Genomic DNA, 72,089 nt, shown 5'->3' on the forward strand with positions numbered 1-72,089 from the left:
AAATGTGGACATATATAATACATATATATATAGTATTTTTCCCTTTCCTATTTCATCTAAAAACACTCTGAAAAATTGGCAGTACATTAATTAAATCTGATAACAAAATCTTTGTACAATTATTTTCTCCTCCAATGCTTTGATTTTTAAAGTGATATTGCTCATAACATTCTGCCCTCCTCTTCTTCAACATTTTTATTGCACAACAATTCATCAGTGAGCAAGGTATTGTGCTATTTGGGAATACAGTAATTAAACAGATGAGTTAACACAAAATAATTTTATGAAGAAGAAACCATTAACAAGTAGAAGGGACAGGAAAGGCTTTCTGGGATTTCATTGTTATTATTCAGTCACTTTCAGTCATGTTCAACTCTTCATGAGCCCATTTGAGGTTTTCTTGGCAAAGATACAGGATTGATTTGCCATTTCCTTATGCAGTTCATTTTAAGATGAGGATTTTGAGGCAAATGGGGTTAAATGACTTGCCCAGGGTCACACAACTAGTAAGTGTCCAAGACTGGATTTGAACTCACAAACATGAATCTTCCTGACTCTAGGCCCAGCTCCCTATCCATTGTGCCACCTAGTTGACCAGTTCTTGGATTGGTGGTATTTAAGTAAAAGTTTGAAGAAAGCATGTATTTCAGAAATCGCTGATAACCTGAGTAAAAGTATAAACATGGGAGATGAATGTTGAATTTGAGGAATCACAATTAGGACAGTTTGGAAACATAAAGTATGTTAAGGATAGGAATGTGAAACAATTATGAAAAGTTAGGCAGAACATACACCAGGAAACACTTTAAACGTCAAGTTTAAGAATTTATTGTTTATAATTTGTTCTATTAGAATCAATAGGGAATTACTGATGATATTCCAACCAGTAATTATTATGGTCAGACATGCTTAAAAAAAGTTACTTTTTCATTTTACAGTCATGTGGAGTACAGATTATAAATTGATAGATCTGAAGTAGGGAGACCAATTAGGAGGCTGTTGCAATAATCTAGGCAGGAAACAATATAGTCTTGGAATGAGGTAGGAGCTGCATAAATAGAGAGTGGGAATGGGGGCGGAGAGGATGTCAGAAATGGTGTGGTGTTAGAATTGACAAAACCTAGCAACTAATTTGATATGACCAGTGAGTAGGGAAGAACTGAGGATGATTTTGAGGTTAAAAACCTTGATCACTGAATGGATGGCACCCCAAACAGAAAGAGATCAGTTTGGAAGAGTTTGGCAGGTTTACATGGGAAGATAATGAGTTTTCTTTCAGACATGTTAAGTTGGAGATTCCCAGGATATAGTGAGGTGGAGATATTTAGCAGGCAGTTGGTGGTGTAGGACTGACATTTAAGAGAGATATCAGGTTTAGATATTGAGATCAGGCAGTTTTCTGCACAGCACTGATAATTCAACCAATGATACTAGGTGAATTAACCATGATTAAGTGTAGAGAGAAAAAAAAAGAAGCCTCAGAATGAAGAAGATACACTTAATGGGAGGAATATAGATGATGATCCAGCAAAGGAATATTCAGGTAGCGGAGAGCCTAGTAGAACTACCATGCTGGAAAAGCTATGAGCATGAACTAGATGTAATCTGTCATCTAAACCCCTGAAGTATGAAAACATACTAGGTGTGTTTGGAAAGTCTTGGCATTAGGTGGTTTTAAGGATGATGAATTTTTTAACTGCATCAGCATTCAAATATCATTAACTAAAATAAAAGGGAGTTGAGACCTGAACCAAAGGGAAAAAAGTACCTCCCCATTGGTGCTATCATGGATCCTTGAGGTATTGCACAATGATTTTATTATGTTTTAAGTTATTGCCAATAAAATATATCTATGCAGATAATGCAAATATTGCCTCATACTAAATTCCAAGATAAAATCTTTCCATAGTCTGACACATTTTATGAACATTTGACTGTCCTTCAAGTTTTAGAGAGTCAACATTTTGTAGGGAAAGATTGTGCTTATATAGGATAGGAGAGGAAACCTCTACTTTATTTTGGATCTCAAATCCAATCCCTGGGGGCTTAAGTTCAGAGCATGATAGCCCCACTTTCCTTGGCAGAAAGACAGCGAATGACAAATATGTGCTGGGTTAGGAAATATATGCCATTCCCTAATCCATACCAGCTAACCTGAATGCAATGTTTATGACCATGAAAAGGTATATGAATATAATTATTAGTTAGTATCATTTTTTATCATAAATATTTATGTGTGTCCTTTTACCAAGACTTGTATCAGGTAAATTGTTAAATGGTGCATTTAACATTAGCTTCTTATTTTTTTGTAGAATAGTGCTATGAATAACCAATGATGATTCAAAATGCAAATTTAGGATATATTTTGAACTGCTAATGTAATTATGCTGTGTGAAAATAATATCAAGCCAAAAATTGTCTTTTCTCTGATATTTAACTATTTTCCCCTTCCCCAAGTCCTGGAATAGTTCCATCTTACACTGGACAGTTTAAAATACATTGACCTCATTTTGAAATCTCAAAGTTTCATAAGAACTTGACAAGTCATAATTAACTACCATCATTCTATATCTCTCAGGAACTATAATAGTATTCTATCTTTTGTAAGCAAAGATGTTGCCAACTGACTTTTCAGTTTAACAGGAATTTATAGCATATACTATTCCAGGTAAGGTGCCTGAAGATGAAGGTACAAAGAGAAAATCAAATAATCCCTGACTTCAAGGAACTGACATACTACTGGGGGTAGGAGGGATCAACATGTATGCAGATATGTAGAAATAGAATAAATGCAAATTATTTTAGGTTGGTGGTGGGAGAGAGATAGCAGTAAAAAAAGAAAGAAATTATGTATGAAGTGCAACTTCAGCTAGGTCTTGAGAGGAAGTAAGGATTCCCAGAGGCAGAAGTGAGGAGGAAGACCATAATCAGTATATTGGGGACCTGTTATACAAATATATGGAGGCAAGATATGTATTCTCTTCATAAGTGAAGAATAATCCTTGAATTATTTTTTTTTCTAGTAGTAGGAAGATGTTTTTAGTGTACAATATATATTCTCTTTTGCTGCTATTGAACTCTTTGGATCATTATCTTTCATTTGCAAGGTGGATACAAAAATGAGGGATGTAGTTAGTGGTCATGGAACAACAAAAGTTAACATATGACACTCAAACCAATGGTCTTCCCACTAACTGTGCAGTAGTAGAACACATGATATAAAAGTAGGTATCTGAATACTAACTACTTTTCCCCACCCCAGCACTTATCTTTACTTATAAAATTGAAAAAGGCATCTTCTTATAAACCCTGCTTTACAAATACTTTGTAGAGGTATTGGCTTCTCCAAGGGCAACTACAGCAATACCATTATTCTTTCAAACACAAAGACTCCACTGAAATAGTGAGGAAAATTTTGCTTCATATATTAGAACATATGAAGAAATTCTTTGGAACAAATTCCTGATACTAGCCCCCAAAACTTTCAAATCTAGAGGACTTTTATCATTTATTTATTTGTTTTGGGAGGGGGAAAGGGTGAGGCACATCTACTGCCCTTCATGCTCAGGAGTGTGAATTTTCAGCATCCTTTGCAAAGTGGACTAAGAATTGAGATGGTTTGTGTCATATGTTCCCCTTACATATAATATGTTATGGGAACTGGAAGAAGGAGCATACTGTTGTCACCCTTCAGTGTGTCCAAATATATCAGTGCTGCACCTCGTATACACTCAGGCTGGAAATGGGATCCCCAAGTGACTTATATCTGCAAAAATTCTGCCACCAAACAGCTTCTTAATCCAATAAATGAGATTTTCCCCTATACTTGGCTTCATAAGCATAAGAGGTGATACCTTGGGAAGGAATTACTAGTAATTTTATCTTCTTTTTACAGCCAAGAAAGAGGTAGTTATCTGAAAATACCTACCTAAAGGAAGAGAGAAAAGAGTCAAGTGTCTAACAGATTACTTAAAACAGTTGAAATCAAGGGAAATAAAGATAGCATTTGAATCTGATAATTCAGTGAAGTTATAGAAGTGACAAATCTGATCATGTACAGATAAAAAGGCTGCTCAAAGGAGTTCAGATTTCCAATATGAACAAAAAAAATCTTAAACACCATGGACCTACTTATTTATCTCTTCTTAGCCCTATAGTAGTGAAAACAAGCTGCCTTAGGATAGTTTTTTTCGAATAGGTAAAATAACAATTTAACCTTCCATTTTTCCTATTTTTTATATTTAGAAGCATTACTCTGAGAAGTAAAATGTACATATGCTTGTGACTGAGAGGGAGTAGGTAAGGGGCATAATCATTAAAGAACTGGGCTAAGAATCTGGGTTCATATCCTGCTTCTGTTCTGTGTTCAAATCCAAGAGCCCCAGGAATAGTAGAACACCCCTAGATTGTCATCCTTGTCTCTGGCCCTGGCTATTCAGCCACTGGGCAATGCAGTAACCTCTGCGGGAGAGGTGATCTGGCACCAACCTCTATAGGGCCTATATCCCCTGCCTCCTCAAAAGCCACATGCACTGGAAAGCTGGAAAAGAAAGTTCTTATCACCCACATCCTTCTTATTGTAAAATGGCTAGACATCAAAAATGTATTTAGTTTTATCATTGGAAATCACATTAAAGGACACGCATTACCATCTTCTTAAAGACATTGGCTTTTCTATCTCAATTCTATCCCCAAATTCCTTCCTATGTGTATTATCTAAATTTGTTATAAGTTCCATGAAAGTACTGATTCTTTTATTTGTTTGTTTGTATCACCAGTGCTTAGCACAATTCCTCACACATAAGTTTTAATAAACGACTTTTTCATTCATTCATTCAAAATCTGTATAGACTATGTGACCATGGCCAAGTAATTATGCCTCGCAGTAACACAGGGAATTCTCTAAATCTAAAATCTTTTAATCAACAAGCATGTATAAACTTTTAGTACACATAAGACATTGTAAGTAGTGCTAGTGATACAAAGAGAAAAAAAAACAAAATCATCAAATCCTACCCTCAGTAATCTTAAGTTTTAACAGGGTACACAACATGTGTATAAATAAATACATGAAAGATACATACAGTATAAATAAAAGATAACCTTGAGGAGAAGACATTGACAACCTGGGAAAACAGAAGTCTTCCTTCAGAAGGGGGCATTTGACTGGAATTTTGAAGGAAACCAAAATATTTTTGGAGGTAGAGATGAAGAGGCAAAGCATTCCAGACAGGAGTGACAGCTAGTACAAAGGGACCAAAATGGAAGACAGAGCATCATATGCCTGGATGAACAAATAGACCAAAATGGCTGCATATTGAGTACTTGCAAAAAGTAATGGTAAGGCAGGAAAAAAGATGGGTTTTGAAGAGCTCCAAATGTCAAATTTTTAATATTTAATCCTAGGAGGAATAGGCAGTCCATGGAGTTGGGGGCGAGGGGAAATAAATTAGACTCCTTTGATGTTGGTATAGTGTTATTTTTGTCCCTTCTATTTAGTTATGGCTGCTAAACTTTTTGTTCTTTGAGTGCATACCATCGTCCACCACTCTAATGTACGACAGCATTATTTTTTTTTAATGGTAGACTCCTAGAAGGTCTAGGTCACAGGAATATTTCCCTCTTCTCTTATCATGTCAGAATCAATATTACAAAAAAAAGTTTTCTTGCATGTAGTTTTGGTGATTATGATCTGATATCAATCATTTTCCAACATGGTCCCTGTCTAGCTTTAACTTGATGGGCATCTTTAATTCAGTGAATTTTGCATTCAAGGAACTTTTAACTTCTTTCTTGATGATGTTATATATTACATTTGGCACCTATTTTCTTGAGAACTTGCCAATCACTTTCCTTAGAATCACAGTTTGCCTTCTGCTCCAGAGAAAGCACTTTCAATCTCATGAAAGGTGTACATTAAGCATTGAGTCATGCAGAGATATCTGTGATTATTTTGCATTTTCCTTCTTCTTCCAAGTCAAAGTCAATTTTTCCATACACTGCAAGCTCCTCACCAGTAGTAGTAGCCATTATTTCATGTTTGGCAGGGATGAGAATTAGGTCCTTTTCTGTTCACCAAAGAACTCACCAAAGTGAGATCTGACATGAATTCATATACTAAACCACCATACATGTCAGAATGAAGGTTTTTGTCATAGCATTTCACCTCTGTAACACCATACACCTCCATAACCACAACCAGCAAACAACAAAATTATTTTCTCAGAGTCCACATGCAGCACAAGACTTCTTTTCCTCAAACCAGCAATTGTTAAAGATATGGGTATAATCCATATCTTTGGAGAAAGTATCTTTCTTGTTAAAAAAAAAATCAGTCATCTACTTGGTTCTCCAGAAACAGATTTCTCCATGCTTTCTAGACAAAATTTAATATTATCAATGATATCCTGATTTGTTTGTTCAGGCTTCTAGAGCCTCAAATGGCATTTAGCAAGTCAAGCTCTGGTATCTTTTCTTCAGCTGGACTTCTATATAGCTTTACCAACATGAGGGACTCACTGTTCCTGGCAATCTCCAAGTCTACAGGCTGTATATGCCCATAGATGCATGCAGTTTTGGGCATCTGAGCAGAGTATTCTAAGAAAATAAGAGAAAAAGGAATTTCTGAGGAATCAAGGAGATTTTATTTCCCAATTTCTATCAGCTCTACTATGCCACCTAGCTGTATTATGTCTGTAGCTACAACTACCAACATTCATTTTATTTCAGCTCTCTGGCCATATAGAAATAATTTGGGGGCAGCTGGTGGTACAGTAGATAGGGCACTGGGCCTGGAGTTGGGAAGACCTCAGTTCAGATAAGTTCTCATTTACTAGCTATGTGTGACCTTAGGCAAGTCATTTAATCTGTTTAGTTCCCTCAACTATAACAACTCCACAGATTTGTTGTGAGGATCATATAGATAATATTTATAAAAAGTACTTTTCACTGTGCCTGGCACATAGTAGGTGCTAAAAAGTTCTTTTCATGTCTTCCTTTCCTCTTTGGATTGCAATCCATTCTTCAAGATTCTTTGTGTATCATTTCTGGTGTTTAAAAATATGACTAAACATATATCAAGGTTAGGTATTTTGTGACCCAGTCGATGAATTTGGAAATTTCTGAGTAGCGTGGTGGCTTCTGTTACATGTGCTCCTTAAGCGAAGGTTTTTAAAGATAGGGAAGACAAGGGCTTGTTTATATGCAGCTGGCAAAAAATCAGCAGGTAATGAGAAATTGATAATAATATGGGAGTAAAGAAGTAGCTTTTGGTGAATGGCTTTATTCATATATGTACATATTCATCCATTCATCTATTTAATTTGGTCAAATAAAAGGTAAGCTCTTAACTTAGATGGTAGGAGGAACGAGTAATTAAAGAAAATAGAGAATAGTTTTGAAATTGTCTCTGTGGCAAATGAAATAGAAAAGAATTACCTTTCTACAATGAGTACTCAGTTAAGATTAGTTAACATAAATTTCTAGTGGACCTTGTCAGAATGTCATCATTTCCTCTAGCTTCTCTTCATTTCCCTGCAGATTGTACTCTTCTCTATTTCATTATGCCACAGAAATACCATCATCCTGAAAGATTCCCTTCAGCTCTGAAACTTGGAAGTTCCCAGAGCCCCTGGGGCCCCTCCCTCTGATTGGATTACTGTTCGAGAATTGTCAAGGCCAGACTTCTTTTCCCTCCGGACAGCTGTTCTCTCCCCAAAGCCACTTATTCTCCTTCCAACCCCATACCCCTCCACTTACCTTTTATTTGTTTCCTTCCCTCAGTAAAAAGTAATCTTCTTGAAGGCAGGGGTTCACTTTATTTTTTATTGTGTTTGTATTTCCATGTTTAGTACAGTGCCCCCCCACACACACTAAGTGCTTAAAAGTTGCTTGTTAACTACTAGACTGAATAGTGGAAGACCTGGAAGTCACAGAAAGAATACTTGACTAACACATTCATAGAGAGAATATCCTCACCAGGACTTCCCTGTTAACTCTAACCATGAAATTGTAGTTCTGGACAAAAATGAAAAATAAAAAAGAATGTTCACACTATAACACTCAAAGAGCATCTCTACATTTGAGTGAGTTATGAGTAATCAACACTATTGTTATGTAGTTAAGTGCCTGAAGTTACTTGTTTCTATTTCACTGGCAGATTGCTGTGTTAATTGGAGGATTAACTCATTCATATTCAGCTTTCTGAGATTCTAAAATATGCAGATATATATCTGCATATGCTGTATACTATATGGCCATATGCAGGGCTTTTTATATAAAATCCTGTTAGTACTTCCCTAAAAGAAAGAAAAATAGCAGAAAAAAAATGAAAATGTAGCCTTAAAAATTTGAAACAATTTACTTTAAATTATCATAGAAGCTGAGAAAGATGAGGAAAATGTGTTATGCATGTTCTAAAAATAAACTATACAATACTGGAACAGTGGGTATAGTTTTTGTATAGAACAAAAAATGAAATAAAAAGTTTGGAAGATATAACAGCACATGATTGTATCAACTTTTGCACTCTTTTTTTCCTTTTTGTCACTGGTGGGAACTCTAAATGAAGAGATTCCTCCTGCTAATGTAGATAAATACCTTCTTTGCTATTCCTTTGCTTACAAAGTTGTCAGTAACAAGGAGTGGTTAAGTGACTTCCTTAAGGTCACACAACCTTGAAGTATCAGAAGTAAGACTTCAGCTATTCACTATATAATACTTCTCAAAACTAGAATAATGTATAATAATGTATTAATTATTTCCCTTCATATGGCTTTTTTTCTGAGGGGAAGAACAGGCTTAAATCTGTGAATTCCTCTGTGTAAGGCACTTCCAGAATGAAAACTGCCTTGACTAATTTACAGTGGCAACTCCTCATTAACTTATGATCTTACTCTCTTGGAGCATAGAAAAGTTACATCAGGAACCCATAGTCATGCACATATCGTGTATCAGATGAATCGAGGTCTTCCTGATTCAAAGGCCAGCCTTGTCTCTATGTATAATACCATACCATCTCTCCTATAGCATAGGTTTTTTTTTTTTCCTTCATCTCTTGGGTTTCACAAGAACTTTTATTTTCCAAATACAACTTCACTGAAGTGAACTTACTGGAGCTTTTTACACATATTTCAAAATTTCTACCAGGTGAATGCCACAGAATTTAATCTGATTTCTCATTCCCTTGAATTATGGGGTAGAATTTTTGTTTCTGGTTTTCTCTGTTCTTGTGACTGTATCTTTAATTTTATTTGGGTTTCTATTGCTGAAGCTTCTTTTTCTCTTTCAGTCTAACTTTTAAAATGCCCTTTTCATGGTAAAAAGAGGACACTGTATTTTTAAACCTTTCTAAAGCTTGACCTTATTTTAGTATTTTGTCGGAGCACATCTATTTCTGTCAGTTTCGATGCACCCTCCCTCTCCCAGGTGAAGTGGCACTGAGTAGTCACCTGCTTATTTGAGCTTTTTTTTTCAGAAGGTCAGTCATTTTCAGGGACCACTCTGAGAAATGTCCTAAAAATACAGCTAATCCTTCAAGGACTTTAAGGTTCTTCATTGGCAACTTCCTCTAAGGTAAAACACACCCTGGTTTTTCATTAAAAGGAAAGGCTAAGAATAATAATGATTCATTTAAGAAGATGCATGGGACTCAGATTTCATTGCACAGAACTTATATGTATATTGACCATATTTTCCAAACCAAAAACTGGGACACATGGTTTGACAAAGGATATTCATTTTACAAAGCTCATTAACAGGATACAGTCTTTTTTTGAAAGCTGGACAGTCCCAGAAATCCTTAAAATATAGTGGGCTATAGCATAAATGTTGAGGTCTAGGGGTGCTGAAACCCCAAAATTCAAGGGCAAGCAACACAGGTCCTGCCTCAAATAAATTTAACCCAAGCCTTTTCTCAGCCAAAGACAAGGTATATTAGAACACGATTAGGGTGAGCGAGATTCCTAGTGAGTCTGTGCTATTGGCCAGATTTTAAGAATCTGTGCAGAGACAAGGCTTATTATTATCTCCAATAGAAGTAGGCCAGACTCTTAAGGAATCTGAGAGATTAAATGGGGACAAGATGGGCACTTATATACAGTGGTCAAGGACTGGCCAATAGTTGGGGATACTGAAAGTAACAGAGAAGGACCTGGAAAGGTCAGGTGCCCCTGGTGAACCACAGGGATCTGGGCCATGTGGAAGGGGTCTAGATGGAATCAAGAATTGGCAATCTAGAGTGGGGCCAAGTGCAGGCAATGAAGGACACAATGAAAGGGCAGTTGAAAGGATTAACTGGGAAGAGACCTGGGCCATGTGAGAAGGTCCAGGGCCTTTAAGGGGTCCATCATTATCTTCCTTGTTGCTTATGTAACCTTGGACAAGGCACTTTGTTTAGATCACATTTGTTCATCTTTAAAAAGGAGACAGTTGGACTGGATGGCCTCTGAGGTAATTTCTAGCTTTAGATCCATGATCCTGTGACCATTAAGTTGTTGCTATAAAATCATGGGACCTGAGATGTGGAAGAGATTTTATAGATTATCCTGACCAATTAAGCCATTTTACAGATGAGGAAACCAAGAAACAATTTCATCTTAAACATGACTAATGTTTTTAAAAAACTTTTTAAAAAACAAACAGTACAAGCATGTTTGATCCTCACCATGGGAGGCTATGAATATATTCTAATGACATTGTTATTGTTTAAATGGATTCCTCTTGCAAGATGCCTTGCATAGACTAAGTTATGTTCTTTGAATATTCTCTGATGTGACCTTCCTTCAACCTCTGACATTTTATGTGTCATTTGGAAACAACACAGTCCTTTGCAACAAAGTCTAGTCAATAAGTGGTGACCACATTGATGTATGTCATGGAATATGATTATAAAATCACAGAGCACATATTTCATGTATGACTCTAGAAAGTTTGGAGGTGCTTCAAATGTTTTAGGCAATATCAGTTTCATTAATATAATTATACAACTTCATAAGGAATAAATGTATACCTGAAAAAAAGATTTATTAAAGGTTTGTGTATAAAACAACATGCTAAGCACTGGAGGTATAAATAGAAGAGTCTCTGCTCTCTGGGAGCTCATATTCTAATAAGGGAAGACATTAAACGATGCTTAGAACAGTGCCTGGCATATAGTAAGATTGTTGACTTAAAACCATGTATCAGAGCTTAAGCTCCAACATGAGTGGACAGGCTGGCAGTCCTTCATCACAAGGTGATGACTTTTAGGAACAACGCTTCTTCAGAAAGAGCCATTTTCCTTACTTGATAGTAATAGCTGGTGTGGTGTTATTTTATTCAGAAGAAGCACTGAGGACAGAACAGTTTTCATGGCTTTTGGTTGTTGTTTAGTTATTATTGGGGTTTTAGACCAACTAAAAAGTATTCATTAAGAACTGACTATGCCACAAATTTAGGAAGTCAAGGCAAGGAAGTCACCCAACAATCATTATCTTTTCACAAAGATGAGGCATGGTACTGTTCTACATATATTATATCTGCAAATAATTAATTAATTTTCCCTTTTAAGAAATTAGTACAAATTTTCTTTAAACAAGATCCTACAGATTCCTCATAAGATAAATAATCATAATGTGTATGCTGTTATTTTTCTCTTTATAAGCTTATGTCTTCCTTTCAGTCATAAGTTCCTTAGTGTCAGAGATTTATCTATTTATGTATTTGTCTATCTGTCTACCTTGGGTGACAATAGAGTAAGCTTGCCCGTAAGCATACCCATATCTAAAACATACTGTCCATACTACAAAGTCAGCACATCACAAGGACATACCTGGACCTTGTTGTAGGCATAACATAGACCATATAATCATGTGTGGCACATGCCCCACACACACCTGACTTGCTCACAAAGTCATTCAGAATGCTATGGTCATAGAATGCATTTGGTAAACATTTACTAAAATAATGATTGGTTGAGCTAATTAGAAGGGAAAAAAAGTCCTTCTTCAATGCCTTATCGTGACATGGATATCCAGAGATGCTCAAACGTAAGCAGTAGAGCTAGGAGATAACAGAAATAGCCTAGGAGTGGAGGATTTTGAGGAGGAAGTGAATATGATGGAGAGGCAAAGGGAAATCTTGTCTGGGAAAGGGAAAAGTAAGCTTACTTTTCTTCTGAATACCTTTAAAAGACAGAAATCTAGGTTGTTTATGCGCTTTAGAAAGGAATCCCCATCTCTCATTTGGGCCAGTACTAGGATCGCCATCACAAGTGACCAGTGTCCAGTCTTATTTGCTTAAATTTACCCTCTTCATTCAGGCTACAAATAAAGAGACAGAGAGGCAGAGATAAAGACAGAAGGACTCAGACAATATAGAGACAAACAAAGACAGAGACAGATAGATATATAGGCAGAGAAGAGACAGAAGGAGGACAGAGAGAAAACACAAATAGAGACAAAGGCTAAGGAAAGCACCTGGAGCTCCTGAAAACTTGATAACTGGACATAGACAGTCTTGGATTTTTTTTTTCTTTTCCATTAGTGGAACTGTTCTTGGATGGATGTCTGATAACTAACTATAGGAGCAGCTGAGAGAAGAAACTGATTTCTTGGGTTTGGAGTTTACTTATAAGAAGTTAGGCATCTATTTCATCTGGGGAGAATTCACAGGCAAGGAGGTGAGATGTGCTGGATGCTTTGGGGTATAAATGTGGCATACGGTTTTCTCTTAACAAATGATCTCACTTGAAAACTACAAAGAGTAGATGAGATGTAAACTTTCCCCAGCAGCACAGGACATAAATCTGGATTTAGATTAAGGAGACAAACATGTCCACTCACAAGACCACAATGGGAAAAATACTAAGGGGAAAGGCAAAACATTCTTTGGGAGCCAGGAAAAAACAAAAACCAAAAACCTTGGCCCCTCCTCAGGAGAATCCTTTTGTTTTGGGTCATGTGCTTGACATGTGGGGATGGGAACTTTATTGACACCCTGATAAATGAATGCGTTCAAACTTTATACCACAGCACTCATTGGATGTGATAAATTCTATTGTCCTCAGTACAGAATTTGAGGGGGGGGACCTCCTTTAAAGAAGGTTGTTTATCTAAGATGTCTCTCTATCTCTCCTTTCAGTGCTTTTCTTCTTGAACTTCCCTTAGCCCAAGGACCTGATAATTTATGTCCTTCTTTGATCTGCACTTAGTCCCTTCTATTGAAACAGATTACCTAAGCCTGCCATTTCAAGCATTGCCTGATATACTCAGTTTATTGTCTTGGCTTCCCTTATCAAATGTGCATGTAGAATGTTCTACCCCAAGAATGGCTTGCTTTCTACTAGCTGCCAGTGTGAATACAATCTGAAAAACTCATCCATGCTAAGGGGCTAATGACTCACAGCTAATTTATTAATACTTTCTTGGGTATTATCACTTTAGCAAGTTAACCTGCTTTGTAACTCAGAGGAATTAATTATTATTAGAACATAAGCTGCTTTATATAAGTCTATTGTGGGACAGGTGATCAGAACAGAAATCGTTTCCTGGAACCCCTCAAATCAATACTATTTTAGTTACTCCCTTTATTCACCATAAGGAAAATTCTACTGCTCCAAATACTCCATGCTACAAGTAAAATCGGACTTGATTAAAAGTGCTGTTGAAAGATATAGTACATTGAGAGTATACTGAGGGGAAGTAAAGAATATTTGTTTTAGAAATATGAATTATAGGTTTAAGTACTAACTCTGACATTTGCTCACTATGTAACCATAAGAAAAGTTATTTGATCTACAGCCTTAATTTCTCTCTCTGCGAAATTTGGATAACATTATTACTTTACAGGGTCATTGTGAAGAAAATGCTTTGTTATTATTTTTGGGAGTGCTCCCAAAATGTATTAGTATTATATGCCTTAAAGAGGGTTTTAAAGATCAAAATGAGTAACATTTAAAACACTTAATATATCATAAATATATAAATATATGGTAGTGATGGTGATGATGATGATGATGATGCTTTATTACATTAGCTATAAGTGACACTTATTTTTTTTGTAAGGTAGTAAATAGTCTCTGTCTTGTGGACTTCAAAAGAACATGAAGGACACCTGCTTTCTTTGGGAAGTTAAAGCACAGGAATATAGCACACAGCCAACAAAGACAGAGAATATAGATCTCATATTTTAATTCCACCCCCCTCTTTCTTCACTTCAGAATCACATTTAGTCAACTGTCATTGAGCGTTTATCCATTTCTATGGTGAATGCTGTGAAGGGTATGTAAGTTGAGAGGCAGTTACAGGCAGTTGTGAGTAATGGATGGAAATGATAGGTGGCAGGCAGGAAGTTGGGCAAAAAAGCACTTAGAAACAGTATATATTTTTACACAACAAAAGTTTTCCCAAAAATGATTAATATTAATGCCTCCTTGAAATGTTATTTGGTGCTAAGGCTCCATAAATCACAGTTTCTTCCTAAGAAAAGGTTTCATCATTTAGTTAAATCAGAGTTGAGTGATTTGCTTGAAATTTATCACTTAGATCACAGCTAAAAAAAGTAAATAGGATTAAAAATCTCTGCATCTGTGTGGAACTGCATATGCAATAGGTCTTTTTTTGGGCACCTAGTTTGCATTCAGTGTGTAGGAATGATTTGCTATCATTGTGCTCACAGTGAAAGGTATACAAATATTGCTGCTTATCCATAGGATGGAGTAAATAGACACATCGTGTGTGTGTGTGTGTGTGTGTGTGTGTGCGCGCGTGTGTGTGTGTGTGTGTGTATGTGTGTGTGGATACACACATATATCATTAGGATGAAGTAGTTGTCATTAGATACTTTTAATTTCGAGTTTTAAATGTTCATAAATGGTATCACTCTAGATTAGTGACGACATTTTTTTTCCCAACGATCTGTTCCCTGTTGAATGAATTAAAACTGCCTAGAAATGCTCTGTGTTCCCCTGTGTAAGATTAAGCTCTGCAGATTTGCATATTTATAGTCTCATGACTGCAGTGGTTTCTTTACAGAATGGCACATATTAATATAATTGTGGTCTCCTTTTAACATAGATTTTTCCCTGTTGCCACTGGCTTTTCCATTCACTTTGGTTTCAAAATTTGTTACATATGTTCTCCTTTCTGCAGATGACAAGACATGTTCTGAGGTTAAGCAGAAGGTGTCGAAGAAAAGAAGAGAAAAATGAATAAAAAAAAAATGAAAGGAGGAAAGGGAATGGAAAGGAAATGAACATTTTATCCTTCACAAATTCTTCTTGTTGCCAAGATCAACCTATGTACTAAACTGAAGATGGAACAATGCCAGCCCTTGTCTAATGGATTTATGTTACCATTTTGGGTTCTTTCTCTTTAAGGAAGAGCTCAGAAGACTAGCTCCAACCTGAAACTTGCAAGCATGCTAGATGCCTTCTCAGAAAATGTTATCTGGTGCTATTACAAGCAATAGCAACAACGATGACAACATCAAAAACCACCACCACCATTACATATGCAGTAAGAATGTCTCTACTCCAAATGCTTCTGGACAAGTGCTTTTTTTTTTGTATTTATCACTAAATTATTGATGTTGCACTATTGCACACCCCCCCCAACCCATGTTGATTCTTAAAATCCTAAAGAATCAATTTGATAAGATTTTTTTTTTATGCCCAAGCTTCAATTTTTGAATCTGTCCTTTTTAATTTGTCCTCTTCATTATAATCCTTTTTTCATTTGTGGTCTTTCATTATGTTCGTTTTGTGTGATATCTTCCAAGTATTTCCTTGGTGGTTCTTCTTTACAGTCTGTTGGATATGGCATCACACCATAACTCTCATTGAGACTAATCCAATAACAAATCTTCTCTGTCAGCCTCACTTAAATACCAAGAGATGCCCAGGCCACTGTATACAGATGGAATGTTTAGAGACATGGAGTACTCTTGTAGCTATCAGTATAGTGACTCCCTCCAAGTGGCAGGAAACCTTATTTTTCTCTTCCCCACCTTGTTAAGGGTGTCCCAAGTCAGGAACCTCTCCTTTCAGGAGTTTAAATGAGTTAACAAATAGTAGCTGATCTGTCCCTATTTCTCCTTCTAAAACCTTTCGAATAAACTTTCCTGTTATCTCCCTCTCACATTCTCCTGGGCAGTATCTAGAGGTCTGTATTGTCCCTAATTCTGATACTTTCCTATGCCTCCCTGAAGTGGCACAGACAATGGTCAAGACAGTGAACGGGGGCAATTAGCATAGGACTTAAAGTCTTGCCTTTGCATGTAGATAGTTATGACACTGCCTCACTCCAAATGATTTTCTTTAATGAAGTTGCTATATCACTCAGAGAACTAAATCAGACAGAAATGATGCAAGTGAAAGCAAAGTTAAAGGGAAACATGAATAACATTACTTGCTACATTAATGAAATACATTGAGCAATCACTTGGCTCAGTATTTCGCTTAAGCCCTGCACACATACTCATATAAAACAGATGTCCACAAACATATGTTACTGAGGTGAACAGATTGATTGTATACCAGCTAATGATGTATTGGGACCAACAAACACTTGTTTAATCATGCAAGAGATAATCTTTAAGGGGACATTGGATATCTAAAATCTGGGTCAGAGGTGATTTTTTTTCTTCCTGTAATTATCTTAATCAGCTAATTAAATACAGTTTTAAAAATTCATAAAGATGTCTTCTCATATCATACTTTATTAGGTTCAAAGCAAAAGTAATATGATGATTCCACATGACACTATACCTGAAATTTACATTTTTGGAAGTTGATGCAATGTAGCTCCCCTAGTCATAGCCTGAGGCTATGGTATAGTATAATCCCAAGTTCTCAAGTACACACTTCTCTAGCTCAAAAAGTTTAATGTATAGGCTTAATCAGTCAATTTTATCCACAATCCAATGGTCAGAGAAGTTAATACACATAAGAATGGTTGCTAAGTGAAAAATTAAATCATTGTTCATAAGAAACCACCAAACTGTCTTTTTCAGTGTGGGATATAAATCCCTTGGGAACAGGGATGGTTTAGCATCTATTTTTCTGTCCCCAGAGTCTAGCACAATGCTTGTGTCTAGTAGATGTTTAAAATTTATATTGAAATAAATTTGAATTGACTTGTTTCTGTATTCACAGTAGAATAACCCACCACAACAAGCATCCATAAAGTAATGAAATGATAATACTAGCTATGATAGTTTCCCCAATTTTGAAACGTCAAAAATGAATAATTTGTGAGAAATAGGTTAATGATTTTCATATTTCTTATTCAATGCAAAGTGGTATTTCCTTTGTTCCTACCATGTAAACCAGCTCATCTATCTGAAGAAAGAAAGAAAACTCTAATAGATGTCTTATTTTGTATGATCAGGGCAGGGAAATTTGGTATGGGTAGTTTTTTTTTTAAGCTTTTACTATATTTGGAAAACAACAATACTACAGGCATATCTGATGTCCATATGACTTTTTTTTGTTATTCAAAGTAAATTATTGTTTGGAGCTTCATATCTTGGCAAAATAATGAAAATGATGAGATCACCTCAGAAAACATCAATTGACAATATAGTGGATTTTTTTTTGACAGTTCTTTGCTTGGGTTTAACATGAATGAGCTTCAGTATGGCACTCCAGCTTTCAGTTAGAAGCAATCTTAAAAAAAAAAAGACCTTTGCAAATTTAATTCTAAAAGAGCCTCATTGACAGCCCTTTAATTACTGCATCTATGCAATAATGAGTGGGAAAGGAGGGATATCTTGATTACTCAGTCACTGCAGTATATTTCAAATGTTTGAAAATATGCTCCCTTAGACTAGAGATAAAACTAATTACACTTGTGAGTTAATGGGTGAATGAATTTTATGTGGTCAGTAATGTTTTAAGTCTCACATTTATTGTTTTATAGTCAACAGTAGGCCTTTTTTTTTCTTCCTAGGTTTGGTGTGCCTAATTTCCATGACATTTGAACAGCTGATTAGTTAGACTTGTTGGATGTTAGAACACTTGCTTTCAGACAAATCCATGAGTTTGATTTATAGCATCTTACAAATAGTAGAAGTCTACCTCAGAAGGCATTTCCTCTCAAACATTACTGACAAATGAGAAGGAACCCACTACTTCTCAAGATAGCTCATTCTAATTCAGGATAGAACTCATTGCTAAGTAGTTTCCCCCTCCTTATTACATGCTGCCTAAATTTGCCTCTTAGCAACTTCAACTTATGGCTCCTCATTCTGCTTTCTGAGGCCCAACAGAACAATTCTAAATCCTCTTTGACATGACATCACTTCAAATGCTTCAATAAATGTATCATGTTCATATAATCATAGATTTAGATCTTGAGGGGACTTTGGAACTCATCTTGTCCAACTCTTTATCTAACATATGAAGAAATTGAGGATAAGAGAAGTGAAGTGGTTTGACTGAAGTCACATTGGTTTGGTTGTTAGTTTTTTTTTCTTTTTTCCCAGACAAACATCTCACTAGACATGCCTCTCCATCTTGTACTTTCTAAAAAATAAAATTTAATTTGCCAAACCCACGTCCCATAATACATTTAGTGGTCTAAATAGCAAAATTACCTCTAAACCAGTAGTGTTAAAGTCAAATAGAAATGGTAGATACTAAAGCATATGTAAGGATCCCTGTCAGCTGCATAATGACAGAAAAACATAGATGGTTATACATTTATTTTTTTTTAAATTTTATGCATCAGCATATTAAAATCAGATAGGAACTAAATTTTAATCTGGTTCAGGATGTACTTTAGTAGTGTGTTGATACCTTTAAATAGTTTCAGATTAACTGGGTAATTCAATCTATTCAACCACAGGGTTGAATTAGCATGGCTAATTGATGAGGGGAGAGAAGGCAGAAGATGTGTGATGGAACTGCTTGGACATCTGGCTAAACTGAATGTCCATATATCATTCCCTATGGAGAAAGAAATTCATATTGTACATGATGTTCAATATATGCATGGAATCTTAATTCACAATTACTTATTATTTTGAAACACATGTATGTATGAGAAAAGGTGGATATGAGTGGATTTTTGTTTATTTTGCACATTTAGGGCTTAAGTAAAATCTTGCTATAATGGTTTAGATTGACTATGGATATTTCATTACATTCCAACTTTTTGTCTATAGAACAATAAAAAGATACATTAGCTCACGAAGTAGCATCTTTATTTTAAAAAAGGAAAACAAAAACATGCCTTTCAAATGTGTTCACATGCTTTCTTCCACACTAACCTCATCTATTCCACTCTTCATTTCCTTTTTCTTTTTCCTAATTTACTAGGAGGTGAAATAGAACACATCCTTTTCTCCCTCTTTTCTTTCTTCTCTCCTCCCCTCCTTTCTCCCTTCCCTCCTTCCCTCCCTCCTTTCTCTCTTTTCTTCCTTCCCTCCTGCCTGACTGCATTCCTGTCTTCCTTTGCTTATTCATTTGTTTATGTATTTATTTATTTGTTTGTTTTTAATATGTTTGGTTCTTTACTTATTTGTTCATTCACTTACGTATTTACTTGTTTACTTTTCTATCTATCTCTCTATCTGGCTAGTCTGTCCTTAGGCAATCTTAAAACAACTGCTTGATGTAAGACTTAGGGAACAAAATGGAATGGCCTAATAATTTTCCTATTTTATCTTAGAATGTATTGGTACCTTGTTCATATTATCTCCAGAGGAAAAGCTTCAGGGTGTGGCAATTAAAATGTTCTTGTGTACTTATCTCTATTCCATAGAATTTGCCAAAACAATTACAGTAGACATAGAATCACAGATTATAATAACTGATAGATACCTTAGGGAGCATTTAGCTGAATTTCCTCATCTTACAGTAAGGAAAACAGGGCAGTATAAAAGTAACTTTCTGAGGGTTGTAGAGGTCATGGTTGTTAAAGATTTAATTCTTACCCAGATACCCTGCATACAAATTCAAACTTCATAACTCAATTATGAGGTGCAGGCTTTTCTTACCTAGGTAATGATGGGTATGAATAGGTCTAATGAAATGTAAATATGATGGAGAATTGTCAGGAGATATTACTATGAACAACATCTCATCTCTTTCATCCAAATTTGTCAAGACAAAAGTTGGTCATTTGGTACTTATATAAACAATGACAGGTTAATGGATGAAAGCTGACTTCAACACTTTGAGGCTGCATCTGTAATAATTGTAACGCATTGAACTCTTCAGTAAGTATCATTTTTAAAAATTGGCTTCAATCAATTATCTTTAGGACTTTCTTGTGATTTTATCTACATTCAAGCATGTAAATATACACAGAGAATTATTTGTGTGTATATACACATATTTACTTCATAGTTCTCTATCTCTGTCTCTTGTTTGTCTCTGTCTGCCTCTCTCTCTCTTCATGTAGGTATATATGAAGCAGCATGACAATTGATAGAAAATTGAACTTGGTCTGACTTAAAAAGACCTAGATTCAAATTTTGCCTGGGATACTTACTGATTGTATGCCCTCAGGTCAAGTGTATCAGGCAGATTTCTAAGAATATAAGTTGCATAGAAGCCTCTCCTATGCAGGTACCCACTCACATGTACAAACATATATACAAGGAGACAAAATGGTAACAGTGAATTAATGAGACTGATTTTCACTTATATGATATGAAATTACTTGAATTATTTTAGTCATCCATTTCCTATGTATGTAACATACATTTTCTTGAAATAGATGTATATATTTCTTCTTATTTAAAAAAAAATATTCCTGAGAGTAGACTGATTTTCTCACCAAATTTCTTCTCATCACTGGCATTTGGTAACCCAACCCATTTAGACAGACTACATCTTTAGCTGGTGTTTTCATTTATATGAAAGATTTGTATAGTGCATATTCCAGAGAATGACATGAGCTTTTGAAAGCTTCATTAATTCTTTCAGGCCACTGGTAAATTATAACCTCGGTACGCTAAATGGTGCCCTTGTCATCTGAAATAGTTAATGCAGCTTTTAAAAAGGCCCAACGTGCCTTTAGAAAATAGCTTACATACTGGGAGCCTAGTTGTGAGGAAGAATAGTACAATTTATGGAATTATAGACCAGAACAATGACTCAGTCTTTCTTCTAAAGAGAGTAAGCCCTATATAAGTAGGATTAATTTGAGATCTTCATGAAAAAATAAAATAAAATAAAATAAAATAAAATGATTATGTTTCTCTGCTGAAAGCAAGTATGAATTAATCTTTAAATGATTTGCAATCATTCTAGGACAATATGAAGTACCCATGTATCTTTAGGACTGAACGCATAAATCAGATGGTAGATACTTAAGAATATGCAATAATCTATTCATTTTTAGAGATAAGGTAGCAGCTATTTTCACTCCGGTGGTGAGGTTCATGACGGTGGTTTAAATTTAACATTGTCTCACCCATAGTAGACACACAATGATATATGTTGAATTGAGTTAGATCAGTAGGTCTGTATTGACTACTAAGAAGCCAATTTTAGAAAAGGCATCCTAATAGAAATTGTTTCACTGAGATATCAAATGAAAAATCTTTGGTGTTTTTTTAAGCTAAAAAAGTATATATAGCTTACATATATTTGGTTCAACTGTGAAATATCTTAAGAACACTCAGTCATTAAATCCCATATGTGCTACCCCTGTGAATATCCAAGCCTTTTCACAATGTATTTAATAACTATTTCTTGAATGAATGAATGAAAGTCATTAAGGTTCCTGATTTGATTATTTTAACATTATGAAGATAGAAAGTACACACACAGGATCTAACATTAAGGATGAAAATGGCAATTACAAACTCTTTTAGATACAGCAGTACTAAGTCTGTTTATTGACATTCAGGCAATAATGGTTTAAGTAGAGAAACAAGGCATTTTTCATCTACTTAGTGGTGGAGTTATAAATACTCTTTTATTCATTAAAGGAGATTGACCTACAAATCTTGGAGAAAAAAAATATGCTATGACAACAATGATGTACATGAAAATAATGTCAATAGGAACAACTGTGTTGGCCATTTTTTCCCCTGGAAAACATGAGGAAAGTTTTCTCTGTCTTCCCATTAGAAAGGTGAAAGTCCATGAAGGAAGAACATAGTCATACATAGTCATTTTTCTTGCTTAATTTTTTTTAATTATTGAGAAGTAGTTTTCAATTGATGGACAAGGATGGAAAGTAGATAACAATGATTCATGTAAATTAAAGTTGTAAATATACTTTAATTTAAATTAATGAGAGAGAGAGAGAGAGAGAGATAATTAGATGCCTCAGTGAATGAAGTGTTCCTCCACAGCTTCCAGAGTATCCCTAATCCAGTGGTATGGGATTGTGGGCTTGGCCATTTACCAGTAAATGCCTCTCATAATTTGGGACATTTGTCAAAGACTGGAAAGCCACCTTGCCCCAGGCATAAGCAAGCAACACAATGTCAGTAGACAAAATAAGCTGCCTGCCAAACATAGACTAAGCCTAGCAGATCATACATTCAATATTCTTTTAAAAATGGATCAATCAGCAAAAATAAATATGGGGGTTGTTGGTAATAATAATAATAATAATAATAATAAATAACAATAGTGATTCATAATATGTGTGTGTGTGTTTTTCAATTAGAAACCTTTCATATCATGGTACTAATATATATTCCTAGCAGCTTTATTAATTAAGGGGATATTATTATCCCCATTTTATAGGTGACGATAAATATTTTCTAAGGACCCATTATGTCCCAGGGCTTGTGCTAGGTAGGGAATGGGAATACAAAGTCAATCATTCAACATTCTCTGCCTTTAAGGAACTTTCATTCTGCAAACAGCAAAAGGAAACCATTCTAAGTCTGATTTCTGACATCCACTAGTGGTATTGTACATTCTACTCTATGAATACAAAAGTGAAGAGAAAGGAAGGAAAGACATCTTTCAAAATTAGGTCCAGTTATTAATAATAGGGATGAAATAGAAGTCATGAAAACCAATTGAGCCCCAGGATCATAAAAAGGATCCTGGTGCTTGCAGAATGACTAGCAAAAAAAAAAAGAAAGAAAGAAAAAGAAAAACAGTACAAAATAAAACAAAAACCAAAAAAAAAGATAGACCTTAGTTGAAGGGTAAGTTGAGTCAGCCCTTTAAAAATTAGAATATTTTAAAAAAGTGAAAAGGGTGGCACAGTGGATAAGGGTGGCCCTGGAGTCAGAAGGACGTGAATTCAAATCCGGTCTCAGACACTTAACACTTGATAGCTGTGTGACCCTCAGCAAGTCACTTAACCCCATTGCCTAGCCAAAAAAAAAAATTAGAATATTTAGTCAATAAAGGATATAGGACTTCTCCCACCACCTGTCTCTCTCCCTTACTCTCTGGTCCACACAATGTCACCCAGGACAAAAAAAAAATTGTATATTATATATATCTGGGTATAGTTTATAAGTTGGTTGGTTAATAAGTAATACCCTCAAATCAAATGTATAATTCAAATTGTAAATTCTTATATAGAAAGAAATTAAGACAAATTCAGTTGAGCCCTTCCTCCTTCAGTTCCCTCTTCCTTTTCCTATTCCCTTTCCCCTCCCCTTCCCACAGCCCTCCCTCGTTTAAATACAATTAACTTGCATGTCAGACATCATCTTTCTGAGGTCCTGGTCCTTTCTGAGAAGGACAAACAACAACAATATCCTACCTCACAGCATGGCTGTGGGGAAAATGTTTTATAATCCTTAAAATGTTATATATCTGTGAGTTATTATTATTAGGGCTATCTATTGCATTCATCAAATTAAAAAAATGCAATCCACAGATTCAGGAGTAGTGGACAAGGTGAACAAAAAAAGGTGTGTTTAAAAATCTACTACTGTTTTTTTTTTCACTTAAAGCCAATTCACTTGCAAGTCATGGCATCATCTTCCTGATGTCATGGTTCTTTTCAAGAACAAACAACTACAACAACAACAGGATAATGGGTCCATGGAAATAGAGTACAAGACAGCATTCCTTTCCCCAAAGGAGATCCCATGGAATACCCACCACCCAATGGATTGAAAGTTGACACTGAACTCTATAAGAGAAAAATACAATAGGACACTGTGGACACTTCTTGGGATTCTGCTATATGGGGCTTGGAACATAGTAGGATTGGATCATGGAGGATTTCCTCTGAGGTTGGATCACTTAAGAAGGAAATGTGCCAGCTGTTAGCTGCCTATTTTGCTTAATTGTTTATGATTAACTCCATTGTTAATGGAGTGCTTTTGACATGTAAATGTAACAAATTTAAAAGTTCGCAATTTTCAAAAATCATATTTTACTAAATTATACACTTTAATGCCCTGAGACAAAACTATGATTGATATCCCTAGTTAAACAAAACTCTGCACTGTCCCTCCTCTCTTCACCTTTTCCTTTTTTTCTCTCAACTAGACTTTTTTTCCACTTCTCTTTCACCTATTTATGGTTGCTTCTATCTAATTGTCCCTTGCCTAACTATTGACAAATTGATCTTCGATGACCCACCTCCTTGAAATCTCTTCATCTGAAGAAGAGCATTAAAAAAAATAGTTTTATGGTAGCCCAACTAATTTCTCCTCCCTGTTAAAGCAAAATAATAGCAACAAATAACAATAGTGTTTTATCATGCTCACTACTGCCACTAAATAGCTTCTTTTACTGAGGAAAAGTTATACATTCAGTACACGCATAATTTGACAAGATCAGGGCTAAATTGCTTTTCTGAGTAGTCCTGATTACAACATATTGTGCTAAACTGTTATGTCTAACTGTGTAATCAAATACACTATAAACGGTCTTTTCCTTGCAGCATGCCAATGCAATGTAATACAAAAAAAACCAGGAGTGCAATGGAGAGTGGATATGAGAAATGGACAAGTGGAAATCTATGTATTTGATTTTGAAAGCCTGTGTGTTGCAATGCAATGGATTCCAACCAGCATCAGATAAAGTAAACATTTAAGTACAGTGCTGGGCAGAAAACAAGCATATTACATTAGCCTAAAATGTTAGGAAACACCATGAAGATGAATATAAAAAGTATCTCAGCACCTGGCAATTTATGCAGTATGTGTGCAGTCAGATATGTAAAATGCAAATTTCTGAGAATAGATCTAGTAGAAGAGTATTATAGGCATCTGTTCTGTAAAGAAATATATTCTCATATGTCAATTCTTTCAAATTAAACTCAGGACCTCTTCTGAAAATAACAGAATAGCACGTACTTCTTGTATTCACAAATAAAGGTTCTAAGTTCTTTTCACTTAAGAGAATATGTTGAGTCCTTTTATCTTATCAATTGCTCTCTTGAACTAAACTGGTTTGGCACAAATGATAGGCCTCCAAACAAGGTAGTGAATGGAAACTCAGATTAACAATTTTTGATGGGAAGATTCTTTTGCAGTCATCTTTGTTTTTTTAAGTAGGTGTAATTCAATTTATTTGTTTATATAAAAAAAATCTATGTGCTTGCCACAGCATCTGCCTGGGTCCTCTGGACAGGCATGCGAGTATGAGTCTTCACAAGATGGCTGGTGAATTCCTGATAGGGAGACTTAGTGGACACAGTCTCCTTCCACAGGTCTGGGGTTAGATAGCTGTATGTTTTAGAGATGGCATCAAAGGTAGCTTTAGCAAAGTTACCCAGAGTAGCAGTACAGCACCTTGCAGATGTGTAACATTCATCAGTTCCTGCCATCATCAGGAGCTTCTTAGGCACAAGGATCTGAGACAATGCCAGTACCTCTAGGGGTGGGGTTCAGGCACACCAGAACCGATCCACAACACCCACTGACCTTGCAGGGCACTGTGTGAGGCTTGCCAGTATTGTTTCTTCAGTAGCCACATCTCACAGGAACAATGGACAGCTTGGCCAGAATGATAGCACAACAAATAGCTGTGGCCACTTCCTTGGAGCAGTTGATACACAAGCAAACATGGCCATTGTAGTCACCAATGGCCACAAAAGCCTTGAACCTGGTACATTGTCCAGCTCTAGTTTGTTTCTGAACAGGCATGGTCTTCAGAACCTCATCTTTCAATGAAGATCCAGGAAGAAATCTATGATCTCAGACTCCTTGATAGGAAGGGAGAAAAGATAGACCTCTTCCAAATCAGATCTTCGTGCCCTTGCCGAGCCCAGCTTAGTGACAGGAACCCACTTCTTGTCTTCGGCCTTTCCTCCCCAGACCCCACAGCCATGGCCATGGCCTCTACCACAGCCCTGACTTCAACCTCGGCCCCTGCTGCCAAAGCCACTGAGGAAGCTACCTTGGCTTCTGACTCCGTGGCCCCCAGGGCCTCCTGCTCCTCCTGCAGCACTGGCATTGTCTGCCATTTGGTGTTCACTAGAAGTAGAAGTTTAGCCATCATCTTGTCCAACAATTTGATAGCTGACAGCATTTCACCAAGGAGTATTTTGTTGCCAAAAATATTCGTGAATGAGAGGACTGTCCATAGTAACTGAAGAGCCTCTAGTGCAGTTTGTATAATCATAGCTTAGGTTCAGAAATAGCTTGCCTTTTATTTCTATATCTATTTTGCCTCCATACTATTTATATTAACAATGCATAATACACTCACATACATACATACACACATGTATAAGTATATGTGTATGTATATTTGTTTATATGTTTGTGTGTATATATGCATACACATATGTATAGAGAGAAAATGAATGATTGTATGTCTGTGTGTGTGTGTATGATGTTGCAACACTTAACCAACAAGGAACTTCAAAAAATAAAAACAGAGATAGCAAATGTCATCAATGAAATGTATAGATAGATATAACATTGATAGATTTCACCAATGAAATCACAAGTCTAGGTAGAAAATAAGTGTGTATATATGTATGTATGTATGTGGCATCATTTATACAGCACCTACTATGTGCCAGGCATGGTGCTATGGGTTGGGGACACAAAGAAGAAAAAAAAAAGTTTCTTCTTTAAAGGAGCTTGCATTCTAGTGAAGAAAACAATATATACACAGAAAATTAAGTACTAAATAGAATCAAAGTAATTTCGAGGGAAGGGTACACTGGTAAATGGGGAATGGCAGAAAGGTGGGTACAAAAAATCAGGATTGACTTTCAGCAAGCAAAGAGGTATTTGAGTTGAGCTTTAAACAAATCTCTGGGACTCAGGGAGGCAAACGTGAAGACAGTGTGTATTTTAAGTGAGGAGGACAGCCAGTTGAAAGACTTAGAGAGTCAGCTCCACCATCATAATTGGGAGAAAGTTACATATGGGGAACAGTGAGTATATGCCAATTTCACTGGAACACGTGCAAGAAGCATGGAAAGGAAGGCTGGAACCAGAATGTGTACTTGATCCCAGAAGCAAGAGAACCCCCTTGGATCTTAGGGAGCAAGTAAATGAAATGGTCAGACCAATGATCTAGAAGGTTGCACAGAAGTTCGATTGGTAAGGACCTGTGATTTCATTAGTGTAGCTACTCAGGAGTAAATTCTTTCCATGATGTAGATCATCAACTGCTCTGAAATTTTTAGTCTTCTAGAATTAGAATGGGTATGGGGAAGGAACAAGTATTTGTATAGTGTCTACTATGCAGGCACTCTTGTAAGCATCTTATAAATATTTTTCTGATTTGATTTTGACAACAACTTCATGACACAGATTCTTGTCCAAGGTCACACAGCCTCTAAATGTCTGAGGTTGGATTTGAGCTCAGGTCTTTCTGACTCCAGGCCCAGGGTTCTATTGCCTATGCCACCTAGTCTCATATCTGAGGCACTGAAAAATTGTGAAACTTGTCTAGTATTATACAATGAGTATGTTTCAAAAGTGGAACTTAAACCCAGGTCTTCCTGAGTCTGAAGCCAGCTCTCTATCCAATATGGCATCCTAATTTTCTGTTTTTTATGTCATCATTTTATATTTTAGAAATATGATTTAGTGGAAAATACACAAAATTAGGAATAACAAAGGACAAATTCTTAACCTAGTATGCCACTTACTAATTGTATGACTTCTAACCACTTTGATGAGGCCATTATCTTATCTATATAGGGGTTCTCTCCACTAATGTCAATCATAATCTGTCTAAATCTTCTCTTTGTATGGAATCATTATTGTTGTTTTACCAGTGCTCTTTAGAGCACTGGTCTACAATATGGCCTGCAAGTGCCCTAAAGAAAGCATGACGCGATCCATGGGGTTATGTCACCAATCTGAATAAAAGCCATATCCTACCCTCATCACAATAACCAATCATGAGATATATCTCTAACACAACCCTTCCATTTCCCTCACCCATTATCACTCAATACTGCTCTGCTCCATTCAATCTTGCCACTAAGCCAAATTGCTATATGAATTCCTAGCATGTCTTTTTTTTTTTTTCCAGGAGTCATATGTAACCTGGAGTCCTGAAGCAGCTACTTAAAAATATCCAACTACACCAGGGTATGTACATATTACTTTTCAGGTCATGTTTCAATACCAATGGATCTCTTCAATTAGATTCTGGATTCTGGAGCAGCGACTGGAATCTGAGATTTGCCTACTCTACTCTCTAGTAGCATTTTCTATGGGAGGAAGCGATACTTCAGTATTGAAGTAAACAGCTTGACTAAGTGTATTTACTGACAAATTATTATCATTACAATTTTGACCTATTCCAGGACACACACAAGGAATTTTTTTAAGAGAAAAATTTTTACTCATTCATTTTACTGAGTATTCATTGTGAAAGCAATAGTTTGTCAATTTGATAAGATGGGAAGTGAGCATAAAACTCTTGTAACACACCGAAATTCACTTGACAAAGTGTTCAAAATAAATTTCAAATTTAAAGATAAGATACACATTTTTTTCTTTTATAAAAAGACAGAAGCTCCAAATCTACTGAACTTTTTGATGTTGCCAAGTGGCTATCCGTAGTACCCAGAAGATGTGAAAAAATAAACACACAAATACTTGCTACCAAGTAGATACTTTAAAAAAAAAAGAAACACAATACTTTTCCCCTTCAAAGTAAAAGTAATATTTTAACATTTAGTGAGAAAGTTGCTGGGGCAGCTAGGTAGCACAATGGATAGAGTTCCTGCACGGAATCAAGAAGACTCATCTTCATGATTTCAAATGTGGCCTCAGATACTTAATAGCTGTGTGACTCTGGACAAGTCACTTAAACCTGTTTGCCTCAGTTTCCTCATCTGTAAAATGAGTGAGAGAAGAAATGGCAAACCATTCTTGTATCTTTACCAAGAAAACCCCAAATGGAGTCATGAAGAGTCAGAAATAATTGAAAAACAACTGAACAACAACAAAGGTACTTCTTTTCAAAATAAGTTTGTGCTATAAAGATTGTGTTTTGAAATTTGATGTTTCAAAATATTTCCACCAGAATATTTTTTGGTCAAAATTGATGTGTACATCACCCATAAAATTCTGAACACACACACACACACACACACACACCAAAAAAACAAAAACAAAAAACAGGAAAAAGCATTTACTAAACTATTTAAATGTCTTTCAAGGGAACAGTTTGACTAGATTTTTGACTCATTTGTTAAAAGTATAAAAATGCAATACATTCCAATATTTGGCAAAAACAACTGATTAACAGAAGAAAGAAATTTATAAGCCTAATTTCAGTAAAAAACAAAAAACAAAAACTTTGTAAAAACTGATAAATATAATTGAAAAAAGAGCTCATAATTTAGTAAGCACAAGCAATAATGAACTTCTTTCATTTAGATCTATTTGTTTTTTTACTGTATTTTTTTCCAGTTATAATAGCCAACAAAATGAAGTCCTAGAATCAGCTGAATTTAAGGTCATGTAGTCATTTATAGTAGTTACATAGTACATGTATAGGAAGAAAAATAGGGATTGGACCTGTGATTTCACAAGTATAAGAGACATCAAGATGAGGAAATTAAACTCCTTCAATCTCTGTAGGTACCTTCTCTACAATATATTAGCTTAATGAGTTGTCCTAAGCACTGAGAGGTTTAATGATTTGCTCATTGCTTGTTAACCATAGTCAGCTTGTGTTAGAGCTGGGACTTGAACTAAGTATGGTATGCCATAATTTGAAGGTCTCTATTCACCATGCCATGCTGCCTTTCATACACATAATAGAGTTTATAAACCAATAAACATACATATGTAACTCATCTGTGAGGCACTTCTGTCATGTCACCCACACTCTCTGTTATACAGTGGTTTACTTACCCCAAACTATCCTCATAGTAGTAGGCCTGAGTTCCCAGAGAAAGGCTACCACTATATAACTACTCTCAACCTCTCTCAGGGGCTTAGGCATAATTTATTTGATTTAATTTGTTTATTTATTTTTTGTGAGACAAATGGGATTAAGTGACTGACCCAGGGTCACACAGCTAGTAAGTGTCAAGGATCTGAGGCTGAGTTTGAACTCAAGTGCTCCTGACTCCAGGGCTGGTTTTCTATCCACTGTGCCACCTAGCTGTCCCATCATAATTTTTGTGTAAATAAAACTTTCTCCTTACTCACCATTAAAACTCTTAACCAATTCCCCCACATATTTGTGTTTCCACCAGTCATAATGATGACACTGTTAGTTTTCCTTTTTTTAAGTTTTTATTAGATTTCTGTATATTTTTAATCATCATAGTTTTTCCCTAGTATCCTTCCTCCTTCCACTCCTAGAGACAATGTCTTGTAACATGTACTATTTTTAGAGACCAAAAACAAAAAAAAGGGAAAAAATGTATAATAAATCAATACATTCAAAAAGTCAGAAAATATGTGCAATGTGTAACACCTGAAGACATCCTATTTCCATGAAAGGATAGGTTGGGAATATCTTCTCATATCCTTTCTTTCATATCATGTTGATCTTTACAATTTTGTTATATTTATTTTTTTCTTTCTTTTTTTTAACATGTGTATATTATTGGAATTATTGTGTATAATTTTTTGTCTCTACCTCACTCTGTATCAGTTTATGGAATTATTCCGTGTTTCTCTGTATCCATCATATACATCACTTTTACACCACAGTAATAATATTCCATTGAGTTGATATACCACAATTTGTTTATACATTCCCTCATTGATGGACATTTTATTTTTTTCAGTTTGACTGCTTCCCTTCTTGTCTGATAATTGTCTTCTCTAATTTTCTCTGGGCAAAAGTATTTAAATGTCATCTAATCAAAGATACATGCACACATTTTATCTCTTGTACTTACCTTTCTCTCTTGATTGCTTCAGAATACATCTCCACAGCTGTGAGAAGTATATGATCTCCTCTTCTAATTAAAAATAATAGTATGACATTTAATATCAAGAGAGTATAGCCATTTACAATGCATTTTGGAATATGGTACAGGGTGTTGATTTAGGCAGGATGCCTAATTTCTACCAGACTACTTTACAGTTTTCCCAGAAATGTTCATCAAATAAATTTTTTCCTTGGTAATTCACTTTTCAATTTTCTCAAGCATTGTATATTGAGTTCCATTGTTTCTCCCTTGTCTAACCTGTTCCATTGCTGTATAATCTCCATTTTTAAACAATACAAGATTGTTTTGATGACTACTGTTTCATAATATAGCTTCAGGTCTTGAAATGTTTTCACCACTTTATTCCTATTTTTTTCCATAATTTCCCTTCATATTCTAGATTTCCAAATGAATTTGGTTATTATTTTATTAATTTCTGTAAAGCATTCTCTTGATAATTTGAGCAGTATAGCATTAAAGGTGTAAATTAACTTTAGTAGTATTGTTACCTTTATTATATTGGCATGGTCCAGTCATGAGCACCGATAAATCCCTTAGCTATATAAGTTGTCTTTTTTTTTTAATTTCTTGAAGGAGAGCTTGGTAATTGAATCCATGCAAATCTTTTATTTGCCTTGGCAGATTGATCCCCAGATGTTTTACACATTTTAGAATTATTTTAGATGAGATTTCATTTTTCATTTTTGCTTCCTGGATTTTGTTGTTGTATAGAAATGCAGTAGATTTTTAAGAAGTTATTTTGTAGCTTGCAAAAATGCTGATGCTGTAAATTATCTCAATTGGTATTTTTGCTGATTCCTTGAATTTTCTAAGTATGTCATATCAGCAAGAAGGACAGTTTTATTTCCTTTTTACCTATCTTTATGCCTTTAATTTCTCTCTCTTGTCTTATTGCTGTTACTAGCATTTCCAGAACTATATCAAATAAAATTATTGAGAGTGAGATCATTAAGTTTTAAACATAACCATTTACTTAAGAGGAAAATTCAGGAATAATCAATACATCTTAATACCCTCATAAACCTGGGTCACATTTTCCCACTAATGCACTGAGTATCTTTCAGAGGAGAATTGGTACATACTCAGAAACCTGAAAAGGAGGTACACATGTAAGGAAAACTTGTGCACTCAGGCTACATCAGAACTCTGAACCTTAAACATCAGTGACCTCATTCTTCTGAGTAATTGTCCATAAAAGTTTCCTTTTTTTTTTTTTGCTTTTTGGTGAGACAATCGGGGTTGAGTGACTTGCCCAGGGTCACACAGCTATTAAGCGTCATGTGTCTGAGATTGGATTTGAACTCATGTCCTCCTGACTCCAAGGCCAGAGCTCTATCTACTATGCCACCTAGCTGCCTGAAAAGTTTCTTGATATATGTAAGCTTTTTGTTGAATGATGTTTCTACTGCTAGGCTGAGTTGATCCTCTCTATGATTCACTAACACTTCACCAAGTACCATATCTTAGCTGAAGTAACCTAACTACTGTCAACTCTCTTGATTTTCTGCTTCCAAGCTGTTGCACTGCTCAGCTGGACTTTGTCTTTAAAGGGAGTTGTCTTTATCGCCTTTAACTAGAATTGTATACTTTTTCATCTCTACCTACTGGTTTACTTGTATTTTTTCAAGTCCAAGCTAAAATTTCATCTTTTACAAAAAGCCTCTTCTAATCTTATTTAATAGTAGTGTCTCTTATCCTCAATTTATCATGTACATAATTTTTTTGTAGATTATTTTCCCAATAAACTGCAAGCTCCTTGAGATCAGGGGACATTCTATACCTTTCTTTGCTTCCTCAGTATTTAAAACAATGCCTATCATGAAGGATTCATTTAATAAACATTTATTGATTGAATACACAACTCTACACATGAAATCCAAGGCTGGAGGTGGATTAAAATATAATTGGGAAATACAGAACAAACTAAATAGAAAACATAATAAAACATAGATAACATTACATTTTAAAACTAAATCCATATGTGGTGCACAGTTGTCCATATATACAGATTAGTAGGTTTCTGTTTCTATTTGAGTTTAGCCCTGCTGCTATAGACAATTCTAAGAAATAAAACTAAGGAGAAAGTACTGACTTGCATTCTTAGCAGAAGTTTCCTCAGAAGTTTGTGTGTTTAAATCCCTAATACACACAATTGTTAGTGTAATGGAACATGCATATGATTTATAAATAAAAATAAATCAATGGAATGATATTCAACAAAAGTTTGGAGCATAATGCCTTAGAGCTCATACTACTCCATATAGGGCTTTAGCAATCATATGAGGAGCATTTTTCCTGGAGCACATGAAATGAAGAAAAGCCTATGAATATGGGAACTAGGGAGTCTGGTTTTCATATTGGGAAGTCAGGTGATGACTTTGAACAATGAACTCAGGGCAACCTGTAATGGTAGGTAAAGAATGAGATTAGCCCATATCACTATCTTCTTAACTGTGTGGTGTTGTACTAGTCATCATGTTAGGTATAAACTTAAGTTATGTTTCAGGTTTCCCCAGTAAAATGCAAACTCCATGACAGTGGGTACTATCCTTAGGGCTTAGCAAAGTGTTCTGTAGAGGGCAGTTATTTAATAAATGCTTATTGTATAGAGATGGTTGAATTTTGCTCCATTAATATTATATTTTGAAAATTAATTACTAAAATTTAGTCCCAAGGTAACCTAGACTATGATCTTAAGGCCAATGTTATTTTAGCACTATTCTTTCTATTAAAGTTACTTTGTGATTTAGAAATGGATGGAAATTGATCATTATGATCTGTATATTGACTTAGAACTAACAGGAAACCAACACTATCTATGTTATACTGTATTTTTTATTCATTTTGTTAAACATTTCTTAATCACATTTTAATCTGGTTTGGGACAGAGTTGAGAGTTTTACCTTCCCCTTCCCCTTCCCTTCTTGTGGGCAGCAAAACTGACACCTCTCTTGGAGGACTGGCATGAGTTCAAGTTCCATAAGTACCCCCAGGGGTGACAGCAGTACTCCTATTGTCCAACTGCTATCTTTCTTTCATTAAATATGACTGGTTGGCCTCCTTTTCTATTTGCATATATCTTTGATAAAATCTTTTAAGGAACTTTACAAGCACAAATCATCAATTGGTAACATGCCACAGCTTAGTCTAAATAAGGTTTTTGCTATTGTTTGTTTAATCATTAACTTTCTTAAAATGCAAATCACTTAAATGAGCCTTAGTTTCTCCAGTTTTAAAATCAAATGAATAATACCTGCCTTGCTATAAAGAGGCATCTTGGTACATCAGAAAAACAATCCAGAATTTGGGGTCAGGAGACCTGGATTGAATCCTGAAACTTAGCTTGTAGTAATTGATTGTGGCCACTAGAAAGTTGCTTTGTATTTAAGAACCTTTGCTTTCTTCTCTGTAAAATAGGGTTTGCTTCACAGAGTCACCTTACACAGAGAGAAATCATTGTGTAAATGTTAAAGCCTCATATACCAAATAAGATTATGTTGTATACATTTCAAAGCACTAAACAAAAATAAGGCATTAAACAGTATATGGATCTATTCTTATCTAAATCTTCATCAATAATCATGAAGTAATTTTGATAGACTTGTGCTAAAATAACATTAGTCTAGATATCATAACCTTGGTCATCTTGGGACTAAATTTTACTAATGGATTTTGAAAGCACAATATTTAAGCACAATTCAACCATAACTATCAACAAATATTTATTATGCTCCTTTTGTATGCAAAACATTGAGCTGCTTCCTAGGAATAATACTGCTCTCTTGGAGTTTGCATTGTTCTAATGAGTTTAGCTTACAGATAATTAGCTAAATATATCCCTAGTGAGGTACCACATAGATAAAGCCATAGGGACTGGGACTTTGGGCTAATCTTATCCTTTATCATCATTACAAATTGCCCTGGGTTCTTTGTTCAAAGTAATTTTCTGACTTCTCAAGAGGACAAATAAACTCACAAATTCACACATTTGTATACTCTTTTTATCCATTCTGCCTAGGGTTTTTCCCACAAATATGGGGAGAATTTTTTTTAAAGGAAGTATCTGATTTGTGATATGGATCAGATATGGAATAGGTAATTTCTTCATATACAGAAGAGACTGTTGATCAATAAAGAATCATAGAATGATTAGAACAGAATCCAGGACCTTATCAATACTTGTATAAGCAGCTGAAAGGCTAATAGTCTAGCCTTGTTGTTTTAGTTTTTTTTTTTTCAAAAGATGACTAATTACCCAGTTCACATTTTACTACGATTGAGTAGAGAGTCCAGTGAAGCTCAAAGTGTGATACAAGGCATGATTCAAATCTCTCTCTCTCTCTCTCTCTCTCTCTCTCTCTCTCTCTCTCTCTCTCTCTCTCTCTCTCTCTCTGTCTCTCTCTCTCTCTTACTCTCGCTCTCTTTCTCTCACTAATATATCCCTTGGCGCCAGGCTTCTACTTTTGCAAAAACAATGAATCCCTTCAGCGGACACTGCACCCCTGCCTTCCTAGCCTCCTGGAAGTTTCAAGATATTCTAAAATCCACAAGGTGCCTTGGACTCATCAATACTTAAATTGTAGCTGAGTTACCTAGCTGGGACAGGAAACACAAGAGTGGAGAAGCAGCCCTATCCCAGGCACAGGACTGCTGATATAGATTATGGCTATCATAGACATATGTGAAAAAGAGGGTGACAAAGCTTCTGCCACCCCAATCCCTCCACAGTGACTCTTCTGGACAGAACTCTGAGAAGCCCCCAGAGTTCAGAATGGACTCTAGTTTATACTTTCAGTATATCCAAAGAGTCCAAATCGGCAGTTTGTTTAAAGAATTTTCCTCATGACATAGTACAAACACCTGAACAATCATAATCAATACAGAGCTGTCAGAGATAACTTTTGTATACCCTCTAGTCCGCAGATTTGACTAAACTGTCAAGTGAATATGCGTAAGGCAAGAGGTGGGCAATATAAGGCAGGGAGTGGAGTACTTCATATTTATAATAATTTGAAAAGAGATAGATCTCTCACTCAGCTAATCAATCAGGGGGAAAAAAATCTTCTCATTTAGTAGGAGGTGCGAATGACCTGAGCCTTGAAAGAAAGTAAGGAATCTAAGTAAAGTGAGTACAGAGTATATTCTAGTGAAAGTAAGAAACACAAAATGTAAGAGATAGACTGCCACATTGGGATAAAGCAAGAAAGCAATTTTGCTGAAATGTCAAGTGCGCAGAGATGAGTAACATGAACTAAGTCTTGAAATGCAAGCTGGAACTAGATTGTAAAGGTCATTAAGTGCCAAACTGAGGAGAGTCTCATTTTATCCTGGAGGCAGTAGGGATCCATGGAAAGTTCTTGAGAAGGTAATGATATAATCAAACTTATTATTTAGGAAATTTTTTAATTTCTGTGTATTGTTTTAAGGTAGAGTGGAGTCAGACACCATCAAAGAGGAGTTAATTCCCAGAGTCCAAGCTAGACAACTAGACAATGATCTCATAGTATAGACCCCAAGGACCAAGAAAGAGTATGCCCTCATGGTAACATACACACACACACACACACACACACACACACACACACACACACATATATATATACACACACACACACATAGCCCTTTACTGTTACAAAGCATCTTACAAACATTTGAAATTCACAATAGCCATGACAGAGGTATTGTAAGTATTAGTAATGCCATTTACAAATAAGGATGATAAGGTTCAGAAATTTTCATAAGATTATGCTGCCAATAAGGGCAGGAACAAAGTAAAAAAGGGCTAAAAGTCTGGTCCTCTGACCTTAATTCCCATGCCCTTTTTCATAAAATACACTGGGTTCACTCCAATATCTCCCAACAGTGTGACTGAATAATGTCTGAAAAACGGAAGCCAGTGCTGAGCTGTATGGTTGGGCACTGTAGTGATAATCATCCTCCCTACAAAGATATACAACAGAAGCTTTTCCTTTTATAAAGTGTACCTTTTTTATCCTTGTTAATTTGTTGGTCAGAAAAGACTACCACAAAGGAAAGGTATGAATCTTTACTGAGAGAACAAAGTCCTTAGTGTTAATGAGTGTCATGAAAGACATGCCAATGGAAAGAGGTAAGTGTTTTATGGATTATTAAGGTAAACACTTTGAAAATGAATGCAGTCCCAAAGCTTATGTACCACTTTTGAGGTCCCTCAGTGTCTGCACCAAAAGTACCATTTGATCTCACAAATAAACAGATTATTAGTTGTATGTGACTCCATATCAAAGCTAAACCACAGAAGGGAGGACTCAAGGGGAAAGAGGAGGAAAGGATCAATGGCCAGCTCTAATCTGTCACTACATTCCCTTGTTGCTAAGTGGTCATATTATACAATTGCCCTTCAATTCTGCATAATCCCTTCAGATTATTGTTAATTCCTCAAGGTAGAAGTTAGTTATTTATTCTTGCATTTTACCCAGGGACGTAGCAGAGACAATTTCTCTTCTTTCATTTTCTTTGTCCTTTTTGTTTTTTGGTAAGCTTTTTTTCTTGTTATCCTCAATAAATGTAATCCTTTTTACTTGCCATTACCTTGTTTGCAGGAAGACTTTATTGCTTATATGTTGTGTTGATTAAGGGCACTCAGTAACAGTCCTCAGAGAGTGGCATTGATTCAGTAATGAGGTACGCTTAGGCTGACTTCATCCAAACCTGAGTGAACAACTTATTTTTCCCCCTTTATGGCTAGCAAGCGCACTTCTTGCTCTTTCCAAGCATATCACAGAAAGGAAAGTCTCACAAAAAGGAACACACATTTTTAAAATGCAGGCAGGTGCATATAAGCAGAAACATAGATATCACTCACATTGATTTGTTGGAGCCGTCTAAACAATTGTATCTCCAAAAAGGAGATTTTAAGAATGAAACTGTGCACTGATGTAAAAAGACAGAAATGGTGAGCTCAATTTCCTACCCACAGAGCAAGAAGCAGGTTCATATAATGGCACAGAGGGAAATCTTTCAGGCACATAACTGAGGTTCCTATACACCAACTCCACCTGCTTCTTAATCAGATCTGATTAAGAATGTTTAAGAAACTGAAGTAGGTAGAGGCTGAAGGACTATCCAGTTTAGGTAAAGGAATTTGTGTTGGAATTAAGCCAAAGCAGGTTTGGAGCAAAAATTAGAGCAATGAGCATTCATGTTTCCACTCTCTAAAGGGCACATTTTTCAAACTAAAATACAAAATCTTAATTTCTGGTTGGCTAGAATAGAGCGTGAAGGGAGTTAAAAGAGAAATGAGGGAGAGGAAGAGGCAACATGCTTCAGGATAAGTCATTTCTGTGACTTCTTCAAGGCCCAATTCTAGACCCTGGTAGAATCTGAGCTGCAGATTTCTTCACTTCTAACCATATTGTGTTGCTGTGAATTACTGTATTTGATAATTTCTAGTTTCTTACTATTATACTATACTTAGTGAGGTATTCTTAAAATCACTCCTACAGAGCAGAAGAGTTTATTACTTTTTAGAAGTCTACTGGACTCGAGGTCCAAAGATGTGGAGTCACATGCTACCTTTACTACAAAGAAGGAAAGAAGAAAGAAACCAGACATTTATTAAGCACTTAATCTGTGCCAGGCATTGTGCTGAGTGTTTTACAAATGTTATTTCATTTTTTTCCTCATAATAACCACGATAAGTAAGTGCTGTTATTATCTCCATTTAACGAGTGAGTAATCCAAAGCAGGAAGAAGTAAGGTGACTTGCCCAGAGTCACATAGCTAGTAAGATTTTAAGACCATATTTGAACTCAGGTCCTCTTGAACCTAGGCCAGTAATCTAATCACTAGACCACCTAGCTGCCTCAGCTACAAAATAACTATGTGACCATGGGTTAACCAATTAACCTAATAAAACATGTTCAGGTACTTATTAAAATGTGGATGATGATAGAGAAGCAGAGGAGTCTCACTTAGTGGACAAAATGTTGGGCTTGAAGTTGAGAGACTAGGATTTAAGTACTGTCTTTGACATTCGCTAGCTGTGTGATCACTGGCAAGTCACAAACTGTCTGAGTTTCAGTTTACCCATCTATAAAACATACTACATAGAACATAGATTTCTGGGAGCAAGATGGTGGAGTAAGCAGGAAATCACTGTAACTTAACCATATACACTTCCAAACAGCCATAAAAAGCTCCCCAAAACAAATCCTGGAACAAGAGAAGCAGCAAAAACACAGGGAGAAACAATCTTTTACCCCAAGAAACTTGGAAGATCTGAAAGAAAGATTTGTCTCACTCATAAAAGGGGAGCATAGTACAGGGCAGGAAGTGTCCCAGCAAGCCAGTATCAAGCCACACCTCAGCAAACAAGTGGGAGATCCTGAACCCCAGTGCAGTGGAGCAGACAAAAGCCAACACCTGGAACTCCCCCCAGCCCGCAACATGCCTTATCATAGACAGAGGAATAGGCAGACTACAGCACTGAGAACAGCCACATTCTTCAGCATAGTCCTGTGCAAACCAGGCAGCCTCCAGCAGCCACAAAAACATATGCTTCAGCATAGCCCTGGGGAAACACAGAAACACTCCACCAGCCTAAGCACACACCAGACACCACCACTAGGTCTCTGGCTTATTACCAGGAATACTCCCAGATCCCTATGGCCTTCAGCATCATCAACTAATCCCACCTACCCTCTTAGGACACCACCAGACAAGAGTGTCCCTGTGGGCCTCGAAGCAACATCAGTAGAACACCAGGCAAACAGCCAGGGCCTGCAGCTCCTGGCACAAGAAGCCGGAAACAGTGTCCCTTCCACCCCAGGAGCAGAGCTCAAATTTAAAAGAAAGGAAAAAGGCTGAAAAAGGTGAGCAAAAACCAATAACAACAACAACAACAACAACAAAAAGAATCTGACCATGGTGACAGGGAAGATCAAGACACAAGCTCAGAAAAAGGACAACAATGTCAAAACACCTATGGGCAAAACTTCAAAGAAAAACAGGAAATGGTCTCAAGCCCAAAAAGAACTCATGGAAGAGCTCAATAAGGAGCTTCAAAACTCATATAAGAGAGAGAAAAGAAAAATTGGGAAAATAAATGAAAGTGATACAAGAGAATTATGAAAATAGAGTCAACAGTTTGGAAAAAGAAAACTGCTTAAAAAGTAGAATTGGAAACATGGAAAAGGAGATATAAAAATCCACTGAAGAAAATAACTTCTTAAAAACTACAATTGGCCAAATGGAAAAGGAAGTACAAAACATAACTGAGAAAAATAACTCCTTAGAAATTAGAATTAGGCAAATGGAAGCAAATGACCCTATGATAATTCAAGAATTAATCAAACAAATTCAAAAGAATAAAAAAAAATTGAAGAAAATGTAAAACACCTCATAGGAAAAACAACTGACCCGGAAAATAGATCCAGGAGAGACAATGTCGGTATCATTGGGTTACTTGAAAGCCATAATCAAAAGAAGGACCTGAACAGCATCATTCAAGAAATTATCAATGAAAACTGCACTGATATCCTGGAACCAGAGGTCAAAGTAGGCACCTACCAATCACCTTAGGAAAGAGGTCCAAAATTAGAAACCCCAAGGAACATTATAGCCATATTTCAGAACTATCAGATCAAAAAAAAATGCTCCAAGTGGCCAAAGAGAAATGATTCAATTTTCAGGGAGCCACAATCAGGATTGCACAGGATTTAGCGGCTGCAGCATTAAAGGACTGGTGGTCTTGGAACACAATTTTCAAGAAGGCAAAGGAGTTAGAACTACCACCAAGAATCACCAACATTGCAAAATTAAGCAAAATATTTAAAGGGCAAAAAATGGTCATTCAATGAAATAGAAGGATTTCTAGCTGTCATAAAAAGGAAGACAGGAATTGAAGAAGATACAACAGAAGCCTAAAAAGGGAAAAGAAAACATAAGGGATTCAATAGAGATGAACAGTTTACATCTGTATGGGGGAAGATGCTTGTAATTCTTAAAAACGTTATCATTAATAGTACAGTTAGAAGGCAGTGTGTTTGGGTATAAGGTGAATTTCAGGGAATGACAAAAGATAATTAAAGAATGAGAAAGAAGAGTACAGAAGGTGCAGAAGAAAGCTTGGGGTAGAATGGGATAAATTATTTCACTTGAACTGGTATGAAAAACCTATTAGATTGGAGGGAAAGATGGGAGGGTGAGTGAAAGGTATCACTTGAACCTTGGTCTTGTCATTATTGGGTCAAAGACGGAATAATATGCACAATCAGTTGAATATAGAAATCTATCGTACCTGACAGGAAAGCATGAATGGAGGAGATTAAATAAAGGTAGGGGGAGGGGTGACTGACAGAAGAGAGGACAGATGTGGGAGGCAGTAGACAGGAGAAAAACACTGGTAAGGAAGGAAAGGGTGAAAGGAGAGGACAAACACAAGTAAAAATAGGATGGAGGGAAATGCATGGAGAGTAATCATAACTATGAATGTGAATGGGATGAACTCTCCCATGAAACGGAAGCATATCGCAGAGTGGATCAAAAACTAGCACCCTACAACATGTTGTTTACAGGAAACACACTTGAAGCAGAGAGACATACAGAGTATGTCTGGAACAGAATCTATTATGCTTTAGCTGAAGCATAAAAAACAAGGCTAGCAATCCTGACTTCAGACAAAGCAAAAACAAAAACAGACCTAATTAGAAGAGGTAAGGAAGGAAACTGCATCTTGCTAACAGGTACCATAGACAATGAAGTAATAACAAAACTAAATATACATACACCAAGAGGTATAGCATCCAAATTGCTAAAGAAGAAGTTAAGGGAGTTACAGGTTCATGACTAAACAAGAAACAGAAAGCATTACAAAATGTAAAATAAACAATTTTGATTCTATTAAATTAAAAAAGTTTTTCACCAACAAAACCAATGCAAATAAGATTAGAAGGAAAACATAAAGCTGGGAAAAAATCTTTACAACAAGTATCTCTGATAAAGGCCTCATTTCTCAAATACATAGAGAACTGAGTCAAATAATAAGAATGCAAGCCATTCTCAAATTAATAAATAGTAAAAGGATATGAACAGGCAGTTTTCAGATGAAGAAATTAAAGTTATCTATAGGCATATGAAGAAGTGCTCTAAATCAGTTTTGATTAGAAAAATGCAAATTAAAACAACTTTGAGGCACCACCTCCCATCTATCAGATTGGCTAATATGACAAAAAAGGAAAATGATAAATGTTGGAGATGATCAGGGAAATTGGGACACTGGTGCACTATTTGTTGAGAGGTAAACTGATCCCTCCATTCTGGATTGCAATTTAGAACTATGCCAGCAGGTCAAGCAAACTGTGCATACTCTCTGATCCAGCAATATCACTACTAAGTCTGTATCCCAATGAAATCATAAAACAGGGGAAAAGATCTACATTGTGCAAAAATATTTATAACAGCCCTTTTTGTGGTGGCAAAATATTGGAAATTAACGTGATGCCCACTAACTGGGGAGTGTCTCAACAAACTGGTTTTATGAACACAATGGATTACTATTGTGCAATAAGAAATGATAAACAGGCAAATTTCAGATAATCCTGGGAAGTCTTGTATGAACTGATGCAAAGTGAAATGAGCATAACCAACAAAATATTGTACACAATATCAGCAACACTGTGTTTTGATCAACTACTAATGCTCAGCTCTTCTCAGCATCACAATGATCCAAGACAAGTGCAAATGACTCATGAAGAAAAATGTGATTCACAAAGAATTGATGGTCTCTGAATGCAGATTAAAGCATAGTTTTTTCCCTCATGATCTGTTTCTTCTTTCAAAACTATGACTAATATGAAAATATTTTCACATGATAGCCTATGTATAACCTATATCAAAATGCCTACCATTTTAGGAAGAGGAAGGGAAGCGAGAGAAGAAGAAAAATTTGGAACTCAAAATCTTGTAAAAAAAATCTCTAAAAATTTTCTTGAAATGTAATTGGGAAAAAAAAAGATAAAGTGTTATTTAAAAAATAGCAATGCATACCTGACAGAGTTGTGGAGAAGCTCAAATGAGATACAGGTTATGGGAACTCTTTTGGAACTTAAAGAGTGATACAAATGTCCAAAATCATGATAGTAATTGTATCACCCACATTACAAGGTCATTTCTGAGTTTTAAAAGAAAGAAAGCTTTCAAAGATTTTACATACATTAAAACTATTACAAATGCCAGGTAAACTATCATACAAAGTAAAGAAAAGCATAAGATATTCTCAATTGCACCCAAAAAGAAAGGAGGACCATGGGATTCTTGTAAATATTGTCATTCATACAACACCACATGCCTACTACCCTTTTCATTAAGAACTAGCTGTTTCTATAATGGAACTACATATGAGTGCATGTAGGTAGAGAGATGAAGAGAGAATATTGAGATAAAGACAGAGACAACAGACAGACAGATGAGAAATGAAGAGATAAAGAGATCTCAAGACATAGTGAAAATGGTAGAGTGATAGAAAGATAAAGAGAAAGCTAAAGATAGATTACATTAGATAGATAACTAGATATAGAGATACAGAAATATTGATAAATTTATACTCATATCAATCTATATATCAAATGATGGTTATAGATAGTGATGTAGATATCTTTATCACTACTTCCACCTTCATATTTAACATCTATACCCATCTTTATGTTTATGTCCCATATCAATCATCTATATTTTTATGTGTCTGAAATGCATATATATGCAGTTATGAATGTATGTACAAGTATAAATACTATATATGCACATATATGTATTTAAAATATATGCTAATGTGTGGAGAAAAAAGAGATAGTCTCTGCCCACCAGGATCTTACATTAATGGGGGAAACAACACATAAAAGAACCCTTGAAAAGGACAAAAGGGTTGGGGAAGCTATACAGCTATACAGCATGGGAACATGATAGAGAAAGTTTATATAGTCAACAGTAAAACTTGGAGAGAAATGAAGGCATGACAGGTCTGGGCTTTTTCTTTATAAATTGAGATTCTGTGAATCTCAGTCAGTCAGAGGGAGAAGCCACATGAGTGGAGGATACTTCCAATATAGAAAGTCCAGGGAGAATGTAAGCTTCCAAGGTATAGGGACTTCTATGGCATGATAGATAGAGAAAGTCAATTAGGAGTGCAGCTTGGATAGGAGCTTAAAGGCTTCAGACACTTACTAGATGTGTGACCTTGGTCAAGTCACTTAACCTCTATCTACCTCATTTTCCTCATTTGTAAGATGGGGATAATTATAGCACTTATAATAGAGCATTGCTGTAGAGATTGCTATAGAGATGTATATTGTTGTAAGAAAATATGAGTTAAGTGGTTTCAAAACCTTAAAGTGCTGTGTCTGTGTGTAAATATATTTGTACATTACAGATCTCTTCCCAAATGTTTGCCTAAATATGAATAACACTGCTATTGGTATTCAAGTTAACAATTAGACAAGGGAGAGTTAGTTTAGAGAGGGAAAAGCTTTATAGAAGATCCAATTTTTCTCATATAGGCCAAATAAAAGAATTTTGAAACAGTAATATGTCATCTCTGAAGAGGCTGCCTTTAAAGAGCTTTCAGTTGATTGGCTATTTTCATTCAGAGGGTTTTTCCCTCTTTGTTTGGAAACTCATTTATCCAACAAAGTGGTTGGACTTTCTCAATGTCTTCTTTCATTTCTTCTTAGACCCTCCATAAGGACTGTCTATCAGTATTGTACTGATTATAAGTTCCATAAAGACAGAAACTGGGTCTGAGATTTTGTTATCTTCTTTATAAAACCAAGGATGGTGTCGTGTACAAAATAGGTGCTAAGTTAATTACTGTTGAATTGAAATGAAATGAGTTGCAAATAGGAGATGGATCCAGAAAACTCCGATCCTGGCTCTGTCCTGACAGTCCAGTGAAATATCAAAGTCTAAGAGACACCTCTTCTCCTGCTTTATTCTCACCCCACCTCCTCATCCTTTACCATTCCCTTTTTCTGGAGCCCTCTATATTCTAGATTCCTCTATATTTAGAAAATTGCATGCTAGAATTTTCCAGTCAGGAATATTCCAAGTATTTTTTTCTGCCTACGATCTCTGAATTGTGAAACCAATTGGACTTTTCAGGGCAGGTCCCCCTCCCATCTTATAAAACACTGGACCTCACTCAAATCCTAGACCTTCCCACAGGTTCTTTATACACTGAGTCCCATAGAGAGGTAGCATTCATCCAGTGATTTAAAATTTTTAATGTGCTTTACAGATATGATGTCATTTTATCTTCAGAACAACCCTGGAAGGTAGGAGCTATTATCATCTCCATTTTGCACATGATGACATTGAGGCAGACAGGAGTCAAATGACTTACTTAGAGTCACATATCTAGTATGTGTTTGAGGTTTGAGGCTTGATTTGAACTCAGACATTCCTTATTTTGCATCCATCACCACTCAACAGTGTCACTAGCTTGTTATTATCATAAAATGAGTCCTAGTGCAGCATCTTTTTTTTTTTTTGTATTTTTTTGGCAATTGGAGTTAAGTGACTTGCCCAGGGTCACACAGCTAGTAAGTGTCAAGGGTTTGGTCTGAGGCCAGATTTGAACTCAAGTCCTCCTGACTTCAGGGTCAGTGCTCTATTCACAGCACCACCTTAGCATCTTATTTTTTAATTGTCTTTTATTTTATTTTAATAGTATTTTATTTTCCCACTGTTACACATCAAGCACATTTTTAGAATTCATTTTTACAAGATTTTGAGTTCCAAATTTTTCTCCCTCCCTTCCCTCCCCTCTTCCTAAAATGATAGGCAATTTGATATAGGATATACATGTGCTATCATGTAAAATTATTTTTTCCATATTAGTCATAGCTATGGAAGAGGGAACCAATGAAAAGGAAAAAAAAAAACACAAGAAAGAATAAAGTAAAAAAAAAAACATGTTTTAATCTGCATTCAGAGTGCACAAGTTCTTTTTCTGGATATGGATAGCATTTTCCCTTGTGAGTCCTTTGCGCTTGTCTTGATCATTGTGATGCTGAGAAGAGCTTAGTCATTCGTAGTTGATCAAAGCATGATGTTACTGATACTGTGTATATGGTTTTCCTGGTCCTGCTCATTTCACTTTGCATCAGTTTATACAAGTCTGTCCAGGATTGCATGAAATCTGCCTGTTAATTTCTTATTGTAGAATAGTATTCCATTATATTCATCCATGCAACTTGTTCAGGCATTCCCCAATGGATGGGCATCCCTTCAATTTCCAATATTTTGCCATCACAGAAAGGGCTGCTATAAATATTTTTGCACAATGTAGGTCCTTTTCCCTTTTTTATGATCTCTTTGGAAATAGACCTAGTAGTGGTATTGCTGTATTGAAGAGTATGCACAGGTTTATAAGTCTTTGGGTATAGCTCCAAATTCCTCAAAGTCACCAATAGTGCATCTGTGTGCAATTTTCCCACATCCTTTCCAATATTTATCATTTTTTTTTGTCATACTAGCCAATCTGATAGGTGGGAGGTGGTACCTTAGAGTTGTTTTAACTTGTATTTCTCTAATCAAAACTTATTTAGAGCACTTCTTTATATGCCTATATATAGTTTTGATTTCTTCATCTGAAAACTACCTGTTCATATCATTTTACTTTATATCAATTGGAGAATGTCTTGTATTCTTATTATATAACTTAGTTCTCCATATATTTGAAAAATGAGAACTTTATCAGAGGTACTTGGTGTAAAGTTTTTTTCCTCCTAGCTGTCTGTTTTCCTTCTAATCTTAATTACACTGGATTTGTTTGTGCAAAAGCTTTTTAATTTAATTTTATCAAAATTATCTATTTTACATTTTTAATGATCTCTTCCTCTTGTTTGGTCAGGAATTCTTCTCTTGCCCATATATCCAAGAGGCAGAGTATTCCTTTCTTCTCTAATTTGCTTTTGGTATCACCCTTTACATCTAACTTACACAAACATTTTGACCTTGTCTTGCTAAACAGTGTGAGATGTTGGTTTATACTTAGTTTGTGTCCTTTGCTTTCCAGTTTTTCCAGCAGTTTTTTCTCCAATAGTGAGTTCTTATCCCAAAATCTGAGGTCTTTGGGTTTATCAATCACTAGGTTACTATGATCATTGACTACTATGTTTTACGTAACTAATCTATTTCACTTATCGGGTGCTGCACCTTACACGACCACTAGGAACTCCCTTCTCCTATCATGGCCTGAAGACAATGACACTAAAAGTTCTCTGGTGAATTCTTTAATTTATATTCCTTCTTTGACTCCCTAGTTCACCTTGGAAACATGAGCCTTGGATCCTGTTATGGATTGACAATTTGCCCTAGTTAGGACATAATTGCTGCTACTTCATCTTGGTAGAATGGAGGCATCCCAATTATCTTTCTATTGTTGCCCTCACCCCCTTGAACTTTTTGCATGTCTCCAGTGAAGTCATATGATTTCCCCTTGAGCAAACCACATTTTTTCAAAGGGCATCCTGTTTTGAGCATTGAATGGCTTTGCTTATTCTTCAACAAATCTCCTTTAAGACCTAGTAGTGGATCCCAAGAGGAGTTTGGTTTCTATATATAGGAGGGATTATTAAATGTCATTACCAGGTTGTCTGTGCCTTGTGTGTTCCAAATGTTTAAAATGAGAATGCTATTACTATGATGACTTTTCCCTTGCACTTGGGAGAATTTTTTTTATTATTTATTGTGGGAAGAAAATTATTATTTTCATTTTTTTCTAATGCAATTAAGTAGAATGGGCATTGACAACTTATACAGCTCTTAGATACTGATGGATGGATAGGATAGACAATGAAATTTCAGTGGAACTCTTAAAGAAAATCCCTCTACCAATGCAGCAATCTGTAGTTTTATAAAGTATGCTAGAGCAATGCTGTCAAGCTCAAACAGAAACAAAGTCACTAAAATGTACAGGGAGCATTTAGACTTGTAGATTCATATATTATGATTATCTATATCCTATTATAATTTTATCAATTTTGCTAAATATTTCCCAATTATATTTTAATATAATTCTGGCTACACTTCATAGCGTTGCCAGCCAAATTAAGTTGTGAATTGAGTGTTTAACACTTTAGTTTAGAGAAAGGAGAAGTGTATGTATCAAAAGCAGACTTCAACCCAGGACTTCCTGGCTTTGAGATTAGCTCTTTAATAATTTATACCTATTAATTACTATAAACATGAACAATGGCATTGCCATTACCATCATGAAACTTACAACCTAAAAAGGGAGATAAGACATGTACAGATAAAAGTATGATAAAACACAGAATGTAATAAAGGCAAAAAATGATATTAAATAAAATACACTTAGAAATGAGGAAATATGTAATTTTAGGAAAGCAAGAAAGGAATAGAGGATATTGTGGAGGAAGTAGTACCTGAGAAGGATTTTGCTTTGTATCATGGTTGTCTGAGGATATATATGTTTTTAAATTTTTAATTAATTTATTTTGAATTATCAACAATAACTTCCATAAGCTTTTGAGTTTTAAATTTTTCTCCCCTTCCTTCCTCACCTCCCTCCCCAAGATGACACACAATCTAATATAGGCTATACATATATATTACCATTAAACATATTTTCACATTAGTGATGTGGTAGGTAAGAATTAGAACCATTAGGAGGAACCACAAGAAAGAGGGAACAAAACACAACAGAAGGAAAAATTTGCAAACAGTATGCATCAATCTGCATTCAAACTCCATAGTTCTTTCTTTGGATGTGGATAGCATTTTCCATCATGAAGCCTTTGGAGATGTCTTATATCCTTGCATTGTTGAGAAAGGTTAAGTGTATCAGTATTAGTCACTGCACAACATGGCTGTTACCATGTGTAACGTTCTCCTGGTTCTTCACATTTCACTCAGTATCATACTGTAAGTCTTTCCAGGTTTTTCCAAAGTCAGACTGTTCATCATTTCTTATAGCACAATAGTATTCCATTAAATTCATATACCACAACTTCTTCAGCCATTCCCCAATTGATGGGCATCCTCTCAATTTCTAATTCTTTCCCACCACAAAAAGAGCTTCTGTGAATATTTTTGTACATGTGGGTCCTTTTCCCGTTTGTATGATCTCTCTGGGATATAGCCCTAGAAGTGTTATTGCTGGGTCAAAGGGTGTACACATTTTTATAGCCCTTTGGGCATTGTTCCAAATTGCTCTCCAAAATGGTTGATCATTTTGCAACTCCATCAACAATGCATTTGTGTTTCAATTTTCCCACATCTTCAACATTTATCATTTTTCTGTTTTATCATGTTGGCCAACCTGATGGGTATGACGTGTTACATCAGAGTTTTTTGACTTGCATTTTTCTAATCAATAGCGATTTAGAGGATTTTTTTCATATGACTATAGGTGGCTTTAATTTCTTCATCTGAGAACTGCCTGTTCATATCCATTTATCAATTGATGAATGACTTGTATTCTTATTAATTTGACTTAATTCTCTATATATTTTAGAAATGAGGCCCTTATCAGAGAAACTGGCTGTAAAAATTCTTTCCCAATTTGCTACCTTCCTTCTAATTTTGGTTGCATTGGCTTTGGGCAAAAACTTTTCAATTTAATGTAATCAAAGTTACATATTTTGCTTTTCATAATGTTCTCTATCTCCTGTTTGGTGACAAATTCTTCTGTTCTCCATAAATCTAATAGGTAAACTATTCCTTGCTCTCCCAGTTTGCTTATGATATCAGCCTTTATATCTAAATCATGAACCCATTTTGACTTTATTTTGATATGTGGTATGAGATTTGGATCTACTTCTGGTTTTGCCATACTCTTTCCCAGTTTCCCAGCAACTTTTGTTAAAGAGTGAGTTCTTATCCCTGAAGATGGGGTCTTTGGGTTTATCAAATAATAGATTACAATAGTCATTGACTACTATGTCTTGCATACTTAACCTATTTAACAAATTGTTTTCTTCTATTAGATTTTATACCTCCTTCTCCATTTGGCAAATTGTATTTCTTAGGTACTTGTCTTCAGTGCACTTTTTTTTCCAGTTAGCACATTTTATTTTTTAAGGACTTGTTTTCTACAATTAATTTTTGTCCTTTTTCTCGGCTATTAAGTCTCTCTTGCATACCTCTCATTTTTTATTCTACCTCTCTTATATGACTTTTAAAATCCATCTTGAGTTTTTCTAAGAAGGCTTTTTTTTTTCACTTCAGACCAGTTCATAATCCCGTTTGAACTTCCACATGTAGGTTTGTTGACAATGTTGTCCTCTTCAGAATTTCTGCCTCAATCTTCACTATTCTCATTATATGAATCTATGGTATGTTTCTTTTTGCTCATGGTATTTGCTTATTTCCTGGCCTTTAAAGAGATTGATCTTTCCTACTGGGAAGCAGAGGGCACTGACCTAAGCTTCTCATGTTGAGAGCCTAGGACCTGGTTGCTGGCTTTGTGTGTTGAGGCCTCCAATTTTGGCAGTTGCAGGCTGTAGGGTTCTGGCAGCTTACCTGGTGTTGGGCTGGAATCAGCAAGGCTGGAACTCTAGGGCAACTCTAGTTTGCCTGCTTTTCCTTTCCTTTCACTTTTTTCCAGCTCTTTTCAGATGATGTTGCAGGATGTTTATCTGCCTGGGGTCCTTTGTAGTGCTGCTTCCCTTATTTTTGCTGAGGCGCCAGAAGACCCAGTTGCTATAGAGTGCCTAGGCACCTGGTGGTTTTCTGACCTGTTTTCCACTGGTTCCCCAGCCCTCAGTGAGGCACTTTGGTGTCCAGGTGTTGGTGCTTGCCTGCTCTACCACCTGGGTTTCAGGATCTCCTCCTGGTATGCTGAGGTGGGGCTTTCTGCTAGTTTGCTGGGATGCCTCCCTTTCTGTACTGCTTCTCTTCCCCAAGGGCAACACAGGCCTTTCCCATTAATCCCTCATGCTACCTGGCCTTCAGGACTGCTGCACCCAGTCTTTCTTCTGGTTCAGCTGTTCCAGGGTTTTTCCTTGGGTGATATTTTCTGGGTTTTCAGAGGTTAATACAGGAGGGTAAGAGCAACTTACCTCTTTCTGTGCTAACTTGGCTCCTGGAAGTGGAACTCTGAGGACATATTTTTTAACATTAGAGTGGAAGTCTTCTGAAGACAAGGATCATGACATTTTGATCTCTATATTTCCAGGTTCTGTGGTGGTACTTAACACCCTTTTTGAATTTAATTAATTTAAATTCAATCATAGCAGTTATTCTCAATAGATATGAATGGAATGTGTTCTAATATTGGGATTGAATTCTGAAAAGAAAAATACTCCTCAAGGAAGAAATAAAGTCACCTAACTATGACTTACTAAAGCCAAACAGGGAAACTAGAAACTAGAAATAGGAATTCTATATCACTACTCAGCATTTGGGTTTTAATAAATGTTTTTTGTTTGATTGATTGATCACTCAGTTCTTCCAATCACAGAAACCAGAAGAATCTAGGAAAAGGCAGTTTAGGGGGAAAACTACCACATTTTTTACAAGTTTTGAACCAGAAAAATAAAAATCTTTTGGGACCCATTTTGCATAGTATAGTGCTTTATCTGGAAGCTAGGATACATGGGGTCAAATCCCATTTCTGATATTTACTTATGGTTGGACCGTGGTCTATGGTCCATAGGCAATGGTAACCTCTCTGACAGCCTCACCTTCCTTATATGCAATAATATCTTCTAGTACCTACTTCAAAGAATTGTTTGTAGCCTGAAGTGGGAAAATGCACGTAGTATGCATAGAGATAAGAGCCTAGATTTCTATCTCAATGAAAAGAAGGAAAAGAAAGCCTAAGCTAATTGAAGACCCAGCTATTCTATTTGAGTAGCAAATTTACTTCAACCAAACCAATGACCACCACTTACACACACACACATACACACACACACACACACCCCCCAGCACAACACCCTCCCATACATAGAACTTCTAGGAGTTGGGGTTAATAAGACCTCCTTTCCTTACTACAAATTCTATTATGCACATGTTTTAAGTTCCCATCATTTGTACTAAGCAATAAACCCTGACTCCCTGGCCAGCATCAAGCTCTGAGTTTCCATTTTCTTTGTTACCTAAACTACCACTTGAACAATGCAATGGTTCTTGGTCAAGAGTCTCCTGTACTATTCTACTTTTCTAGAGATAGAGTTGCAATAATGTCTGGAGAGCTGAAGTTCCCTATCCCTACCAACTCATGCCTGCATGCAAGGTTTGTGAAGTTTCCCAAACTCCATATCCATTTCTTCCTAGAGTCCATGTGATCTTTAATATACAGTAATCACCACACAATATTTTTTCTGGTTTCTCTCTTCATTTTATTTCAGTCATGTGCTTTTTGCCATGTTTGTCCTAGAAGTTTTGTCCTGCCTTCAGTGAATATATGTTTTCAATATATGAAGCTACTCCATAGGCTTGTTATTTATTCTTCTCCTTTTGGATATGGAATACATTTCCACAGCATATTTGAGTCTTAATTCATACCCTACATCATATCTGAGATCTTACCTTCTATTAAGAAGATATTTGTTATACCTTTTGCATCTGTCCACATAACTTATATTTTTTCTGTGAATTATTGCATCTCTCCACAGATATATTTTTTCCTATCTCATCTATCTAGTTGTCATGTCTGTTAGCCTCTGTGATATTTGTTATGTCAGAATTCGTGTGTATGTGTGCATTTATATATATATATGTATGTATGTATATGTATGTACATATATATACGTATGTATGTACATATATGTATGTATATACATATATATGTATATGTTTTGCTAGCCTATAGGAAATTACTCCAGCTCTGTGATAGAACTCACCATTTACAGATTTTAAGTCATGGTTGAAAAATCTAAATCTGAATCTTAGGCACCATCTTCTTCACAAAACTTCACTTCTCAAATCAGTGTTTCTCTTCTCAAATCCTTTTCTTTACTCAAAAGCAGTGATTAAAACACAGCCTCTTCTCTAAGGTTTTTAAATATTTTTTGTTCAAAATATCATAATTGGTAACTATGCTTTGTCTCTAATATCATCATTCGTCTCCATGTGAACCTTGAAAAAAAGGGTAGTGCTTATGAAATTTGACAAGTCTCAGAAAGCCATATCACAACTACCAGAATACAAATCCTAGGAATGTGGGAGATTTCTTTATTGTTCAATCCAAGTTCACTACTCCTTACTATTAGATGATCTCTCTCCTAGTGTCACCTTGAAAACCGTGTTCCTTAAGGCATAAGAAACTAATTCCTTCTCAAAAGACTTGGATGGATCAGAAGACTCATCCTCTATGGGAAGCATGAAATCACTACTAAATAGGTCCAGTGATGAATTAGTCCTTATGTTTCTCTTTCTTTTGGGTGTTACATTCTTTCAGAAACTGGCTTTTTGGCACTAACCAAACTTCCCCTGTGCCTCATCATATTCTTTTTTCTTCTTTATTTTTCCCTTTGAATCACATATTCTATTTGTTCAAATGGCATTTTATTCTTGCTAACAAGCTAAAGATTATAGGAACATTCTTCCAACCTCTGCATTACCTCCATTCTCTAACAATCTTGCTTTGTCATTTATAGAGAGATCCTTTTGTTCAGAGAAAAACATAAAAATCTACAAGTGATATGGAAGCCAACCAACAATTTGTGCATACAAAACTGTTGTGTAGCCCTAAAACACTAAAAAGTATGACATTGTCTGCACATCATTGGAAAGTTGTCCCTACCCTTCATACTTTCTGGAGGTGCTTTCAGTTCTCTCTTCGTTTAGTTAACTTCCAGGGCAAACCTGTTTATTTGTTTGTTTGTTTGTTTTTGCTAGGCAATGGGCTTAAGTGACTTGCCCAGGGTCACACAGCTAGTAAGTGCTATGTGTCTGAGGCTGGATTTGAACTCAGGTCTTCCTGACTCCAGGGCCAATGCACTATCCACTGCTCTGCCTAGCTGTCCCACAAACTTGTTTTCTAGACATAGACTTGCTCACCAGGAGCTATTGAGCAAGGCTTCATCTTTTAGTACAATTTACTGAATTTCCTAAGAGTTTCTAACCTTTGTCTTGCTAGAGGATGCTACTTGGTCAGCTGTTTTTGATCTATAATAAGAAGAGTCTGGCCAAAGCCCTAATTCAAACAAAAACTGCTTTTGGGTGTTTTCTGTGAGGTTTTATGGAGAAATATACCTTTCACCCATTGCTCTCCTCTTCCTTCTTCTTCACTCATTTTCCCATTGTTCAAATATCACAGACCTTTTATATCTTTCATCCTTTTTGCTCTCTCAGCAGCTGCTCTCTTGTTCATGACTTTCTCTAAAGTACTGATCTCTTCTTGATTCATTAGTGAACTTCCTATAGCAAAAGTTCCAAACATTGTCTTCTGTACTCAAACCCATATTCATATTTTCACTCTTCCATTCTTGGAAGATTACTGACCCTCCTACTTGACTGAGATATCTTCACCATCTGGCATCCAATTCAACAAACATATTAAGCCAAATGTGTCAGGCTAGTGCCATCTGTGAGGTGCTTTTGAGACAAAGAGAAAACATAGCATTCCCTGATTTCAAGGAACTTACATTCTATTGATGGGGTAAGAAAATACGTACAAACACACACATACACAAGTATATGATTTGAGGATGCACCTATTACTTAATTGACATAGGGAACTCTCCATAACAGTTAATCAATGCTCAAATCAATGCTGGTGCATCCTTTTTCTGTGATCTATTGTACCAAAAAAGTTCTTACAGCATTGAGAGGCCAAATTAAAAAGGCTTACATAAACTATAAAAATAACATGATATTATTGCAGTGAAGGTAGTTTTGTGCAGTGAAAAGGTGGTTGAATTTGGAGTATGAGGACCTGAGTTATAGGTCCAGCTCTACAACTTTCTCCCTGTGTTTGCCTTGAAAAAGTTAATTAACCTCCTAGGCCCCCTGTTTCCTCATTTGTAAAAGTATGGAGTTGGACAAGATTTCTGAAGTCTCTTCTAGCTCTGAATTCATGATCCTCTGAGTAGTAATAATTGAGGGGAATCAGTAAAAATCTTATATAGGGGGGGCCTGAGTTTTGAAGGTAGCTAGGGATTCTTAAAGGGGGAGAGAATTCCATGTCTGGGGAACAGTCTATGTATAAAGGAGTACAGGTTGCATTATTTTTAGTCTACACATGTATTCACTAGTATTTACATTCAGACTAAAAGCTCAACACATACTTATTAAATATCTCCTTAGTGAAAAACACCAAAATGATGATGTCCCTCATTGTTTTATTTAGACAATATGGCTGTTGACCTTAGTTCTCTCACCATCAGAGATGTGAATTTGTCTGATGACAGAGAGATGAATAGAATTTGGAACTTTAGGAAATTTGACACAGTCACTTTAGGGATGTATTGGTATTTATTTTTTAATTAAAAAAAAATTAAGAGGCAGTCAGGTAGCACAATGGCTAGAGCACTGGCCCTAGAGTCAGAAGGACCTGAGTTCAAATCTGGTCTCAGACCATACTCTTGACACTTCTAGTTGTGTAACTCTGGGCAAGTCACTAACCCCCAATTGCCTTGCAAAAAAATAAAATAAATAAAAATAAATAAATAATCCACTATGATCCAAGTTTTGTTGAGGAAGATTAATTTGATAGCTTCTCTTTCAGAGTCAATACTTACTAAATGCTTTCAGAGCAACTGAGTGAAACAGTTAATGAATGAAGGTGAACCTATGAAATTAGATAATCAACTAGAACTATGTAAGAAGAAATAAAAAGGAAGCCTGGTGACAATGAAAAGGAAAATCAGTGGGATTTTGTGGCCAAGGGTATTTGAATGTAGAGAAAAGTAGGAATCAAAGATGAATGGATTTCATTGTTTCATGTATGTCTCAACATAAACCAGGATAGAATCATAAAATGTAGAAAACTAGAAGGGAGCTTAAAGATTGTCTAGTATAATCTCATCATTTTACAGATGAGAAACCTAAGGCTCGGAGATTTTATATGCCTTGATCAATGTCACACACTTAAGAAAAGAACAGAGCCAGAACTCAAACGTCAGGCCATATTTCTCTTTACCTTCACTTTCAAAGTTGTTTTATTTTTTCACTGAATTTCTGGACTCTTGTTTATTTGTCTGTTTGTTTTTGCTAGGTAATGGGGTTGAGTGACTTGCCCAGGGTCAGACAGCTAGTAAGTAGAAAGTGTATGAGGCCAGATTTGAACTCAGCTCCTCCTGACTCCAGGGCCAATGTACCATCCACTGCTCTGCCTAGCTGCCCTGAATTTCTAGACTCTTAGGAATGTTCTAGCTACATAAGTCCAAAGCTTTCTGCGGATTACCAAAGCTTTGCAGCAGTGAAGTCAGTTAATAAAAATTATGATGATGCTCAATTTTCTTATTAATTTTGACTAGTTTACTTGTAATTCTTGAAAAGATCTAGAACAGAGAATCAATCTTCTTTTGTCTATAAGCAACCAATGATGACTTCATTCTAAGGTCATGGTTTTTCATAATGAGTGGCTGTATTTACAATTCTAGACAGATATCATATAAGATTTTCTTCAAAGTAGTTATTCTTGTCATTGGTGAAAATAGTTATTCCTGAAGGCACTATTTTCAACTTTCTAATGGAGAAATGAAAAAGGAAGTTTAGAAGAATGACTCCTAATACTGATCCAATATTAACAAGATTTGCATTTCAGTTTTCTGTTTCATATATGTGTGTACACACACACACACACACACACACACACACACACACACACACACACGTGCCTGTCTCTGTGTGTGTGTGAGTGTGTATAGTTCTCTGTGCAGTGCCAAATAAAGTTATGAATTCTCTTTCAGGTATATCACTCTAACAACGCAACTATAGAATGAAGTATGGAAATGTCATATAAAAGTGGTAGATATGGCATAGAAGACCCTGAAATTATACACACCACTCTAAATATACCTGTGCCCTGTGCAGGGAACTCTTTACTGGAGGAAACATAAAAACTTCCACAAAAAATTAATAAGTGTTGTTGGATTAGATGATCTCTTTAAAGTCTCTCAAAACATAATCATTTAAGCAATGAACTCAATGAGTATGAATCAGATCCTTATAATGGGATTATGAGGAGAGACTGAACATGTAATTTGTTTTAAAAAGGAAAACTGTCATATGCATAATGGGTGTTATACTTCTTGCTTTCTCAATTGGGTGAGGTGGATAAAGGGAGAGAATTTGGAATTTAAAATGAAATTTTTAAAAAAGGAAAATAATGAGTGTCGAATGGCAAATATTGAAGAGTACTCTTCACTATATGAAGAACTATAAAATGGCAACATGTAAGATTATTTTTTTCTCTGATTAGTGATACTTATGCTATTAACTCCATGCATTTTGGCATACCTTCTTTGCCCAAAGAAAACCCTCATTTTTGCCTATGTTAAGCTCTGGAAGCAATGGGAATAAATATTGAGCATTGAACTGGAATCAGTGAGAGAAAATCATTAAGATTACTAGGGGAACTTGTCTGCTTGTGAGTGCACATCTCGTGGTATCCTACCACCATCTATTCCCAGATTAAGATAACTAAGATAAATTTTTTTTTCTCAGATTATTTTACGATCCTTAGATCTCTTCTTCACTAATTCTCAGTCTAAGAGTAATAAGTTACAGGCAGAGATGTATATCTAACCCCCAGAGTCAGCTCCATTAATTCTTAGTGGGACTTAATTCCTGTTTTTTGTCATGTTATTCCCTATTGTTATGATTGATTTTTGGCCTAGTTATATTTTAAAGGGATAATTTGATCATTTTCATAATTCAGTAAACACATATGAAAAATAACAGCAAGAAATGATTATACTGAAGCTACACTGTCAAAATAAGTGGATCAGAAATGGTCACTGACATGACTAAATATCCCTGGCATCAAATTCTTCACCCTAATCCATTCTTCAGCAACCTGGATTTCTATGTTCTGAAACGCCACCATTCTTTCCTCTTCTGTTCTTACCCCCTGCCCCTATTTAATTGTGGCTTCTGTCTTAGAGGGACCTGTCTTTCAGAGGTAAATGTATTATTTCAATCAAGGATCAGTGAATAACATGTTTACTGTGGTTAGTCTCAGGAAAAATGTGGGTTTCAATGCTAACTTCAAATCTTATTGGCTGAGAGACTAGGAGCAATTCATTGAACTTTTCTAAGTCCCAATTTCCTCATCTGTAAAATGATAATACTTGTATCATCTTGTTAGAGAGCTGCTGTGAGGATCAAATGATATGTACATAAAGCTTATTGCAAAGCTAAAAGCATTACTGTGTACATTTCAATGATGATGGTGGTGGTAGGTTTGGTGATGGAGGGAAAGGGGATAAGGATAGGGACATGGATGGGGATGACTGCTTTACTTTCAAAGAGTTATGATTCCTTCAAAGTGAGTAATTTTTCCATGCTATAAAACATGTCCTATGTTTATAATTATTTTGTACAATTAATTTGTAAGATGATAACCAGTCTTCTGGTGAGCTTTTTGGACTTAGACTGGTGCTCAGGTCTATATTCTAAGAATATTTGGCTTGGCAGAACCCACCAGAGCTTGCAGTTTCTGGCATAGACTTCAAATGCACAGAGTTACCACTGTGTCTGAAAAAGATAGTATTAGGACTCCAGTGGTGGCACTCAGTTGCTATACTTCCAATTTTTGGTCCCCTTAGGACAGAGGTGCTTAACGTGTGTGTGTGTGTGTGTGTGTGTGTGTGTGTGTGTGTGTGTGTGTGTGTTCTGGACTGTTTTGGTAATATAGTGAAACCAGTGTACAGACACCTTCTCAGAACAATATTTTTAGATAATCTAAGGAAATGTTGAATTTCACTAGAAGTCAATGAAGATACTTGTATAATTGATATTATATGACTTGCCTTCCCAGTGGGAAGGCAGGAAGGAGGGAGAAAACTTGGAACTCAAAAGCCACAAAAACCCCCCACAAAAAATATTCAAAATAAGTGAAAATAAATGTATTTTTAAAAAGAAGTTAGTGAAAATAAAGATCAACTTTCTTTTCCTATCCAAGCACCCCCTTAATTATATTCATTGAAAGTCCATGCATTGTAGATTAAGGACCCTTGCTTAAGGGATATGTCATTTCATTTGGTGATACTTGTACATTATTATAAACATATCCTACCTTCTCTCCCCCTTCCTCTCCCTTATTCCAGCAGGACACAAATGATTATTTAAATGTCATGGACTTTTCAATTATAGAGACAAAATCATCTTTTAACACTTTTCTTTATATTGTGCAGGTACAATTTTATACGGTTTTTATTTTTAGCACAAATGAGGGGTGGGAATGGTCCTGAGTTTTACAAATTCACCAAAGAAGATAATTATGTGTGTTTAGCCGAACTGCAGAATTTAAATACAGAAAATCTCAAAATACGCTCCCTTTTGAGTCTTTGCATTTTTGAAACTATTGCTGATTACAGACGCATTGGGCTTATAGGGCCTCCACATAACACTTTTCAGAGGAGCAGTTCAGCCCAAGGTTTTCAGAGATTTAGATTTGATAGACCTCCTATACTAGTGACTTACCTTTGAGACGCTAGTATGGAAGATAGAAAAGGGATGATCATAGTAGACCTCTTACAGTTTAAGGTTTCAAAATTCAAATGAGCTAGTTGCCAGCAGGTATTTTCACCTATTCATATTTAAACTTATCTGAACTAACTTGGAGAATTTCTAATGTTAAAATATTAGCAGACTGATGTGATGGATTCCTCCTCCTCTTGCCACCCTCCAGAAGGTAAACACTTCTCTCTCCTCTTACTTTTCCCCTGTAGTAAGTGGACATTTTTTTTATAATTACCCAAACCTGAACAAAATGATTCCATATTGTTATGCTAATCCATATTTAATGTCTCCCAAATGCTCTGCTACTATACCTCATTTTTTTCCTATAATATCTAAGCTAATTAAGGAAGCTACATATTGAAATAGAAAGAACCCTGAATTTAAAGTCAAAGTATCTGTATTCCAATCCTATGTTTTTCACTTACTAGCCATGTGACCTTGGAAAATCATTTAACCTTCCTGAGCTCATCTATAACATAGGGGTATTGATGAACTTCCTGGCTCCCAGAAAATTATATTATAAACTTTAAAATATTATATAAATAAGTATTATTATTATTTTATCCTCTACTAGAAAGACCTACATGCATTCATTCAGGACACTAAGATAACAATTTATATATTATCATAAAAAAATGGTATATAAAGAGGCACAGAAGATGCTTATAAGTTTAGAAACACATCTAATGTAAACTAACTTATTAGTAGAATACATTTTGGGGCCTGTCAAAAATTAAGCTGATTGACTAGCAGGTTGATAATATTTTCTCACTAAAATCTAATGAACAACAAGAGTATAATAGGATACTACTATAGAATAGTAGGATAGGATAATAGGTTAATAGTAGATTTTAGAGAACTTAGATGTTATCTAGTCCAATCTAATAAATTTATAGGTAAGGAAATAGTTCTAGAGGTAGGGAAGACTCAGCCAATGTCATAAAATCAAGACAAAAACTCAGTTTCCCTGATTTCCTCTCCAAGGCACTTCCCAGTATTCTTTAATGTTACATCTCTGGGATTATAGAATCTAAGAACTTTAGAGTTGAAGGGAAATCAGATGTCATCAGAAACCAATTGCTAACCAAGAATCCTTTCTATAACATTTTCAACAAATGATTATCCAGACACTGATCAGGAAAACCCTACTTGTGGAGAGCTGTGTCCCTCCTGAGAAATCTCACTCCACTTTTGGAGAGTTCTTTACACAGTTCTTAACCCTTCAAATACTTGAAAAAATATTTCATCCTACCTTTAATTATCTTTCATATTAAATATTTTCAATTCCTTCAACCCATGCTTATGTTGCACATTCTTCAGGCCTGTCATCATCAAGACCATGTTTTTTGGACCTTCTTCAGTTTGCTAATATCCTCCCTAAAATGTAGCACCCAGAGCTTAACACAGTATCCCAGATGTAATCTGACATTGAGGATAGTGTCATCATCAACTCTTGTATTCTAGGCTCTATGCCTTGTGAGCCGAATTGTTAACAACTTTTTGGAATTCCATGGCATTCTGTTGACTCATGTTGAACTTGCAGTCCGATAAAATCTCATATCTTTAAAAAGGAAGAATTAATTAAATATGCCTCTGTCTTTCACATTATACTTGTGAAGTTATTTTTTTAAACCTAAATATAAGACCTCATATTACTTCTTATTAAATTTCACTTTATTAGATTTGGCATAGCATTCAAGAGTATTTGAAGTCTTCTGGAGCTTCTCTCTGACAGTGAAGACATTAGCCACTTCTCCTAGCTTATTGTCATTGACAAAATTGATATATATATGTGGTATATATAAGCTATTATTTTTTTAATTAAATTTTGGAACATAAAATAATCAGAAAGAGATTTCTTATACATTCCAGTGGTAAGTTTGGCTTTCTCTAAGTATAAGATATCAATTAGTAATGACTAATCCTTGGATCTAGTCATTCAACTAGCCTTTTTTTATCCACCTAATTAAGCTATTATCTAATTCATATTTCTCTGTCTTCTCCAGAATAATCATAGAATCTCATTGTTAGAAGGGACTTCAGAAGCCAATTAGTCCATTCTGAACAAGAATTGCTTCTATAATATAGTCAAAAACTGTCATCTATCTAATAAGGATACACCTATCTATCATACAGGGCAAATCATGATTATTTTGCATAACTTTAATTGCTAGAGAAGTTTTTTTTTCTTTTTTAGCTTGAGCCTAAATCTATCCTCTTCCAACTTTTATTCCATGCTCATACTACTACCTATTTTCATAATGCTATATGAGTGAGTTTATTTAACTTGATTTCAGTAAAGCATTTAATGCATTCTAGTTTCCTTTGTTCTAGATCAATGTATTACATACTGTCAAAAATGAAATAGGATTATTTTTAGCATTACCTGTTGTAGGTGATATGGGCTACTAGGTAGCACAGTGGGTACAATGTTGGGCTTGGAGTCAGGAAGACCTGAGTCTAAATTTGGATTCAGACACTTAATTGCTTTGTGACCCTGGGCAAGTCACTTAACCTAATTTGCTTAAGTTTACTTATCTGAAAAATTATTTGGAGAAGGAAGTGGCAAACTACTAATGTATCTTTGCCAAGAATACTCCCAATGGGGTCACAAAGAATCAACACAACTGAAATGACCGAACAACCAAATTCTAGGTGATATAGTGTATAGACCACTGAAACTGGAGTTAGGAAGATCTGTGTTTGAATACTGACTCAGACATTTATTAGTTATAAATTTAAAACAAATATTAAGCATATACTATGTGTACATCAGAGGGCTAATTGGCAGGAATATATTTTCAAGCAAAAAGAAAGGTTCTTGCATCAAGGATCTTATATTCTAATGGAAAAGGCAACAAATAAAAAGAGGCTGAAAGGGGGTGGGGTGGGAGTTATTTTGAATTAATGCATGATGAAGTCTACAATGCATCCCAGTGCAAAATGAAGACATGGTTGTCATGGGCAGCCTCCTTAAATGAAGGTCTGGGAGGAGCCATCCAGTCAGATGTAATTCTATGCAAGTCACTTAACTTCTGTCAATATGTTGCAAAATTGGGTGAATGTATATCTCATAAGGTTGGTGTAGGGATCAATTGGGGAAAAATGCTTAATTTTATAAATGTTAGCAATTATTATGTCAATTCTTGTGCTTGGTGAGATCACTGACATATTCTAAAAATTAATAAACCATTCTGTTAAAAATATAGTTCCATAGAAATTAATTACATTAAAAATTGGTTTTAAAATGATTATTTATTTTATAAACACAAAAACATAAAAAATAAAAGTGTAATATATGCATAATCTTAAAGTATACATATGTATATGGTATAAAAGTATGATTATCTCTACATGTGTATAGACCTATGTATTGTATATGAGTTCACATATATTTTAAGTTAGTCAGGTTGTCAATTAAAATGTAATACCTTATGAAAATTAATGCTACTCAGATAAAAAACAGAATCTGATAATATGTTGTTTACAAAAAACACATTTAAAAATGAAAGACACATAGAGAATAAAAAAGGGCTGGAGTAGAATTTATAATGGTTCAACTAATTCAAAAACAGCAATCTTGATGCAAGATAAAGTTAAAGTTAGAACATTTAATTAAAAGAGATAAACAGGGAAACCACTTTATGTTAAATGTTACCATAGATAATGAAGTAATATCAGCACTAAACCCATACGCACCAAATGCTATAGCATCCAAATTTTTAAAGGAAAAGCTAAATGAAAAGTAGCAAAATAGGTAACCCATTGCTTAATATGATTTTTAAAAAGTGAGAACAAATCCAAATCATTAGTGTCAAAAAGATGATGAAATCAAAGCAACTATTAGGAATTATTTTGCCCAATTATATACCAATAAATTTAACATTTTAAGTGAAGTGGCAGGATGCTGACAAAAAATAAACTGCCTAGATTAACAAAAGAGGAAATAAAATATCTAAAGAAATATATTTTGAAAAAAAAATTGAACCAAACATAAATGACCTTTCTAAGGAAAAAAAAATCAGCATCAGATTAATTTACAAGTAAATTATACCAAACACTTAAAGATCAGATAATTCCAATATTAAATAAATTATTTTGAATAATAGGGAATGAGTCTTACCAAACTCCTTGTATGAAACAAATATGGTGCTCATACCCAAATCAGGCAGAACAAAAACAGAGAAAGAAAATCGTATGATTTTTTTTACTCTATTACTATAATCAATTATGTCTGCTCTATTCCTCTGATGAACCTTTCTATTTCTTAGCCAGTATGAGATAGTTTTGATAATTAGCACTTTATAATACTTTAAGATCTGGGACTGTTAGACCTCCTTTGTTGACTTTTTTCATTACTTGTTTTGACATTCTTGACCTTTTGTCCTTCCAAATAGATTTTCTTATTTGTTTATAACTCAGTAAAATATATATATTTTTGGGGTAATTTAATTGGAAGGCATTGAATAAGTAGATTAGTTTAGGTAGAATTGTCATTTTTATTATATTTGCACCCTTGTTTTACTACTGAATTTTTTGGGTTACCCTCATTACAAATAATGCTTGCTTATGGTTTTAGGTGTGCACTTCTTATAATTTTAAGGAAAAATCCATTAAACTTGTGCTTTCAAGTGTTTTTAATAGGAATGAATATTGTATTTTAACAAAAACATTTTTCTGCATCTATTGATATAATCATTTGATTTTTTTTTATTCTGTTGATATAATCAATTATGATCAAAGTTTTCCTTATATTAAACCATTTCTAGTATAAATCCCACTTGGCCACAATGTGTACTTTTTGTGGCATATTTTTGAAGTCTCCTAGCTAATATTTTATTTAGGATTCTTACATTCATAGTCATTAATGAAATTGAAAGAATTAGAATGGGCAATGAGATAACAAAGCAATATTTTTGGGCAGATAATATGGTGATATACTTAGAAAATTCTAGAGATTCAACTAAAAAGTTAGTTGAAACAATTAATAATTTAGAAAAGTAGAAGGATATAAAATAAACCCACAAAAATCATCAGCATTTCTACATATTACTAACAAAACTCTGCAAGAGACACTGATATTGCCTTCATTTAAAATAATAGTAAACAGAATAAATTACTTGGGAGTATACCTGCCAAGACAAACCCAGGAACTACATGAACATACTTATAAAACACTTTTCATACAAATAAAGTCAGATTTAAATAATTGGAAATGTATTAATTGTTCATGGCTAGACAGAGCCAATATAATAAAAAATTGACCACTTTACCTAAACTATCTCTCAATGCCTTCCCAATTACATTAGCAAAAAAACTATTTTACTGAGTTAGTAAAAAAAATTTAAAAATTGATTTAGAAGAACAAAAGGTCAAGAGTATCAAAACAATTAATGAAAACAAGTACAGGCAGGAGCTCTAACAGTACTAGATCTTAAAGTATTATAAAATGTCATTATCAAAACTATCTTGTACTGGCTAAGAAATAGAAAGTTGGATCAGTGGAATAGAGTAGACATATAATGCACAGTAGTAAATGATTATAGTAACCTTCTGTTTGACAAATGTAAAGACCTAAGCTTTTGGGATAAGAATTCACTATTTGGTGAAAAAAAAGTGGAAAGTTCTATGGCACAAACTAAGTATAGAACAATATCTTACACCATTTACCTAGATAAGGTCAAATGTATATATGACCTAGACATAAAGGGAAATATCATAAGTAAATTAGAAAATGAAACATATTACCTATCAGACTTGTGGATAGGAGAAGAATTTGTGAGTAAACAAAAGATAGGAAACATTGTGAGATGTAAAATAGATAATTTTGATTACATTAAATTAAAAAGGTTTTGTACAAATAAAAACAATACAGCCAAGACTGAAAGGTAAGTCAAAAATTGGGGAGGGGGGTAATTTGTATAGACTGTTCATATATATATATATATATATTATATATATATATATATATATATATATATATAAGAAATATATAGAGAATTGCGGCAAATTTATAACAACATGAGTCATTCCCCAATTGATAAATAGTCAAAAGATATAACAGGCAGTTTTTAGATGAAAAATTCAAAGCTATACATAATCACAGGAAAAAATGTTCTAAATCATTATTAATTAGAGAACTGCATATTAAAACAATTTTGAGATATCATCTCACACCTATTAAATTGACTGAAATGACCGAAGGGAAAAATGAAAAATGTTGAAGGGGATGTGGAAAACTTGAGACACTAAGATACTGTTGTTTGAACTGTGAATGGATCCAACCATTTTGGAGAGCAATCTGGAATTATGCTGAAAGAAACTGTGTATTCCTTTTGACTCAACAATACCACTATTATGTGATCAAGGAAAAAGGCAAAGAACTTATAAGTTCCAAAATATTTGTAGTAGCTCTCTTTGTACTGGCAAAAAACTGGAAATTAAGTGAATGCCTATCAGTTAGGGAACGGCTAAAAAACGTTATGGTATATGATTGTGACTGTGCTGTAAAAAATGATGAGCAGGTTGATTTTAGAAAAAATATGGAAAGACTTGTAGGAAATAATGAAGAGTGAAATGAGCAGAAGGAAGAGAACACTGGATATACTAACACCAATATTATTTGAAGAATAACAGAATCATTAAGAGTGTCTAATAGGTATTATAAACATTCAAATCAATTACAAAGGACCTATGGAGGAAGAGGCTATCCACCTCCAGAGAAAGAATGATAGATAGTAGCAGGCATATTATGGGTTTACATATATAGTATACATGTATCCATATACATGTATGTATATACACGTTTGTGTGCACATGTGCATGTACTTGTGTGTGTGTGTGTACATGTGTGTGTGTGTATGTTTGTGTGGATGGGTGAAATGGTGCATTCTCTAATGCAGAGTGGGGAGGGAGGGAGACAACTTGGAACTTAAAATGTAAAAAATTGTATTAAATTAAATTAAAAATAAATAATAATACTTAGAGAAACAGGCTTACAAAACAGAGGTTTACAAAATGTTTTCTGTAACCATATCTCATTAGACAATTATTCAATACTTAAAATAAATTTTCTAAATGAGATTTTTTAAAAAATGAGTCAAACTATAGTAGAATTTTGTAAGCTGAAAGTCTACATTCATATATATGCCATTATCAAATCACCTTGGAAGAAGTTTCAGATTTGCCCTGGTCTTGCAAGTCAGAATGAAGAGCAATATATGTTACATCGGACCAAATTTGGCTAGATGTCAAGAAAATTTCATAATGGAAAGGGCCAACTTTGGAGATAGTAAGTACCCATCCCCTTCTCCATTGTCTTACTAGGTATCTTCAAGCAAAGATTTCATGACCACTTAGGTATGTTGTAGAGGACATTCTTGTTCAAGTATTAATTTGATTAGATGCCCTCTGATGTCCCTTCCAACTCTGTGGTTCTCTAATTAAATATAGACAGAATAGGGAGTTAAGGAAAGGGAAAAGAAGCTCACATTTGATTTTAACAAGACAGAGCTAGTATTTAATATGAATTTTTTTAGGAGAATTCATAAACAATTAGGAAAACAATGGTTTTAAAGTTTAGTTTCATTACTCCTTTGAGGCTGGCACACAGAGAGAAACGGTCACTGTCCTCCCCTCTCTCTCTCTCTCTCTTTTTCAAATAATACCAATAACAATGGTGTAAATTAAAAGGAGGAAGCAAGTGAGTTGGACAACTGTCAAAATGCCCTGCTGGGATTCACAAAAGCACCACAGGAGGCCAAAAAATGGAAAATAGAATCCAAATGCCAAAAAAAAAAAAAGAATTACAACTGTAAATAAGGACTTTAAGAAGGGTAATACACAGATGGTGGAAAGCAAGAACAGTGACCTGTACCAGGGGCAAGTGATAGTTGAGTAATCCACAGCAGGTGCCAAGGAAAATGGGCTTGAAACTTTGATCTGTTACCCCACTATTTAATGATTGTATAAGTTCATTTTGAAGACCAGCTCCCCCCACCCCCACCTCCTTTTCATGTTCCTGAAGACCTCCCACGGAAGTTTCCCATAGAGCATCTGCATTCTCCAGAAACCATGACGACCATGAGGCAAATATAGAAATTCCATTGCCCATGAATTTCCTTTGAGTATGTTATTAACATGATAAATGCAGACAAATGAGTTTTTAGCTTTTATTCTGAAGCAGCTGCAGTTTGCAGTGCAGACATTCTGAAATAAGACTGCAAAAACCCCAGAAGCCTTTAGGGCAAAAGGGCAGGGCAGAAGGGGGAAAAGCAATGGGACAACCTGTTCCATTCTGATTCTACGAGGAGGCCAAGAGATGAAATCTAGAGTTGTGACAATGATTTTTGCTATACATATCTTGTGAAGGTGAGTGGTTTTTTTTTTTTTTTAACAAAATGGGCAGAGCTCTTGATGTGGGAGGTATGTAATATGACACAGTGAAAAAAGACACTGGGTTTGGGGTCAGAGGACCTGCACTTGCATTCTACTACTGCCACTTACTTCCTTTGTAACCTGACTCTCAGTTTCCTCATCTGAAAAAAAAAAAACAGGAGATTGGAATAGATGAATAGATGACAGCAAAGGCCTCTTCCACTTCTAATAACTTTGACAGCAGACTACTTGTATGAGGTTTAAACTTAGAAGCATGCCCTCTGTTGCATCAACTAAAAACCAGGACCTTTAGGCTGTCTGATATAGTTGTTATTAATGAAACTATAGGTATAAGTGCTTAGCCATTTAATATTTGAATATTGTTTCAGAGCTTCAAAATCAAAAAGTCACTTTGTCAGGAGTCCTACCCCTGACCAGAGACCAGGTCTCTTTTGCCTCAAAAATAACAATAGATGATGGGATTGAGACTTTTGGAGGCTTAAGATGGTAATAAAAGTTGTTGCAAGAGATGTGGCCATGTGTGGCTTAATGTTATTGTATTTCAGCTTCTCACTTTTGAATTACAACAGACACATAGAATTCAGATGGTAAGGTGAGGCCTCATGAGCAGTGATAGAATACTGTACTACTAATATGTATTATTCATGTGGTGAATACAGAATGTGTGGTAAGAAACAAAGACATACAATTGTGAGATTGGAAAGACATTTTCCCAAATGAGTTTTAACAAAAACATATAGTTTTAGAGTTTCTATAGACAGAGATCAATAATATTTTTGTCTTCTTGAGCTTTTGTGTTTTATGATAGTGCATTGTAGTGCATAAAGCCCAGAGCTGGGTGTTCCTGGGAGTGTCAGCATACTCTCAGTGAGTATGAATAGTATTATTAGGGTGACGGCCATTAGCAAGCCAGAGGGTAGTAACCCTAACACAAGCAAAATGAACATCTGTGAGGCAGTGCCTCTATAAGCAGATTTTGATTCCCTTTAAAACAAAATCAAGGAGCAGAAAGTCTGTTATATAATCTCCCCTCAAAATGTTTGAAAATAAGTTCAGAAAACATTTTTGAAACACTTTTTTATTTCAGTCAAAACCCTTAGATGCTAATCCAATGTGGCAGAGGGGAAATTAAATTGTTAATGACTGTTTCTCGGGTGCTTAAAGATACAATTTCAGTGTCATTACACTCAACCTAATATTAAACACATTTCTTTTTAGTCTCAAATGGCTTAAGAAAACATCATAGTAAAATCCTGTATTCATTTTTAATAAGTGAAATACTAATGTTTTTCTTTATAATGTACAATCTATAATGAATTCAATGAGCATCTTAGCACATGCCTTGCCATAATATCAATAATGAATAGATATTGCACTTATTTGCAAATTAAACATTACACAATTGGCTTTTATTCATTTCACATGGTCCCAGAAGCAATAAAGCAAAAGAGAAGATACCTATATGAAAAATAGCATGATGGAAAAAAAAATTCTTGACCTAGAGTTAGCAAACCTGACTTCTAGTATCAGGCTCTGCCACTTATGAGTCTAAAGACCTTTGTCAATCATGTGTCTCTTCTGAGTTTCAATTTCATCCTTGTTAAGACAGGGATACTCTCTCAGTTACATGAAGAGTTGTTGCTAGTATCCAAATAAGATAACGTATGCAAGGTGCTTTGGAAAATATTAAGGAGTTACTATTATAGATCAGGACTGTAACAGCCATTTGATTGGCAAAGAAACTTCCAAGTGAAGAATATCCCTTTATGAATGCAACTCAATTTGTTTGACTCCAGAAGCCAGAGGTGGAAGCAATACTTAAAAATTACGTAAGACCAAATTTGGCTAGAGGTCAAATTAAGTTTACTCCACAGAACGGAGAGGTTAAATGTCTTGCTCAGGGTTACAGAGTTAGCATGTGTCAGAGACAGGAACTGAACCCAATTTTTCCTGGCTTCATACCTGCCTCCTTTTCCTCCCCTCTTCCTCTATCTCCTATACATTCATTCATTCTACAAACATTTTTGAGAAGTTGTATGAAAGGCATTTTAAGTAAGCTAGAAAGATGAATAAGACTTAGTCTCTGGGCACAAAGACTTTACAATGTCTTCAATGACATGGTATACCCAGGAATGCCTGTAATTAAAAATAGAATAAGGCAAGTGCATAGGAACAAAGGATTTTTTTTAGAGTGGCATTTCTTTAGGCAGGGAAAATTAAAGAAGGCTGTATGGAAGAGGTGACATTCAAGATGCCCCTTGAAGAATATCAACAGGAGATAATGAAAGAAAAGCCATTACTGTCCAGTAGCATGAGAAGAGAAGCATGGAGGCAGGAAAGGTTGAGACACATTCAGAAATTGGTAAACACTCTATTTTGCTTTCTGGAAAGGATTCAGATCCGGTTCTTAAGCTTTACTAGTAGTTGAACACCTTTATAGGATTTTCCAATAATCCAATAAACAGTTATGAACTTCCTACAATGTCTCTGGCACTGTATTAAGCACTGGGTAAAAAAGTAATAAAAGAAAGTCTTGTCCTTCAAAGAGCTTATAATCTAAAGAGGGAGAAAACACACAAAAAAGAGGCAGAAAAGTGGCAGAGAGGTGGGGAGACATGAGGGAACACCTTTTTTATAGAGTTGAAAGGGGGCAGAATATCTGATGCTGGGAGGATCTGGCAGTCCCAGATCCAGGAAGGCATTGGGAAGAGATTGGGATTCACCCTCTAGCCTTCCAGTTACAGACAGTGGAAACTGAAGAAAGTGGTGTCAATCAAGGCTTGATAGCAGCATGGTGGTGAGCTTAAAAGTGATAAGCTCATCCTAGGAGATGCATGTTGTTTCTTGGAGTTGAAACCAGGCAGAGCAACAGATGCAAAATGGAGTGAGGCACTTCTTTAAAAGAAAAACAAAAATGACAACAACAACAAAAATAACGTTTCTTTGTCATTGTTTTGAGGACTTTCACTTTTCACTACATTCTAATGCCTGCATTTGATCCCTATATTACAATTTAGAGAGCAGAACCACACCTTCCCAGCCTGAGTCTGTTTGGCTTTGTAAGTTTAGAGATCTGCAGTGTTCCAAATTTAATTACCTCACTGCTTTTTTCCTCTTGCAAACAGGATACTATCTGCCTTTCTTTCCCTGTTTCCCTACTTGCCTTTGCTACTTCATCCTCCAGATGACAACAATGAATTTTCCCGAAAATATTTTCAAAGGAACAAATGCTACACATCCTCAGAAATATCTTAACAGGGTAAGATAATTAAAAGTGTGAACACATGAAATCTGTCTAGTCTCAGATTAGGTAGCCCTTAAATGTACCAAACAACAGTCTCCCAAGGCTAGGTTGGTGCAATACTCTCTCTCTCTCTCTCTCTTCAGTGTTGACTGCCCCTAAGCCTCAAGATGTTAAGGTCTATCCACTCACACATCCTGGATGTTATCTTATTTGCCTATTTTGGTAAACACAGGGTCCCTTTCAAACAAACAGAAACCTCCAGCTTGAGTGCCAGAGATTTGACAGCCTGCCCATATTAATAATCATTCAGCTTACTAGATGTATCTCTCTATAAATCAAAGCAAGACAAGTAAGATACTTGTAAGAGCCTCACCTAAAAATGTAATAATTAAGTCGGGCAAGAACATGGTACCCCAAGTCACACAAGATAACCTTGTTCATTACAGCTAGTTCTAAGCATATGTGAAAAATCTTCCATGAAATGAAGTTGGAAAGGGAGATGAAAGCAAATTTTGAGAACCTTTAGTATTGTACCAGGCTGAGTTTTA

General features: G+C 35.4%; 1 pseudogene; it reads right to left on the reverse strand.

Annotated features, from left to right (window-relative positions):
* Positions 1-25,457: 25,457 nt before the first annotated feature.
* Positions 25,458-26,333, reverse strand: LOC110214677 (small ribosomal subunit protein uS5 pseudogene; annotated as a pseudogene).
* Between the last annotated feature and the right edge of the window lie 45,756 nt (positions 26,334-72,089).

The sequence above is a fragment of the Phascolarctos cinereus genome, unplaced genomic scaffold, assembly GCF_003287225.1.
Source record: "Phascolarctos cinereus isolate Bilbo 61053 unplaced genomic scaffold, phaCin_HiC Scaffold_4;HRSCAF=312, whole genome shotgun sequence".
NCBI classification, from domain to species: domain Eukaryota; kingdom Metazoa; phylum Chordata; class Mammalia; order Diprotodontia; family Phascolarctidae; genus Phascolarctos; species Phascolarctos cinereus.